Raw genomic sequence first — 71,046 nt, 5'->3', positions numbered from 1 at the left:
GAGGCCTCCTCAGATCCATGACACTCTATCCAACCTGGCGATTGGGTGTGTCTGAAAAATTTTCAGAGGAAGAAGAATTTGGAAACTCGTTGGGGACCGCCGAGACAAGTTCTACTGACAACCCGTACAGCAGTGAAAGTCGTCGGAAAACGAAACTGGATCCACGGCGTGCACTGTAAGAGGGTACCATTGCCTTTACCTTATGACCAGTGGGTCCGAGAAGGCATTGGTGATAGCGAATGTGAGAAGGTACCCAGATTTGTACCGTTCAGCAGTACACGCCTGGATTGGACTAGTTCTGAGAAAGAGGATGACAACGTTTTGCAGGAAGCTGTACCCCCACACCAACGACTAAACACATTGGATCCAGAGACTTTATTCAAGGACCAAACGATACCTGACAAGACACAATACAACCTGAGAAAAAGGTTGCCTAAAGACAATTGAATTCTGTGTTTTCTAATTTTGCCTTTGTTAAAACGAGAAACATTCCTTTTCATTATCCATGAAGTTGCAGGGTCACGGTAGGAGTCTTAGGCTTTGACCTGAATAGTAACTAGGTCAACAGGACTTGCAGTGTCATAGGACGGCTAATAATCACAGCCAAGTGATTAAGGAAGATTATTGTGAGCAACGCCTTTAGAGTAATGGATAGCGCGGGAAAAGAGAATGATGTTTAGATAATGAAAATAAATCATTATAAGAAATAATTATTCAGTCGTTGTGGCGTGGCATTATGTATTTCAGTATGTTTATGCAGTTTATTAGCATGTGTAGGATGGATCGTACACAGTATACAGCTGACACCTGTCCCTACTTCTACTTCTTTGATTTCCTCTACTACTATTTCTCCGCACAAATTTTACTCACTCCCAGACCATGAGCAGATGAGAAGATGGAGTATTTTAACAATTCATTTATCCAATTGCTACATCAGCATCAATTGGTAGTAAATACTACTGATTGCTGGGTTTGTGGGCTCATGCCCCATAATACAGAGAGAGGGATGCCTTACTTAGTCCTTCCATTTTCATATGAAGGTTCTGCTTGGGCTTATCTGGCTATGTTTTCTAATGCATACCAGAACCTACTCCTATATCCTCCTGGTGGGTCCTATAATGGTGGAGTGGATTTCAGTCACAGCTCTTTGATAAAGGGAATAGTGACCATGGCAAAAATTGCTGATATTATTAAAATTCCCAAGGAGGAGAAGAGAGCATATGATGGATGGAACGTGACTCGGTATGTCACTAGTCTTACTGATTAAGGTTAAACAGAAGAGATTTGCACCAATTTGGGATCTACCCCAGAGAGGTAATGTGTGTTTACAAATAAATGGCCAGAATACCAAAATTAAGCAAGAAAGGAGTAATTGTTCCCACATATATGTCTATACACCCTTGACTCCTTCACCGTTGGTGCCATCTCAAGGTACATATTTTATCTGTCACGAGAAAGCTTGATGTAACGGGGTGGTATGCCCTTCTACTGAACAGGACAAAGATCACAATTGGTGGTCGGCTGTTCCACTTTTACCAGCTTCTCTCCCCTCTCAGCAGCAGCCCGCCCCTACGGCATTCGAGGACTGGTCAGCTGAATCGGGCGAGTGGAATACGCGATCGGAAGAGACCATGGCGCCTTTAACTGGGAACTCGAAGGTGACGAGACTCCGCCCATCGGAGACGTCATCGCGGGAGCATCACTGTTAGACCCGGGACCCTGGCCGGCCAAGACTCGCGTCGAGGTCAGTCAGGGATCGCCATTTCTAAGTGTCAGGGCAAGGGAGTTACACGCCAAGATAACCCCTACTCGCCCTCTAGGTAACGTGGCGCGAGCAGTCAAGGCTAAACTTGGAGGCGATGTAAGTTAAGTATTGGCGCATGCACCCCAGCAACAACACCCAAGGCCCACCACAAAGGAAACACTCCACACAAGGTTATGTAAAAATAGCCTTTGTATTATAAAAATATACATCAGATAAAACACATATCTTATTACACGGTGCCAACATACACAGGCGGAATTTACAAGGGATATTTGTACAGGACAGGGCCACCTAGACCACTGTCAAGGGTATCAGCACTTTTAGAAATAATTACTGTAGCACAAAAATATAACAGTAGAGCATACAACCAGTAATCACTGGTAACAGGACCTCTCTAGCACCACCTGTACTAGGGAGAAAACAACCACCTACACGTCACACTACCTGTAGGGGTGCACAAGCAACACACATGATGTCGTAACATTCAGAGGTGTAAAAGGACAAAGAGAACACATGATGAATAATCTACCCATTCAGAGGTGCAAGCAAAACACATGATGCCGTAACATTCAAAGGTGCAGAATCAATAACAATTTCCCCAAACTCACCAGTCACCACCTGTGACTGTCCCGGTGTCCCAATGTCAGGGCCTAAACGTGGCAGTTGTCCACTAAGTGCTGGACAACTGGAGCAGGGAAAGTTAGCGCAAGGTTGGAGCCTCTCTGGGCTCAAGGAACCACCACTGTGGCGCTGGTGAGCCTCTCTTAGGCTCTCTCACTAGCAAGGGAGGGTTGCTGAGCCTCTCAGGGCTCCTGCAACGAACAGGTGCAGCCTCGCTGGGCTGGGGGGTCCCTCGCTCTGGGGACCCAAAGCAATAATGCTGGCCAAGAGCCACGCTGGGCTCTAAATCAACTGGTGCCCCCGGGGCACGGACAAAATGCTCCTCAAGAGCCTCTCTCAGGTCTTCGTAGATGCGCCCACGAGCCTCTCTGGCTCGCTAGACAAGGAATGTGCGGGACGCTGGAGCCTCTCTGGGCTCTTCAATACACAATGCCCCTGAGCCCTCAGGCTCCAAAAACACAAAGGCGCGAGGTCGCGCTACAGAGAGGGGGCGGGGCGGACACCGGCAATGTGTCCCGACGCTCCCCCCCTCCTCTGCAGGCACCTACCGGGTTGCGCTGGTCTCTCCAGCGGAGGCGGGTCTCTCCCGCTGGTCCCGGGGCTCTCCTTCCCTCTCGGGGAGCCTCGGCAGGCTCTCTCGCGGCTCGGCGAGGGAGGCGGGACTTCCGGTCGGCCTTTCCGGGGCCGCGCTCTGATTGGCCGGCCGGCCGGAGCACTTCCGGGTCGTCGCGGGCAGCGCGGCGGCCCGTTTTAGGCAGGCAGGCGGCTTCCCAGGATCCGAGGAGTGGGCTCCCTCGTGAATCCAATACATCACGGACCTGGGCAAAAAAATACGGCAATGAGCGGGGTGGCACCCGCGCCGTCAAACCACCACACGGGGCGATCGGAGGCCGGGTGGGCACCGGCCTCTGCAGACCACAGCGCTCCCAAGCGCTGCAGGCACAAGTAAGCGCACGTAAGCGCTAAACAGCAGCAAAAAGCGCTCCCAGGCGCTAGGGGTAAAATCCAGCGTTTCCAAGCGCTAGGCAGGCGATCTCAGCGCTCCTAGCGCTGAAGGGCAGAGAGCAGCGCTCTCAGGCTGCAGGCAACGAAGTCCTCAGTGCTCCCCAGCACTGGAGGACAGGACAGGGCTCCAGCAGGGCTGGAGGCAGGCAGGGGGGGCAAGGCTGGGCCAGAGCCAGCACACTGGGTCTCCAGGCAGGGAGACTCCCCAAGTGGCGGTCCTTCTGGCCCCAGCAGCGGCAAAAGCCCCCTCTGGCAGGATTCCAAAGTAGAACATTTTCCAAGGGGACACAGCCCCTTCTTATACTGTAAATTCCTTTGTTACAATGCGCAGGGTGGGGGGAAAACCAGTCGCAGCTGGTTCTGGAGCACTCTTGATGGCCCAACCACCCATTTCATTTACTGGGGAGGCTAGGGTCGTTAGACACACCACAGGGGGGCGGAGCCAGCATTGTGTGGGGAAAACCCAGCCCATCCAGGACCCAGGTACACTCCTCCCACACATCACTCATGCTAATCTCCCACTCACCACCGGGCAGACTCATCCAGACTTCCTGGAGCCTGGCATGCCAGCCAGCTCCAGCCAATCACGCTCCAGCACCCTCACTGTACACATATCTCAATGTCCAGAAGTAGCACTTCCCAACTAGACACATACATGCCGCAGACACCATCTTGCAGCATTCACTCTCACGAGTTTAGGCATACCAAACTCGAGCCTGCACTCCCCACGCATCAGGAACTACCAGGGATACACACATTCCCCATGCATTCCTATGGGAGGGCAGGCCAGCCATACTACACGCACGCACTTTCACTCTGGGACTCAGGGGAAAGTGCGCAGAGACCCAAAAATCACTAACACAGGGTCACAAATAAGGCAAAAAGTCTAGGGGTGAACCTGCCCTGCGGGCCAAGTCCAACACAACCCCCTTCCAGCCAAAACGCAGGGGAGAACAATCACCACCGTGATGGACTTCCCTGCTTGGGGCGATAGAACACGGACGCAGGCCCGCCACTGCCGGGACACTCTCCTGTTCTATGCCACGGTGAACCCCTAGGGTTCCTTCTAAAGCTCCTGTAAGGACCAACTGGGCTACCCCACTGGTACTCCTCAGCTGTCCGCGGCCAGGACCCGGCCCTGGGCCACCCAGGTGCCACCGGTCCTTGCCAATTCGCAGAGCGGGGGGTAGTAACCCCTGGCACATAGTGTCCATTCTCCACTCTCCCTGTCTGCAAGACAGGACTAGACTGCCACTGGTTCACCAGCCTTGGGTCTACAACCTCAGGCGGACCAGGAGTCTCAGGGAAGGCTCTCCTTCCCTTACCTCGTCTTCCAGGGTTCCTCCTCCTCCTGCGAGGGGTACCCTTACAACGCCACTCCAACCCAGGGTTTAACCCCTCAGGTTGCGCCGGGGTCAGAGGTGGGCTTTCCCACCCTCTGCACCCCCTTCCAGAGGTCTGCCCTCTCCCAACTGGAGAAGTTCCCCTGGAAGAACCGGTCAGGACACTGCTTACAGTCGTCCTACCCTTCAGGTCAGGCCGAACCTGCACCTGGCCTCCCAACCTCCGGTCTAAAACCTTTGGTGGAATAATTGCCTGGCACTCCAGGACTTCTGGGGACCCACACGCAATCCCCCTGAGGCTGACACATGACCCATGTGTCGTGTGACGGTCTGTCTGGCGCAGATCTCCCGCCTCCTGTCCACCTGACAGGGCGCAAAGATCCCCCAGACCAGAAGTGGCGCCACCCGGGTCCACCCAAGACCTAGCCCAACTGGCTAGTCTCTGGTCCACTGGTGCATCCACTGGGAAACTCGTCCCCCAATCACTCCTCGCTTCGGACTTCTGTGCCCTCCCAACTGGAGCGACACTGCCGGACACTGGAACCCCTGGAGTTCTGATTACAGACACTCCAGGTTCCCTAGACACTAGGAGATCCTCCTCAAGTGTACTAACAGGACAGCCTAGGTCCCCAACCTGGTGTTCCCTCAAGAGACCACCCAAGTTCTGAGACAGGGCTTCGGGCCTCGGGGTGCTCTCAGCCACCCCCTGACTCCTGCTCCACTGAGCCAGGCAGTCAGCCCCTTCACCCTTCCCACTATACTGGGACCTAGCTGGGCTACACTGAGCCTCTTCCACCACGCTGGGCTGGAAGCTCCCTGTACCACTGCTGTTGGACTCACTCTCTAGTGACTGTACAGAACCTCTCGCACTCTCCCAGCGGTCCGCTTCATCTGCAAGCTCACATGCCTCAGACAATCCACACCCCAACAGGTGTGTGCGCAACTCTGGAGAACAACAACTGAGCAGGTGCTCCTTGACAATCAGATCAAACAAGACATCAAAATCATCTCTCGTGTTAACCTTCACCCAATCAAACAGTGTCCCACAACATTCATCCTCAAACTCCTCCCACGACTGGTGAGGCAGCTTCCTACTGCCCCTGAATTTCAACCTTAACTCCTCCTCTGGGGAAACAGGTACCAGACTGGGGGAACTGGGAGTGGGACTGCTCGCACTGGGCTCTACATAGCTGCCACCACTGGACTCCACCCTCCCTGGGGGATCCAGAAAATTAAGACTGCGGGCAGGGGATAACCTACACTCTAGGGCTATCTTCTCCCTGGCCAAGGCCCTCTCAGCCTCTGCAATCCGCTCATTCACACCCAGCTGCGCCATCTTTCAGGCATACTCTAACCTGAGCTTTTCCATGGCCAGCTGGTGCTCCCTCTCTTCTCTCCTATCCATCCACTCCTCTGGGGACAGGGAAAGGGATGGGGTGCTACATCTGACACGGGACCCAGCAAGGGACTCCCTATCTAGGGGGTACTCGCTCTCTGCTGGCGTCCATTCACTGTCAAACTCACTCTCCACTTCAGACTCTTCAGGGTTCCCCTCAGACCCACCACCCTCATGGTGTGTGGTCCGGGCCCTCTCCCTCTCACTGTGCTCACGCTCCCAGTCACTCTTCTGCCACAGGATCATGTTATCCCTAAGCTTGGACTGGGTGCCTGACTCACTCACTGGGATGTCTCCCTCCTTACATAACCGTACCAACTCATGCACACTGTACTTAGACAGGCCACACAGGTTAAAAGGAGATTCCATCTTGACAGGATGCTCACAGACACGTGCAACACAAGGGAACTAGCAATCTGAAGTAAAAGTACACAATTCCAAAACTTCCACTCTCCTTAAAAAAAGAACTCACTCATGCGTCCAGGAAACCACACCATTCATCCACGCACACCCTCCCCTCGGATCGGTAAGGCAGTTTCTACCACCCCTGACTTCTCAACCTGACCACATGTGACACAGGTACCAAACTCTGGAAGCAGGGCGGGGGACAAATGTACTGAACACAATTATCAAATGACACTCTTCAGGAGAAGAAACAATGGAACTTCACCAAAACACAATAATCCCCAAAAATGTGGTCATCTAAAATGCAGAGCTTTGTAGTGGCCAGTTGCTACTGTGGTACATCGCAAACACAAATTCTTATCCTCACCGCTTGCCGCCAATGTTAGACCCGGGACCCTGGCCGGCCAAGACTCGCGTCGAGGTCAGTCAGGGATCGCCATTTCTAAGTGTCAGGGCAAGGGAGTTACACGCCAAGATAACCCCTACTCGCCCTCTAGGTAACGTGGCGCGAGCAGTCAAGGCTAAACTTGGAGGCGATGTAAGTTAAGTATTGGCGCATGCACCCCAGCAACAACACCCAAGGCCCACCACAAAGGAAACACTCCACACAAGGTTATGTAAAAATAGCCTTTGTATTATAAAAATATACATCAGATAAAACACATATCTTATTACACGGTGCCAACAGGCACGGGCGGAATTTACAAGGGATATTTGTACAGGACAGGGCCACCTAGACCACTGTCAAGGGTATCAGCACTTTTAGAAATAATTACTGTAGCACAAAAATATAACAGTAGAGCATACAACCAGTAATCACTGGTAACAGGACCTCTCTAGCACCACCTGTACTAGGGAGAAAACAACCACCTACACGTCACACTACCTGTAGGGGTGCACAAGCAACACACATGATGTCGTAACATTCAGAGGTGTAAAAGGACAAAGAGAACACATGATGAATAATCTACCCATTCAGAGGTGCAAGCAAAACACATGATGCCGTAACATTCAGAGGTGTAAAAGGACAAAGAGAACACATGATGAATAATCTACCCATTCAGAGGTGCAAGCAAAACACATGATGCCGTAACATTCAGAGGTGCAGAATCAATAACAATTTCCCCAAACTCACCAGTCACCACCTGTGACTGTCCCGGTGTCCCAATGTCAGGGCCTAAACGTGGCAGTTGTCCACTAAGTGCTGGACAACTGGAGCAGGGAAAGTTAGCGCAAGGTTGGAGCCTCTCTGGGCTCAAGGAACCACCACTGTGGCGCTGGTGAGCCTCTCTTAGGCTCTCTCACTAGCAAGGGGGGGTTGCTGAGCCTCTCAGGGCTCCTGCAACGAACAGGTGCAGCCTCGCTGGGCTGGGGGGTCCCTCGCTCTGGGGACCCAAAGCAATAATGCTGGCCAAGAGCCACGCTGGGCTCTAAATCAACTGGTGCCCCCGGGGCACGGACAAAATGCTCCTCAAGAGCCTCTCTCAGCTCTTCGTAGATGCGCCCACGAGCCTCTCTGGCTCGCTAGACAAGGAATGTGCGGGACGCTGGAGCCTCTCTGGGCTCTTCAATACACAATGCCCCCGAGCCCTCAGGCTCCAAAAACACAAAGGCGCGAGGTCGCGCTACAGAGAGGGGGCGGGGCGGACACCGGCAATGTGTCCCGACGCTTCCCCCCTCCTCTGCAGGCACCTACCGGGTTGCGCTGGTCTCTCCAGCGGAGGCGGGTCTCTCCCGCTGGTCCCGGGGCTCTCCTTCCTTCTCGGGGAGCCTCGGCAGGCTCTCTCGCGGCTCGGCGAGGGAGGCGGGACTTCCGGTCGGCCTTTCCGGGGCCGCGCTCTGATTGGCCGGCCGGCCGGAGCACTTCCGGGTCGTCGCGGGCAGCGCGGCGGCCCGTTTTAGGCAGGCAGGCGGCTTCCCAGGATCCGAGGAGTGGGCTCCCTCGTGAATCCAATAAATCACGGACCTGGGCAAAATAATACGGCAATGAGCGGGGTGGCACCCGCGCCGTCAAACCACCACACGGGGCGATCGGAGGCCGGGTGGGCACCGGCCTCTGCAGACCACAGCGCTCCCAAGCGCTGCAGGCACAAGTAAGCGCTCGTAAGCGCTAAACAGCAGCAAAAAGCGCTCCCAGGCGCTAGGGGTAAAATCCAGCGTTTCCAAGCGCTAGGCAGGCGATCTCAGCGCTCCTAGCACTGAAGGGCAGAGAGCAGCGCTCTCAGGCTGCAGGCAACGAAGTCCTCAGTGCTCCCCAGCACTGGAGGACAGGACAGGGCTCCAGCAGGGCTGGAGGCAGGCAGGGGGGGGCAAGGCTGGGCCAGAGCCAGCACACTGGGTCTCCAGGCAGGGAGACTCCCCAAGTGGCGGTCCTTCTGGCCCCAGCAGCGGCAAAAGCCCCCTCTGGCAGGATTCCAAAGTAGAACATTTTCCAAGGGGACACAGCCCCTTCTTATACTGTAAATTCCTTTGTTACAATGCGCAGGGTGGGGGGAAAACCAGTCGCAGCTGGTTCTGGAGCACTCTTGATGGCCCAACCACCCATTTCATTTACTGGGGAGGCTAGGGTCGTTAGACACACCACAGGGGGGCGGAGCCAGCATTGTGTGGGGAAAACCCAGCCCATCCAGGACCCAGGTACACTCCTCCCACACATCACTCATGCTAATCTCCCACTCACCACCGGGCAGACCCATCCAGACTTCCTGGAGCCTGGCATGCCAGCCAGCTCCAGCCAATCACGCTCCAGCACCCTCACTGTACACATATCTCAATGTCCAGAAGTAGCACTTCCCAACTAGACACATACATGCCGCAGACACCATCTTGCAGCATTCACTCTCACGAGTTTAGGCATACCAAACTCGAGCCTGCACTCCCCACGCATCAGGAACTACCAGGGATACACACATTCCCCATGCATTCCTATGGGAGGGCAGGCCAGCCATACTACACGCACGCACTTTCACTCTGGGACTCAGGGGAAAGTGCGCAGAGACCCAAAAATCACTAACACAGGGTCACAAATAAGGCAAAAAGTCTAGGGGTGAACCTGCCCTTCGGGCCAAGTCCAACAATCACATAAGGTGGGACGAACCAGGAAGACGGCGGACAGCGATTCCCCGGATGTAGAGGAAGGAGACGGTGAACTGGAAAGGGAAGAGGAACCGAAGACTACAACCAAAGAGGACCGTGCAGGAGAGACGGGAGACGACCGCGACAAGCCAGGAGGCCAACGGTTCTGCGCTTCGCCCCGCCACACTCCCACGGGGGGAGCGTGGCTTCACAAGGTACGGGGCAAAGTATCGGGTTGGGTGGGGCGGCGCTATCATCCCCCCGAATAGATTGAGCCCAAGTGTAAATTTGTACAGTCTGCTACCGGTCCCTTTCACAAGCACCAAACCCTCACAAACCTGTATAAAACACTGTCACTTGTGCACTTGGTTCCCCTGTTCGTATCAGACCGGACGTCCCCCTAAATCCCTTTTTCTTTTCTTCCCTTGCGGTACCGGTTTCCAAGACGTGCCTAACACCCTGCACCACCGGAAAACCTGGATTACCAACAGAACATTAAGACGGACCCAGCTGCATTTGCAAGGGAAAGACTAACAAGCAGGAGCCGCAAAGACTATCTAAAAATAAAACCTTCTTTGAGATCAAACTGACAAAGGAAGGGTTGGAGCAAAGTACCTGCACTTGTCGTAGTCCGTGACTTAAAGTAATATGATGGTGCTTGAGAGACCTAGGAACACAACCCTATAAGTTCCTCTCAAGGACAAAAGTCCTAAACAAAACAGCATACACTTTGGAATCAGCACCCATCAACAAAGTTGTTCTTGTGAAATACAAGTAATGTCCTTTGCGATAATAGGAAACATCCGTGTCAAATGAACAGGACCGAGCTGGATAGACGTATATTTTAAATCCTTTATTTTTTTGTAGACAAATGTTCCAAATCACAATGAATTTTTCTTTTTCTCTTTTCTAGCCAACGCGTTTCGTCTCTTTTGATGAGACTTCTTCAGGGCTCAAAACACCTGTTTTTGCACTAAGCGGTATGGGCTGGAGAATTCTTGGTATTCACAAAGAACTTGTAGAATCTGTCATATCCTATGGGTATTCAGGAATGACTCGAGACCGGCATGGTGACCTGCTACTCAAACAGCGTGGATTCGAAGTAGTGAACTACTTCGAATCCACGCTGTTTGAGTAGCAGGTCACCATGCCGGTCTCGAGTCATTCCTGAATACCCATAGGATATGACAGATTCTACAAGTTCTTTGTGAATACCAAGAATTCTCCAGCCCATACCGCTTAGTGCAAAAACAGGTGTTTTGAGCCCTGAAGAAGTCTCATCAAAAGAGACGAAACGCGTTGGCTAGAAAAGAGAAAAAGAAAAATTCATTGTGATTTGGAACATTTGTCTACAAAAAAATAAAGGATTTAAAATATACTCGAGACCGGCATGGTGACCTGCTACTCAAACAGCGTGGATTCGAAGTAGTGAACTACTTCGAATCCACGCTGTTTGAGTAGCAGGTCACCATGCCGGTCTCGAGTCATTCCTGAATACCCATAGGATATGACAGATTCTACAAGTTCTTTGTGAATACCAAGAATTCTCCAGCCCATACCGCTTAGTGCAAAAACAGGTGTTTTGAGCCCTGAAGAAGTCTCATCAAAAGAGACGAAACGCGTTGGCTAGAAAAGAGAAAAAGAAAAATTCATTGTGATTTGGAACATTTGTCTACAAAAAAATAAAGGATTTAAAATATACGTCTATCCAGCTCGGTCCTGTTCATTTGACACGGATGTTTCCTATTATCGCAAAGGACATTACTTGTATTTCACAAGAACAACTTTGTTGATGGGTGCTGATTCCAAAGTGTATGCTGTTCCTTCTTTGAGATCATTCATTAAAGTCTCTGGCTCAGTGACTCCCCCCCCCTGTTGCCCCAACGCAAACCCCCACACTTATACATGGCTTCCCACACATTTCTCGGGAACATGTTATATAGCTTTCCTTCTTCCTCCGACATATACTGCTCCTGCAGATCACCATAGAAAGAGATTTGGTAGAGGGGTTATTGATGCAGAAGACACAGCTGGACAAGAGGGAGGAGATTTTCTGAAAGGGTTTCTTCCTTTTTGGGGTCCAATGGTTAATAGTAGAAACATCAGACGCCTAGTTTGTGTGGTCGATGCTACCATAAATGTAACTTCTGGAGCATTGAATAATTTGACAGCTGAACTTCAGGCGGATTCCCTCATGACTTTGCAGAACCGAATGGTTCTAGACATTGTCCTTGCAGATAAAGGAGGAGTCTGTAAACTGATTGGGTCTAGTTGCTGCGTTTACGTTCCGGATAATGCCCCTACGGTATACCAAGCCATTTCTAAGCTACATGTCATCTCCGAGTCCATTCATCAGGACACTGGAGATTGGTCTGTGATGGGATGGTTTTAGGGACTACTGTCCACATTGGGATGGAAAGTGTTAACTTTCCTTGGAGCGATTCTAACGATCATCTTTTCTTGTTGTCTTTGTTTACAGTGCGGTCCAGCCATTTGTGGACTTTGTGCCACTGTGTGTGTTTCTAAGCAAGTTACACAGGAAACAGAGAACATTAGAATGATGTTGCAGCAACACCTCAGTGACCTCATGACCATCGATGTTGACTCAGACTAACATAAGTCTTTTGTGCTTTGCCTGAGTATGGCAAAAGGAGGGTCTGAGGTTACGTGGTATTCGACATTGCTTCGTATCTAGCCGCCATTTTGTGTTTACCCGCCATTTTGTGTTGCCTCACTCAGGCAGCACGGCGAACGTGGTGAACGTGATGTTTTAGCCCTTTCAGCTGCTATGTGTCTCTCCTGTTAAAGAGTAACTCTTGCCCATGTTTACTAAACCAATGTCAGGGTCTCCCGAGTTTTGTAAATGTATGTCTAGACTGATTAATCCATGTCTTACTCCACTGTTTGGGTCCCACCATTCTTCTTGTCTCTATCTTGTTTAACTGGCCTTCGCTATTCTCTTCGTGTGTTCTCTTGTTACATAGACTGTCCTTTGAAGCATTCAACATGTTCTACCACCTGCAAATTGAATTACGGGCATTAAGTGTTGATTAACTTGAGGGGAGGAGAGCACACCAGGTCTGAAAGAAGGGTGTGTTTTAGACATTCCATAGCTTGTTTACAAACTATTCCTATTTGTCAGTTTCTTATGTTTTGGGAGTTGGCATTGTAAACATATTCACTATAAGAGATTGTGAGCCACGGAATGAAGTGGCAGTCTCCTGAGAACCTACCATTAGTGTACTTACAGGATAACTGTGCTTAGCTGCAGATAATAAAGCTGCTTTTCTACGACCATCAGAGTGTCTCGTGTCTCTGTCTGCCAAAGCAGGTGAACCCGGAGATCTCAGGCGTGCCCTGCGCCGCCTGGCCCATAATGTCAGGTTCTCCAGTCTGACCTCCTGCTGCTGGACGAAACTCCGACAGGGGAGGCCTGGACAATAGGTTTCCTGTCCAAGGAGGTACCAGCACCTCCCCAGACAGGGTTTTGTGCATTGGGGCAGGGAGGGCTGCATCAGCAGATGCTTTTCCAGACACTGCCTGGGGCACACAATGTCCTCCATGCATAGCCCGGTTCAAAACAGTTTCTGGGGCACTCCAGCCCTGCTCTGGCACAAAACTGGACAAAGGGAAAGGGGTGTAACCACCCCCTTCTCAGGTCCACCCGTAGGAGGGACGTAGTCAGGAAATCCAGCCCCCATCCTTAGTATAAGTATAGGAGCTGTGTCCCCAGGACTTTAAATTATCCTGGGCGAATCTTTGAAAGACATATCTTGGATCTTCGACATTCCATTCTGACTGGAAGATGGAAGACATCTCCCTTGTGGTCAAGGAGTGACCACCCTATGCGAACAGGCACCAAGAACAACTTTGCCGGTCGGCAGTTTCGAGGCTCCCGTTGGAACCCGAAGACTCTGCGAACAAAAACTGGACTTCCAGACTTCTCTGATGCCGACCCACACCCACAGCAAAGCTGAGACCCGTGGTGGACACGAGAGACGTGGGACCGGACATCTTGCATTTTGCTACCTGCACTCCTTTTCTGAAGTCTCAGTAAGTTGTGCATTGGGGTAGGAGAAGCCCCATCCCCGAGCACCATTTGCACTGGAGCCCAGGCCCCCACACTCCATGAGTGTTCCGTGGGCCCCGCCTCTGCATTTGAGCTTGATGCCTCTTCCCGTTTCTTTGCCCATTGGCTAGTGAGCCCCCCTGAAGACGCCATCTTGAATCTAACTTGCTTTCCTGGTTGCTCAAGGCTTGCTCCAGCTTCCATGAAATGGAGAAGCACCACAGACCTTGCTGGTCTGCAACAGAGCCAATTTTGCTATGGGTTGCGGTTGCCAAGGCTTGTTAGGTCCAATCCAGATACCGACACCGCAGTTATCTAGATCCATTGTGGGATAGCTCGAATCCAGCGCCTATTCATCGTCGATGCCTCCTGGACCTCGTGGCTGAAGAGACAAACCCACATTCTTCACCTTCAATTATGCGACATCGCCTGGTTCCTTCATGGTTCCTTCCTGGTCACTGGCTAGTGGCCCAGACTCTGTCCCTTCTGCTTTCAGGTTCTTCAGATCTTTGATCCATTCTTGGATCCACCCCGTCACTTTTCTTCTGGTCGCCTGCAGCACTTCTTTGCAGCTCTCAATAGAAAACGATGACGAAACACGACAAGAAAAGACACCTATGCACCCGGCTTCCCTGGGTGAGGTAACAAGAGTACTCCGGTGCTCCCATGGGTCTTGACTCTTCAAGTGTCCTAGTCTAAAAGGGTTCCATCCTAGTCCATCCAGAAGTGTCCTTAAATTGCATATTTGTAACTTTTACGAACTCCATAGAAAGTCAATGGTAACCCGCACCTGTGTTTAGACACTGCACGCGACTCCCGTGGGCCTCCTCCTTCCTAACCTTTGGTCGATTAGTGTAGCCTCAGCGATTCCACCGGCCCTAGGCCTGCTTTCTATTTTTCTTGTGGTACTTATACCACTTTCTTAGTATATGGTTAGTGAACCCCCTAGGGAATAACGTATACTGTGCAACTTATTGTATATTAACTGTGTGACTTCTATTGTATTTTTACCTCTGACCTCATAAAGAGTGCAGCGGGGTTGTGTTTAGATTAAATACATATATATTTGGTATATACCTTGTGTGGTGTCCTTTCATTTGGTACTCAAGGGATTATAATTGGTAAAACAGGTTGCTTAACTCGCCTACTGAAGTCTTAGCCTGAAGACTGCTGGTTCATGCTACCACTAGGATAGCTTTCTATAAGGTTGACTTTACAATCACCATCAATAAGGGTCGATTCGACTGGTGCAAGGTGCCCACTAGAACTAGTGGACATTATATGCCAGGCTAACTTCTCACACGCACCGTAGCCTTGGCCCACCGACGCCGGCTGACGACAGCGCTTCAGCTACAACGCCGCTGCTTGCACCGTGGACCTGCCAGCATCGTGACGAGCACCGCCTTCATCTCGCTCCGTGAACCTGGTCTCCCTGACGACGCCATCTGACGCCGCCACCGAGCCGCTGCTCGCACCGCGGCCTGAGGGCACCGCACGCAGCACCGCTGCACTTTGCACGGCAGCCTCCACCGCCTGCCGACACCGTCGCTCCTGATTCCATCAGAGAGGAGCTCGACCTGCAATGAGAGGGACTTCAAGGGCCACATCTCCCTGCATTTCTCTCAGGCACTGTTTACGGGTCTTCTCGTCACCATAGTTGCTTCGCGACCAGTCAGAACGGTTGGATTTGTTGTTCACGACGCCAGCCCTGGACGAAGCTACCGACATCGAGGAACTTTGCTTTAAACTTATTTAGGTAACTACAGACATTTTTCATACAGGACTGTGGATTTTTGTCGTTTTTGGTCTTCTTTTAATTATATAAAAATATATAAAAAATATTGGATATTTTTCTAATCTGGTGTGGTGTCCGTTTGAAGGGCATACACTGTATTACTGTGGGTTCTGTGCACATGCTTTACAAACTGCCGCGGAGATAAGCCTGGCTGCTCGTGCCAAGCTACCAAGGGGGTGAGCAGAGGTTATTTTAGGAGTGTAACTCCCTTGTCCTGACCAGAGGGAGATTTTTGCCTAGCTTCGGCCCGTGCCCTAGCCGAACAGAAACCCCATTTCTAACAGGCACAGTCTGGGCACGGCCACAGTGCACAGTCTGCGTGCACTGTCAGAACACAGTCTCAGAGCCTGGGCTCAGTGCACAGTCTGCATGCATGGTCACAGAGTCTGCGTGCACCGGTGCTAGCACAGTGTCCGTGCACTGTCAGATCACAGTCCCCGGGCATGGGCTCAGTGCACAGTGTCCGTGCATGAGTTCAGTGCACAGACCAGGTGAACGCTCAGTCACGTAGCAGAGTCTGCGTGCACCGGCGCTAGCACAGTGCTCGTGCATGGGCTCAGTGCACAGTCTCCGTGCATGGGCTCAGTGCACAGTGCTCGTGCATGGGCTCAGTGCACAGACCAAGTGAACGCTCAGTCACAGAGCAGAGTCTGCGTGCACCGGCGCTAGCACAGTGCTCGTGCATGGGCTCAGTGCACAGTCTCCGTGCATGGGCTCAGTGCACAGTGCTCGTGCATGGGCTCAGTGCACAGACCAAGTGAACGCTCAGTCACAGAGCAGAGTCTGCGTGCACTGTCAGAGCACAGCCTGTAACTCAGTGCTCAGTCTAGTCCGTCGTCTGATGCACAGGGCTCGGGCACTGCCCATAGGTGTACAGGGGGGTAGGGGGGGTGCACACGAGACGTCACGTATACTATTGGATCAGTGTACAGCCCGGGTGGCACGCTTGGCGCTCTGCGTGCACAGTATCAGTGCACGGCCTGGGTGCACACGATCAGAGCGGCCCCTGTCCCTCTAGGGAGGGGGAGGGGTCGTTCCTTGAATGACTCAGCACTGGTCATGTGACTCCCTGGGGCTTATAAAAGGAAACCCCGTAGCATCCCACCGGCTCCTGGTCCAGTCCACAGGTGCAGTAGAAGTGTCGCCGCCCCAACCCCGCCGGCCTCAGCAGCAACTGCCCAGCCCAGCCGGCGTCAGGCACGACAGCCTCAGCACCAGACCCGGGACGCCCACGAGCAACAGTGAGTCTGCGGCAGCGCCGGGATCGGGTCGCATCTGACCGTCTACCTACCCCCCCAGATGTTGGCACTTAGATTTTCAATGTCTGCATAAAGTGCCTCGCTTCGAGCTGACGCGGTCCCGCACTGCCTGTAAGGATCGAGACTTTAAAGACGCCTGTGTTGAGTCCCCCCCGCCTCGGTGCCCAGGACACACCTGTCCAGCGCCTTGCCTTTATTACAGCGCCCACCATTGCCAGTTCACCCTCTCCAGGGTTGGCGCTTCAATCCACTTCCCGCCTTCGGCCTTCCTCCGGACCTGGTCAGACCGCTCTCCCTGCCCCCCCACCCCCCTGAACACGGGCACAGCACTCGCTTTACTGACTTGTAAAGCGCTCTAATGCTCAGGGGGCAGGGAAGGCCAGCCATCCATTCTAGGCTCCCCCTCCGAGGGGGTGCAGCAATCGTGGCCCCGAGCCCCCTCGCCCTGCAGCGCTGCGAGGTCTGTGCGCTGCTGTCCTCCTGGTATTCGTACTTTAAGTGCCAGGCCTGTTGTCTTTGCCAATGCTCCTTTGTGACCTCCCCGAGACTCCCTAACGCTTCCTTTTCTCTTCCAGTGCACAGCTACACCTTCATCTACTTCAACGTGCGAGGTGAGTGCAGCGCCTCGAGGCCCTTCCCAGGGAGGGGGCGCCCCTGGTGGAGGAGGGGAGGGCAGCAAAGGGGGGGGCACCCGCCTGCCAGCCAGCCAGGGGGAGAGGGGGCAGCAGCCAGCAGGAGGGGCACTATCCAGCCAGCAAAGGAGGAGGGGGGGGGGGGGGGGAGGCTCCTTTGCGGCTCCTTTGCGGCTCCTGGTGTCCCGTCTCTTCCGAGTCCGGTCCTTGAGCCGCAGGGGGGCCTCTGGGGGCGCCACCTATGGGTGAGCATAGCCTCTACATCTAGGGTTAGGAGGTGGCTCGGGGCCCCTTGGAAGAGGGGCCCCGGCACCCCGCCGAGGTCTCTTCCAAGGAATCCAGTCCCAGGCCCGTGGATGAGACGGACCTCGGGGGCACCGGACCCTCGAGACCCCGCCCCTCCCCCTCAGGCCTCTTCTGTTGCCACCTGCCCCTGGTTCTTGCCCCACTCGCCCTCTCAGGCCGTTTACTTATTTGAAGAGTCTTCTAAAGCGCGCACATGGCCCCTGCGGGCATCGGAGCGCTGTACAAAGTGGCAAAAGCAAGAATAAACACAAGGGAATAAATGAGGTCCTTAAATAACCCCAGGGGCAAACAAAGGGTGTTCTTGCCCATCTCGTGCCATTTCTTGCCCTAGTTTGCTGCCCCTGGGTTTGCTGCCCCCAGAGTTATTGCCCATAATGCCAGTTCTTGCCCTTGCATGCTGCCCCCTGAGTTATCCCCCTGGGTTCTTGCCCCTCTAATGCCACCTCTTGCTAGCTGCCCCCTAGGTTTTTTTGCCCCTTGGGTTATTTCCCCATGTTTTATTGTCCCTCATGCCACCTCTTGCTAGTTGCCCCTGGGGTTCTTGCCCTTGCTTGCTGCCCCTTGGTGGTTTATTGCACCTCTAATGCCACATTTTGCCATCCTCAGGTCGCGCGGAGGCGGCCCGCATGCTGCTGGCAGACCAAGGGCAGGACTGGAAGGAGGACGTCGTGACCTTTGACCTCTGGACCCAAGGAGACCTCAAAAAGAAATGCGTAAGTCTGACTAACCCGGGGTGCTGGGGGTGTAAGCTGGGCTGGCGAGGGTAACTGGAAGGCGCCTGGAGGTGGCCCCGAGGCGCTGGGACGCGCTTCGTGGCGCTGAGCCGGTGCTCCCCCGGTTCAGGCCGGCCAGTGGATCGGGGTGTGAGGAGGGGCGGGGGTACCCGAGGCCCAGGCGCCTGGACGTGGGTCAGAAGACGCTAGTGTGCCCCAGCCTAGCTTGCAGGGTTCAGGTTGGCCACACTGCTGCTTTATCGGTAATTCCAAAAGTAATTCACGACCTCTTGCTATTTGGAGGAAGGCTTCCCACTACTGATAAATTCTACTCTCCATGACCATGGAAGTGCCTTCGCAGTGTATTCCTGGCGTTGGAGTGTCTGCCTTTTTGCAGTATTTTCCATGTACTTGTGTTCGGTGCCCTTTTGCAACATGCACGCACCACTTTGCCCTTGTAACACACGGTTGCTACCTCTCACATGTTTTTACCTTTGATACTTGCACAAGGGCCACCTTGCCTACGTGACGCCTGTTCTTGTGCCAGCATTTATTGCAGTATTATACCTCAAATATACTCTGTTTTCTCTTGTAAGTGCACACTTGTCACTTTTCCTCTTGTGCACTTTTTACTACCTCATGTATTTTTGGTTGCTCACAATTTTTACTACCTCATATATAATGTTTGCTCACAATTGTCACTATTACCTTATTTAACATAACATATGCTTTTGTAATCTGTTCTTTTGTAATGTTTCTCATTATGTTTCATTTCTGTTCCTTTTGTGAAGCGCTCTGACACCTTCGGGTAAAGTCCGCGCTATATAAAAATGCATAAATAAAAATAAATAAATAAATAAAAATCGGGTGCTGCACTTCAAACCTTCTCTGGTTGCACCCCCTCCCCCTCAGGTGGGGTGTGTTGAACAGTCCCTGATACCCCCGGTCCCCGCCCTGACTGTACAGCAGGCTGGGCTGGTAACACGATGCCCCGAGCCTGGCGGGGGGGGGGGATGGGGGTGGGGACATTGTGCACTGGAGCAACCCGAGCCCCCCATCCTCCGGGGGCCAGTCTGAATTCACCGCCCTGAGCATAGGCGGGGCCCCACACGGGCCTTGTGCCAGGTGAGCCCCACAGCGGCGCATTCACACCCGGTTCTAGCCCCCCCCCACCCCCACGAGCAGGGCAGCTCCGAGGCCTCCCGCCCCGCTGTGGGTCTGGTCTTAGTCCCGGCTCGCACTGGCTCGGTGTGATCTTCGGCACACTGCTCTCCTCTGCTTCTTTCCCAGTCCTCTCTGAAGCTTGAGCCGCCATTATATAATGCTCACCCATGATCCCCTCTATAGCGCCTCTCCTCAAGGAGCTGTCCCTTAGTGCCAATATCGGCAACACTCCCCATCCCTCCAACATCAACACTTCAGAGTAATAATCGGACACAACACCTTTTTAGTGGAGAAAATTGCTGCAGGTTTATTTACATAACAAATATGCCAACATGGTGGGTTATCTTGCGGGCGATCCCAGGGAAGGCCGCCCCTCGCCGCCTCAGGAGCCATCCTACCCGGTGGCCCTCACCAACTGCTGTTTGTCGATTTGGGGGAGGATCTAGCCCCTCCCACTGGCGGACCGGCAGTCCGACCCTTACTCTTGCCCACCCCCCAGCTAAGGGGGGGAAGGGGGGGGGGGGGGAGTCGGAGAGTTCCAGGCAACCCCAGTTGCTCACGTTCACAACCACCTGAAGGACTAACGGGATGCTGTCGCTCCTCCAGGGTCCAACGTGAGCACCTCCCTGGGGATTTTGGCTTTCGCACCCTTGCAGTGCTCCTGTGCTCCTGCAGAGGGTACCCTTCTGTACCTTGCAGCCTCTGGATTGCCCTGTAACTCCATCACAGCACTGGGTGTGGCCACCGTCACCCCAGGGCCCCCACCACGATAGACCTCGTTACCTACATCCTGTTCATTCAAAGGCCTCCCTCAGCTCAAGCAAGGACAGGTCCTTTCCTTCTCAGGACAGCTGTGCTGACCAGCAAACCAAGAGACCCCATCGGTTCTGCCGCTCTACAGGCCTGTGAACGTGTATCCCCTGTCTGGCTTCTGGTCTCCTAACCCATACTTGGACATACCTGAGCTATAACCCTACGTATGAAAAGGCCTGCCAGCCGGCTGACCACCCCAATGCCGATCCTAATGCTAGCTGACAATCTCCCAAGGACACTTCGCTTGACTAAAGCGACTGGTAACATGCAATCCTTTTTCATCAGGGGACATGGAGTGAACATGAGTAATGTCCCTGATCAGCTCAACGGACTGCAAGCTGTGCTCTCAATCAATCAATCAGTGACACTTATAAAGCGCGCTACATAAGGCGCTACATAAGGCGCTGGGGGGGGGGGGGGGCTACTGCTCGAACAGCCAGGTCTTCAGCTTCTTCCTGAAGGAGAGGTGGTCTTGGGTCAGGCGCAGGTCGGGAGGGAGGGAGGGAGTTCCAGGTCTTGGCGGCCAGGTGGGAGCAGGACCTTCCTCCTGTAGTCGCTCTTCGGATGCGGGGGACGGCGGCGAGAGCGTGGTTGGCTGATCGGAGGTGGCGTTTGGGAGCGTAGAAGTTGACTCGGCTGTTGAGGTAGCTCGGGCCTTGGTCGTGTAGGGCCTTGTGTGCGTGGGTGAGGAGGCGGAAGGTGATTCTTTTGTTGACGGGGAGCCAGTGAAGGTCTCTCAGATGTCCGGAGATGTGGCTGGTTCGTGGGATGTCGAGGATGAGTCTGGCTGAGGCGTTCTGGATCCGCTGGAGTCTCTTCTGGAGCTTGGCGGTGGTACCGGCGTAGAGGGCGTTGCCGTAGTCCAGTCGGCTGGTGACGACGGCCTGGGTGACGGTCTTCCTGGTCTCGGTGGGGATCCACCAGAAGATCTTCCGTAGCATGCGTAGGATGTTGAAGCACGCCGAGGAGACGTTGTTGACTTGCCTGGTCATGGAGAGGGAGGAGTCCAGGATGAAGCCCAGGTTTCGTGCATGGTCTGTCGGTTTGGGTGCGGTGCCCAGGGCAGGAGGCCACCAGGAGTCGTCCCAGGCGGAGGGTGAGGAGCCCAGGATGAGGACCTCCGTCTTGTCCGAGTTCAGTTTCAGGCGGCTGGTTGTCATCCACTCGGCTACCTCTTTCATCCCTTCGTGCAGGTTGGCTCTGGCGGCGGCGGGGTCGTTGGTCAGGGAGAGGATCAGCTGGGTGTCGTCGGCGTAGGAGATTATGCTGAGGTTGTGTTTGCGTACGATGGCCGCGAGGGGGCTCTGGAGTTGTTTGCATTAGTGCCCCCTCCTCTCCATTTCAGCTCTATCGAGGCCAATCGCACCTTCCTGGGAATGGCTCACTTGCGCCCCCTGCTCACAGAAAAGGCCTTTTAAGTGTAACCCATAACCTTGCATTTATTCCCGACAGTATACCAGGGTTCTGCTGAAACTTGGCTTGCTTGACTGCCGAGTGCGCATTGCACCTTCACAGATATGATTTTTCCTACTCCGTTTCTGGCCGCCAAGCTGATGACCTTGCCAGCCCCAACCCTGGGCAAACTAAAAGCAGCTTTACTGCTACCCATGTGCGCAGCCGCTGTTGCTAAGGATGGTCCCATACAGAACCCGTAAACTAGGTGCTGTACTATATCATTCACTCATGTGCAGCACCAATTGGCCCACCACAGTAGTAAGCCTGAGCTGGCTATCCCAGGTCCGTGCTGCACACACCTTACCCTAAGGAGCTCTGCCCATCGGAGAATGCGTCCCAACAGAAATAACCCATCTTTATCCAACTTGAAGCTCATACCGTCTGCGCAATCCCCCCTAGGAAATCCATATGACAGTGGGGGTGGGGGGAGGGTTGTCGGCCGTGACACAAGCCAGCACCCAGACGCATGTTGCCAACCCCCAAAAACATTCCCTGCTACAGCGAGCGGGATGGCCATAACGACACAGTACCGCCCAGCGTAACTCGTGTGCGACCAAACTGTGGATAAGGGAGGTGGCACCTACACGGACGTGCCCTAGCCCCCCTCCTTCTCAGACTGTGGCAGCGGGGAGCCAAACCCGACCCCCACACTATTCCTGCCCCATCTGACAAACAAAGAAATCCGAGAATGTGCAGTGTTTACTCCACGAGAGCCACAGGGCATCTACCAAACTTCTAATGGGGACCATGGCCACCCAATAAACACCAAAGCAGCACCTTAAGAAAAAAATCGCCATTTTAACAGACCCCACAGAGCCGCGAGAAGGCCTAGCCCCCAGCGAAGGTCTCGATCCAACGCCCGCGAGTGCCGACCCCCACGTCCCTCACGCGGTGGGACAGACCATCCACCCGTGATGAGTCAGAGGACCCAGCCGGGCATGGCCTGCGCGGTTGGACCCGGGCATGGGGGAAGGGTGTCTCCTCGCAGGATCACCTTCCATGTACGGCGGTGACTTCTGAAAGGCAGACCGAGCCCTGGTGCAAGATGAAACCCGTGATAGTCACGATGCGACCAAGGCCTGCACGACGCAACACTGGGCACTGTCGTCGCAGGCAGAAAATTGCAGCCTCCAAAGAGTCTAGGCCTGCGAACATGCTCGTGTGCTTGTAAACACCCGCGTAGCTGGGGGAGGAGGGGGTGGCGGTCCGCCCCAGGCGGCACCATTTCTGAGGCGGCCGCGCAGCACTGGAGGCCTGTTGCGGCGGCCTTTATAATGTATTTGGGATTCTTGGGGGAGCAGTGTCCCACATAAATTATTAAGGCGGCTGCGGCCGCAACGGGCCTCCAGTGCCGTGGCCGCCACCCGCATTTGCACTGTGCCTGCTGCAGTGTTAAAAAAAACTTACAAGCAGGTCAGGGGTGTGCAGGCTGCAGCGCGGGCGCGGCCTAAGTCCCGCCCCGCGTTAGTGACGTCCTCGTCAGTCCTCCGGCTCCGACCGTTGTGGTTGTTGCCCCCTTCCCCTTCCGCCCAGCCTCGCTCAGAGTCCTCCAGAGGGGCGTCAATCATTAAGTTCTCGGCTAGGGGCCGCTTGACGGCGCCCAACCAAGTATGTGGCAACCTTCGTCGGACTCCATGACTATGGAAGTGCCTTCCCAGTGTATTCTTATGGTTGGAGTGTTAGCCATTTATTTATTGCAGAATTATCCTTGTACCTGTGTTTGGTGCTCTTTTGTGACTTGCACACGTCACTTTTCTCTTGTAACACACTGTTACCTTTCACACTTTGTTGACTTTTGGTACTTGCACAAGTGCCACCATTGCCTATGTATAATACACCTATAAAATGAGAAATCAAGTTTAAAAAGAACCATGGGAGAAAAGGGGGGTAGTATGTCTAGACAAGTTGAACAAGTGTATGGTAGCAACGTTAACCACATTGTCCTGTGGGTAGAAGAGATGCCGGGGTGGCTCAAAATCAGGCTGTTTCATTAGCGCATTTTATGAAGTACCACTGAATTATTGCTTTAGTGCAATAAAATTAGGAGACATGAGTACATTTTTCTAATGTTCATTACGTGGTAGCATACTGCTGTTGTGCTCAAAGTAATAAATCATTCCACATGCATCAAAGGGTTTGAAAAATACACCAGGCTTTCTGTTTGAAGAGATGGGGAGTGGATAGAACTGTGAGGTGCAGGTTGCAGAAGAGGAGAGGATTGTCTAATGTTCAAGAGGCAATTTAAAGTAGAGAATAAGCGAGGTAGAGGGAGATCATGCGCCAGTGGATGGAGAGAATGTTCAAATAGGTCTTCAGTGTTGGGTATTCAAGGTTTATCTGGAGAATTAATAATATTGGTAATTTTTTGAAAGCATTATGTAATACTAAGTAGTGGTATTGTAGGTAGGTTATCTGCAAACGAGAAGGTTGTTAGCTTAGAACAGGCAGCACACTCAAAAATAAATAGCATGGTACATACTGTGGTTTGTCGAGACTTTGAATAGGAGCCCTCATATAGCATGGTTGAAGTATCTGGTAAAGCCCTCGCAACGTCCGAGGCACTATACCATTTTGGAATGAAACATAATGTAGAATGACTAGCTCCCTTGTCCAGTCTCAACTGGAGTGAACAGGGAATGTGCCATTTTTCCTTCGGCCTTCATTGGGCACCCTAGCAAAGAAGTCTTGAGGATGGCAGATATGAATAAGTGATGGGCGAGCAAGGACTGTACATCCTGATACTGGTGGGCAAGAGATGTGGAGCGGGGCCTAGCCTTGAGAGGGCCTCCTGCTTTGGACACTGTCTGCCTAGCATTAAACAATTTTGAGTGGCAGGACAGTGGAATACAACGTGGGCAGTGAGGGGACTGGAGCTTGGTAGATTTTCCCAGTTCCTATTAGTGTCATTATACCTGCTTGAAAAGACTCTTTTGTAACATGCACACGCCACTTTCCTCTTGTAACACACTGTTTGCTACCTCTCACATTTTGTGTGCTTTTGATACTTGCCCACGTGCCGCCATTGCCTACGTAACGTTTGTTCTTGTGCTGGAGTGCCTGCCAAATATTGCAGTATTATACCTCTAATTGTACTTTGTACGCCTTTGTAACCTGCACACTTGTCACTTTTTCCTCCTGTAATGCACCATTTTCTACCATTTGTATTTTGTTTGCTCACAATTGTCACTTTTGCCTCACGTAACTTTACGTCTGCTTTTGTAATTTGTTCACTTGCAATTTTCTGTGTCATTACTGTTCCTATTGTGAAGCGCTCTGACGCCTTCAGGTAAAGTCCGCGCTGCATAAAACTGCATACATAAATAGGAGCGGCGATATGACTCAGCTGACCACCCCATGCAGACTGTCAGAGGGGCCCATATTCTCCAGTAGCTCAGATATTCGTTCATTGGCCTGGGGTTGAATAGGGACCCCACTCAAGGGTTGTGAGGCCCCTGTATGTTCGCCCCAAGGTGATGTTGTTATGCTGTTAATGCAGGTTGCTGGAACCAGTGTGCGGGGGTTCTCAACGCTGTCCATGTACATCCCACAGCTGAGTGGTGTCGCCTTAAAGTGCTTCAAGGTCTTCTCTGCGCTGTTTAGGGAGCTCTCGGTTGCAGTCTTAATTACAAAAGTTGCTTCCTCTAACAATGCATATTGTCAGTGCACACCTTGGTGCTGGCCTGCCCAGCACTGTAACAATCAGAACACCCCATTCACTGTTCCCTCTGCGAAAACTGCCATTGGAGAGCATTGCACACAGAGAATGACACCAATCTCATTATTTCCTGTATTGCAGGGTCTCCGCTTTAATCCACCTGTTTCAGGTGATGCATTCAGAGCTTGAAATGCTGCGTTTTCTTCAATCCATTTATTGCCCGCGCATTTTAGGCTTGACGCTCATTTAAAAAGCTATTTCTTTTACAAAGAATGTCTCTGGCTGTACAATCTTGTTCCCTGACTTTTTTCATAACTGTGTTCTATTGACTGTCGACAACTGTGGCATACTAGTGCTTGAGGCCTGACCTGCTCCATAATCCTAGACACCACCACAGAGCCTGAAGAAGGGCTATTAAGCAGCTGAGACAGGTGGGGGGTGATTATGAGATGTATTTGCAAACTTGTTGCAGCAGTAAACAAGCTAAAGGCTGATGCAAATCATTTGATTCTACAAAAAGATGTGAATAAAAGGTTTTGCTTTTGACAGTTAACAGGCTATTGGGCTGTGGTGGGCAGTGGCGTAACGAAACATGAGGGCCCCCCCCTGCAAACTACACGGAGGGGGCCCCCCTCCCATCCTCCATGCCTGTCTAGAGCTCTCAGGCCAGCGACCCGCCGTACTGCAGGGGATGCGGGCGATTGTTACGCCACTGTACCCAATGCAGCCGTTAATAGTAACACTGGAGGGTGGAGTTAAAGGTTGGGCTTAGTCTGCCCGTAGGCTATCATAGGTGGCGGTCCATTCATTACAGGGTCCCTGCCATCAGTAGGCCGGGGAAGTTTGCCCAATTTTAGGTGGGTTTCCTGATGCAGACTCCTGTCATGATATACAACATCGGGCCCACTCCTCGTTTAGCTTTGACAAAAGTGCATTCACTGCTCCTTCCCGTTTCCGTTTTAAAACATTGGACAAAGCGACAATGCAGTATTTCAAAAGCAGATATAACTACAAAGAGCACATTTTGATAATACATTTTTATTTTTATTAGACAATAGCAATCTTAAGAGGCATTGCATAGCTTCATACACACTTTGACCCCAATTCCATCACAGTCTCTCTCCCTCTGTCAGTCAGTATCTCTCTTTCAGTCAGTCAGTCTATCTCTCTCTGTCATTCAGTCTCTCTTAGTCAGTCAGTCTCTCTCTCTCTCTCTCTCTCTCTCTCTCTCTGTCAGTCAGTCCCTCTCTGTCAGTCACTCTATCACTCTCTGTCATTCAGTCTCTCTCTGTCAGTCTCTCTCTGTCAGTCTCTCTCTGTCAGTCTCTCTCTGTCAGTCTCTCTCTGTCAGTCTCTCTCTGTCAGTCTCTCTCTGTCAGTCTCTCTCTGTCAGTCTCTCTCTGTCAGTCTCTCTCTGTCAGTCTCTCTCTGTCAGGCTCTCTCTGTCAGTCTCTCTCTGTCAGTCTCTCTCTGTCAGTCTCTCTCTGTCAGTCTCTCTCTGTCAGTCTCTCTCTGTCAGTCTCTCTCTGTCAGGCTCTCTCTGTCAGTCTCTCTGTCTCTCTCTCTCTGTCAGTCTCAGTCTCTCTCTCTCAATCAGTCTCTCTCAGTCTGTCAGTCAGTCTCTCTCTGTTAGTCTCTCTCTTTCTCTCTGTTAGTCAGTCTCTCTTTCTCTGTCAGTCTCTCAGTCTCTTTCTCTCTCTGTCAGTCTTTGTCAGTCAGTCTCCCTCTCTGTCAGTCAGTCCCTCTCTGTCAGTCAGTCTCTCTCTCCCAGTCAGTCTCTCTCTCCCAGTCAGTCTCTCTCTCCCAGTCAGTCTCTCTCTCCCAGTCAGTCTCTCTCTCCCAGTCAGTCTCTCTCTCCCAGTCAGTCTCTCTCTCCCAGTCAGTCTCTCTCTCCCAGTCAGTCTCTCTCTCCCAGTCAGTCTCTCTCTCCCAGTCAGTCTCTCTCTCCCAGTCAGTCTCTCTCTCCCAGTCAGTCTCTCTCTCCCAGTCAGTCTCTCTCTCCCAGTCAGTCTCTCTCTCCCAGTCAGTCTCTCTCTCCCAGTCAGTCTCTCTCTCCCAGTCAGTCTCTCTCTCCCAGTCAGTCTCTCTCTCCCAGTCAGTCTCTCTCTCCCAGTCAGTCTCTCTCTCCCAGTCAGTCTCTCTCTCCCAGTCAGTCTCTCTCTCTCCCAGTCAGTCATTCTCTCTCTGTCAGTCTCTCTCTCTGTCAGTCTCTCTCTCTGTCAGTCTCTCTCTCTGTCAGTCTCTCTCTCTGTCAGTCTCTCTCTCTGTCAGTCTCTCTCTCTGTCAGTCTCTCTCTCTGTCAGTCTCTCTCTCTGTCAGTCTCTCTCACAGTCAATCAGTCTCTCTCTGTCAGTCTCTCTCACAGTCAATCAGTCTCTCTGTCAGTCTCTCTCACAGTCAATCAGTCTCTCTCTGTCAGTCTCTCTGTCAGTCAGTCTCTCTCACAGTCAATCAGTCTATCTCTGTCAGTCAGTCTCTGCGTCTCCCTCCACTGTCTCCCTCCACTGTCTCCCTCCACTGTCTCCCTCCACTGTCTCCCTCCACTGTCTCCCTCCACTGTCTCCCTCCACTGTCTCCCTCCACTGTCTCCCTCCACTGTCTCCCTCCACTGTCTCCCTCCACTGTCTCCCTCCACTGTCTCCCTCCACTGTCTCCCTCCACTGTCTCCCTCCACTGTCTCCCTCCACTGTCTCCCTCCACTGTCTCCCTCCACTGTCTCCCTCCACTGTCTCCCTCCACTGTCTCCCTCCACTGTCTCCCTCCACTGTCTCCCTCCACTGTCTCCCTCCACTGTCTCCCTCCACTGTCTCCCTCCACTGTCTCCCTCCCCTCCACTGTCTCCCCTCTCTCCACTGTCTCTCTCCACTCTCTCCCCACTGTCTCCCCTCTCTCCACTGTCTCTCTCCACTCTCTCCCCACTGTCTCCCCTCTCTCCACTGTCTCTCTCCACTCTCTCCCCACTGTCTCCCCTCTCTCCACTGTCTCTCTCCACTCTCTCCCCACTGTCTCTCTCACTCTCTCCCCACTGTCTCCCCTCTCTCCACTGTCTCTCTCACTCTCTCCCCACTGTTTCTCCCACTCTCTCCACTGTTTCTCTCCACTTTCTCCCACTCTCTCCACTGTTTCTCTCCACTTTCTCCCACTCTCTCCACTGTTTCTCTCCACTTTCTCCCACTCTCTCCACTGTTTCTCTCCACTTTCTCCCACTCTCTCCACTGTTTCTCTCCACTTTCTCCCACTCTCTCCACTGTTTCTCTCCACTTTCTCCCACTCTCTCCACTGTTTCTCTCCACTTTCTCCCACTCTCTCCACTGTTTCTCTCCACTTTCTCCCACTCTCCCTCACAAAGTAGTGTGCGTTCCATGGGTGTCAGCAGAAATGTTTCCAGGGGGGGCACATTTTTAACTTAATCACCATCCCCCTTGCACCCTTCTCTCCTCTGCCTTGCACCCTTCTTGCCCTCCCTCTTGCACCTTTCCCCCCTCCCCCTTGTATCCTTCTCCCCCTCCCCTTGTACCCTAGTCCACCTCCACCTTGAACCCTTTTCTACCTTGCACCATTCTCCCTCTGCCTTGCACCCTTCTCCCCTCTGCCGTGCACCCTTCTCCCCCTCCACCTTGCACCCTTCTCCCCCTCCGCCTTGCACCCTTCTTTACCTTGCATCCTTTTCCTCTCTGCCTTGCACCCTTCTCCCCCTCTGCCTTGCACCCTTCTCCCCTCTGCCTTGCACCCTTCTCCCCTCTGCCTTGCACCCTTCTCCCCTCTGCCTTGCACCCTTCTCCCCTCTGCCTTGCACCCTTCCCCCCTCTGCCTTGCACCCTTCTCCCCTCTGCCTTGCACCCTTCTCCCCTCTGCCTTGCACCCTTCTCCCCTCTGCCTTGCACCCTTCTCCCCTCTGCCATGCACCCTTCTCCCCCTCTACCTTGCACCCTTCTCCCCTCTGCCTTGCACCCTTCTCCCCTCTGCCTTGCACCCTTCTCCCCTCTGCCTTGCACCCTTCTCCCCTCTGCCTTGCACCCTTCTCCCCTCTGCCTTGCACCCTTCTCCCCTCTGCCTTGCACCCTTCTCCCCTCTGCCTTGCACCCTTCTCCCCTCTGCCTTGCACCCTTCTCCCCTCTGCCTTGCACCCTTCTCCCCTCTGCCTTGCACCCTTCTCCCCTCTGCCTTGCACCCTTCTCCCCTCTGCCTTGCACCCTTCTCCCCTCTGCCTTGCGCCCTTCTCCCCTCTGCCTTGCGCCCTTCTCCCCTCTGCCTTGCGCCCTTCTCCCCTCTGCCTTGCGCCCTTCTCGGCCCCCCTCCTCCCCTCTTGCGGATGCCCATGGTGTGTTCAAGAGGGCTTACCTGAGGGCACCATTTTGCTGCCTCGTCCCTTCTCATGTGAGCTTTGCCCTGGAGAATACTCTGTCTGGGGGCCCCCACTCCCAGCCTTGTGTTGGACAGGCCACATGAAGAGCCACTCTCCCCCGGCCCTACCAGGCCCGAGGCCAGTCACACAAGCACCACACACCACCATTGCACGTCCTCCGTCCCTTCAGGGACCCCTGCCCTCGAGCATGTCGACTTCGTGGGCCCGATCCACTGCCGGCCCACGCGCCCAGCCCGGGCCGCCATCTTGGACACTTCACCACGTGGCCGCCTGGCCTCCGATCGACCTCAACCCTGGGCCTGGCCAGGCCTCAGACATCCCGGCACCACCATCCACCCAGGAGGTGAGCGGGCTACTTGGCCATTCAATGGGAGAGGGAGGTGTCGATGGCTCTCCCCCACCAAGTGCCGCTCGCCCATCACCTCCCCGGGCGCTGGCTCCACCCCCCTGCTGGGTGTCTGGACTCCCTCATCCCGGACCTCCCGACCTCCAAGTGCGAGGGTCCGGACATCAAAGCACACCAGCCCTATAACTGGGGCAGCTCCAGAGCAGGAAGGCAGTTGTATCTTGGAGTCGAGAGACGCAAAGAGGAACTCATCCTGGACGGACTACTGGCGCTGCCGTAGCTCTGTCCTGTGCACCATCGTCCTGCCTGTTGGCGCTGCCACAGCCGTCGTAACCTTCATCCTTCATCGTCGTCCGGATCTGCTGGCGTGACCGCGGACCGTTGTAACCGTCATCTTTCACCGGGACCTGCAGGCTCCGCCGCGGACCGTCATCCTTCCTTCATCCATCTCGGGACCTGCTTGGCTCCTCCACGGCCCGATCATCAAGAACGCCGAAGCTCGAGGATTGAGAGCTATTTTGAACTCACTGGTAACTAAGACTGTCCCGCTACCCCTTTCCTAAACCAAAGACTCGAATCGAGGGGACCCCGGAGTCCAGACCTCCTTGTATCATACCAACGTAACCTAAGAATTGCCTATAAAATCTCGTTAACCTTCAGTCTGGTGTGGTGTCTGTCTGTGGGGGGGAAGTTACTATCTGTACAGTCGTTGGAGACGGCTCTCCCTGGAGACCTCTCCCCGTAATCTCGGCCGACCCTCCCGGTCCGTCTAACATTGGTGGCCAGCGGCGCGATCCGAATCACCGCATACGTACAGAGAGTAGCTCACCCCACAACGAACCACTATGACAACTAAAGAGAGCGGATCAACGGAGAAGTTCCAAATGGAAAAACTAGAGGAGTACAGCCATCGTGAACTAAAGCAGTTCTGCATCGAACTAGGTATCGCTACCACCGGACTAAGCACCAAGGACGATTTTAAGCACGCCCTAGAATCTTGGGCAGAGACCGGGGATACCGAAGCCCCTGAGCAAAGCACCGCGAAAGGAAGCAACACGGCCCCGGAAGGGCAAAGAACCGGTCTCTCGCCAGACGAGATCCAAGAAAGAGAAAAAACCCGGCTACACGAGCTAGAAATGGCCCGACTCAAGATGGACGTAGAACTCAAGTTGGCCGAACAAAAAATAAACTTAGAGCACCTACGCATCCGAGAGGAAAGAGAGGAGAAACAAAGGCAAAGGGAGCTCGAGGAAAAGAAACTAGAGTACGAGCACGAACGGAACCTAGCTGAGATCAACCTGCGCAAACAGAATAAAGAGGCAGGGGTGCCCGAGACCACGGAGAAAAAAGTACACATCCCCAAGGATGTGGTCCGAGAGTATTTTCGAGAGGACGACATCCAGCAATGGTTCAAGGCATATGAAATCGCTATGACCGCGCACCGGATCGATAGAAACGATTGGGGAGCCGGCCTATGGGGCAGATTCCTCAATGAGGGCCGCGATACCCTGTTACAGCTCCCAGACCACCAGATGACCTCCTACGACCATATGAAAGCGGCCCTCCTCACCCGCTATGGCCTCACGCCCGAGATGTACCGTCAGAGGTTCCGAGACTGCACACGCATCCCGGGTACAACTTGGGTGGACTATGTAACGTACTTTAGCCGAGCTTTCGAGGGCTGGATCAAAGGGAACAACGTCACGACCTACGAGCAACTGTTCAATCTGATGGTATGGGAGCATCTGTCGAACAATTGCTTCATTGAACTCCGCCAGCACCTCCTCGACAGCAAGTTAACCGATCCCCGGCAGCTCGCAGCCGAAGCTGACCGGTGGGAGATCACCAGAGTGGGCCGGAATGGGTCCTACGAGCAGAACAGGAGCAACCATGGTCACCACCGAGCCAGAGGAGGAGGAGGGGGCCAAGGACGAGGAAGAGACAATACTCCGGCCACCCCCGTTACCAGCACCACCCCCCCGGCCAACCGGGGCAGCACCCCGGCGCGACCGGGGTACAGAGCAAACGTCACGTGTCACCGATGCCAACGAGTCGGCCACTATGCAAACGACCCAAGCTGCCCGCAGTATCAGAGTCCAAAACCCCGCCATGTGGCCGCCGCAGCACTAGGGGAAGAACAGATCTCCGAGGAGCAAGAAACAGACGAGCAAGAATATCCAGAGTGGGAGCCAGCCGCCATGACTCTCGCGTGCTTAGGGGGAAGAGACATGGTCCCGCGGGTCCCCCTACCCGCTAACACCCAGAAGTACAGCCAATGGGTGAGCATCAATGGACAACGGGCCGAAGCCCTTCGGGACACCGGGGCCAGTGTGACAGCCGTCCGCTGTCACCTGGTGACCCCAGAACAATATCTACCGAACATTCTCTGCCCTGTGCGATCAGCCGACAACTCGGAAAGTCTGTGTCGGATGGCCTGCGTCCCTTTTGAGTGGGGAGGGGTCTCCGGCATGTTGAAGGTGACGGTCCGAGACGACGCCCCCGTGGACTGCCTCCTCGGTAATGACCTGGAAAGCTCCCCGTGGGCAGCCGTGGAGCGAAAAGAACACTTGGGGATGCTGGGCGTCCCGGACTGGGCGTGCGTCACCACCCGGTCCATGGCCGCCCGTGCCAACCCTCACCCGGAAGAACCAGAATGGCCGGCGCCACCGCCTCCGGTCGCCCCAGCCGAAACCCCCGACCATGACACCCCCCTCGAACCGACGCAACCTTCCGACCTCGCTAACCTTGACCAGTGGGCCCAAGAGGGGGGACCCACACAAGAACAATTTCGCCAGGAACAGAAGACCTGTCCCTCCCTTGAGGGACTCCGCCAACAAGCGCTCGCCCAAAGCGCAGGGGATACCTCCGGAACTCATTGGGTCTACTGGGACAATGATCTGTTATACAGTGAGCAACGAATCGCCGAGCTGGGGGCCAACCGAGTACTAGTAGTACCCCTCTGCTTTAGAGACTTCCTGTTAAACATGGCCCACGATGTCCCCCTGGCAGGGCACCTAGGACAAGATAAAACCTACAGTCGCCTAGTGACCCACTTCTTCTGGCCCAAAATGAGGAACGATGTGCACCAGCATTGCCGATCTTGCCCCACGTGCCAAGCCAGTGGGAAGAGCGGCCGCAAACTAAAGGCCCCCTTGCAACCTTTTCCAGTCGTCACGACCCCATTTGAGAGGGTCGGAATAGACATTGTGGGACCCCTGGACCCGCGTACGAAACAAGGACATCGCTTCATTCTGGTGCTAGTGGACCACGCCACCCGCTACCCTGAGGCTGTTCCTCTCCGGACCGTGACAGCCCCAGTGGTCGGCCGGGCCCTGATGGGGATCTTCTCCCGTGTGGGGTTCCCCCGAGAAGTCGTCAGCGACAGAGGCACGAACTTTATCTCTAAGTACATGAAATCTCTCTGGCAACAGTGTGGGGTCACCTACCGCTTCACGACCCCCTATCACCCCCAAGGGAACGGACTTGTTGAGCGGTTCAACCGCACGCTGAAAGGAATGATCGGGGGATTGGAAGAGCCCCTCCGTCGCCAGTGGGATGTGCTGCTGCCGTGCCTCCTCTTCGCCTACCGAGAGGTCCCCCAGAAATCCCTAGGCTTCAGCCCATTCGAACTGCTCTATGGGCACCCAGTGCGGGGGCCGCTCAGCCTGATCAAAGAAGGCTGGGAGATGCCTCCGGCCAAGAACCCTCCAGATGTCTTCCGGTACCTCCTCACCCTCCGCAACCAGTCCCGGCGGTTCAGAGACCTAGCAAAAGCCAACCTAGAGGCCAGTCAAGAGGACATGAAAAAGTGGTATGACCAGAACGCCTCATCCGTTGAATTCGAACCGGGACAACAGGTATGGGTCATGTCCCCCACGGAGCCCTGCGCTCTCCAAGACAAATGGACGGGACCCTTCAAGGTGATCGAGCGCAAGGGTCCTGCCACCTATCTGATCGATATGGAGTCCTCCCGGAACCCCCTCCGAGTCCTCCACACCAACAGACTGAAACCCCACTTTGCACGAACAGAACTCAGCCTACTGATGGCCACAGACAATGGGGTTGAAGACGACTCCGAGCCTCTCCCTGACCTCCTGCGGACCCAGGAGCAAGACGGCTCCGTAGAGGGGGTCCGACTCTCGGAGACCCTCACCAAAGAACAACGCCAAGAGTGCCAAGCCCTCCTGTCACGGTTCGCCAGTCTGTTCTCCCTCACCCCAGGTGTCACTTCCTGGTGTGTGCACGATGTGGACACCGGAGACAGCCCTCCTATCCGCCACCGGGCCTACCGCGTACCTGATCGGGTACGGGCCTGCATCCAGGCGGAAGTGGCTAAGATGCTCACGCTCGGGGTCATCGAGCCCTCAGACAGCCCATGGGCCAGCCCGGTCGTACTGGTCCCCAAAGCAGCCGCCCCCGGAACCACACCAGAACTCCGGTTCTGCGTCGACTACCGGGGCCTGAATGAAGTCACCAGAACGGACGCACATCCCATCCCCCGGGCAGATGAACTGGTCGACCGAATGGGAGCTGCCCGCTACCTTAGCATCTTCGACCTGACAGCAGGCTATTGGCAGATCGGCCTCACACCCCGAGCACAAGAACGTTCTGCCTTCTCCACCCCCGATGGCCATTACCATTTCACGGTCATGCCCTTCGGCATGAAAAATGCACCAGCGACTTTCCAACGGCTCGTCAATCAGGTCCTGGCGGGGCTCGAAGGGTTCAGCGCCGCATACCTAGACGACATCGCTGTGTACAGCCACCATTGGACCGAGCACCTCCACCACCTCCGAGCAGTGCTGCAAGCCCTTCAGCGAGCTGGCCTCACGATCAAGGCCAGCAAGTGTCAAATTGGACAAGGGTCTGTGACCTACCTCGGACACCAGGTGGGAAGCGGCCTAGTGGCCCCTCTACAGCTGAAAATTGCCGCCATCCAGGACTGGCAGCCCCCTGTTACCCAAACCGAGGTACGAGCCTTCCTGGGCCTCACGGGCTATTACCGAAGGTTCGTGAAAGACTATGGTACCATAGTGGGGCCTCTCACCGAACTCACGTCAAAAAATCAGCCCAAGAAGGTGAACTGGACCCCAGAGTGTCAAGCGGCATTCGAACAGTTGAAGGCCGCCATGTGTTCCGCGCCTGTGCTCCAGGCCCCAGACTACAGCCGGGAGTTCGTCGTCCAGACGGACGCCTCCGATCAGGGCATTGGGGCGGTCCTGTCCCAAGTAAACACCGAGGGCCTTGATCAACCGGTGGCCTTCATCAGTCGGAGACTCCTACCACGGGAACAACGCTGGAGCACCATAGAGAGGGAAGCCTTCGCTGTGGTATGGGCCCTCAAGAAGCTCCGGCCCTACCTTTTCGGCACCCACTTTCGGGTGCAGACCGACCACCGACCCCTGCAGTGGCTGATGCACATGCGGGGGGAAAACCCCAAGCTGCTACGCTGGTCCATATCCTTGCAGGGTATGGACTTCACAGTCGAACACCGGCCTGGGTCCGACCACGCCAACGCGGATGGCCTGTCACGATTCTTCCGCCTCGACGAAGAGAGTCCCCAAGAGGATGGGTGACTCTCCCCGCCTTCAGCTGGGGGGGACGCATGTTGGACAGGCCACATGAAGAGCCACTCTCCCCCGGCCCTACCAGGCCCGAGGCCAGTCACACAAGCACCACACACCACCATTGCACGTCCTCCGTCCCTTCAGGGACCCCTGCCCTCGAGCATGTCGACTTCGTGGGCCCGATCCACTGCCGGCCCACGCGCCCAGCCCGGGCCGCCATCTTGGACACTTCACCACGTGGCCGCCTGGCCTCCGATCGACCTCAACCCTGGGCCTGGCCAGGCCTCAGACATCCCGGCACCACCATCCACCCAGGAGGTGAGCGGGCTACTTGGCCATTCAATGGGAGAGGGAGGTGTCGATGGCTCTCCCCCACCAAGTGCCGCTCGCCCATCACCTCCCCGGGCGCTGGCTCCACCCCCCTGCTGGGTGTCTGGACTCCCTCATCCTGGACCTCCCGACCTCCAAGTGCGAGGGTCCGGACATCAAAGCACACCAGCCCTATAACTGGGGCAGCTCCAGAGCAGGAAGGCAGTTGTATCTTGGAGTCGAGAGACGCAAAGAGGAACTCATCCTGGACGGACTACTGGCGCTGCCGTAGCTCTGTCCTGTGCACCATCGTCCTGCCTGTTGGCGCTGCCACAGCCGTCGTAACCTTCATCCTTCATCGTCGTCCGGATCTGCTGGCGTGACCGCGGACCGTTGTAACCGTCATCTTTCACCGGGACCTGCAGGCTCCGCCGCGGACCGTCATCCTTCCTTCATCCATCTCGGGACCTGCTTGGCTCCTCCACGGCCCGATCATCAAGAACGCCGAAGCTCGAGGATTGAGAGCTATTTTGAACTCACTGGTAACTAAGACTGTCCCGCTACCCCTTTCCTAAACCAAAGACTCGAATCGAGGGGACCCCGGAGTCCAGACCTCCTTGTATCATACCAACGTAACCTAAGAATTGCCTATAAAATCTCGTTAACCTTCAGTCTGGTGTGGTGTCTGTCTGTGGGGGGGAAGTTACTATCTGTACAGTCGTTGGAGACGGCTCTCCCTGGAGACCTCTCCCCGTAATCTCGGCCGACCCTCCCGGTCCGTCTAACACCTTGTCAGGGTCCCGAGCACTGCTATGTGCTGTCTCTTGCTCTCTGAGGCCCCCACCCCACCCCATCCTTGTCCCTGTCTCTTCTCTTGTGGGGTGGGGCCCCCACCCCATCCTTGTCCCTGTCTCTTCTCTTCTCTTGTGGGGTGGGGCCCCCACCCCATCCTTGTCCCTGTCTCTTCTCTTATCTTGTGGGGTGGGGCCCCCACCCCATCCTTGTCCCTGTCTCTTCTCTTCTCTTGTGGGGTGGGGCCCCCAGCCCATCCTTGTCCCTGTCTCTTCTCAGGTGGGGCCTGTCCCTGTCTCTTCTCTTGTGGGATGGGGCCCCCACCCATCCTTGTCCCTGTCTTTTCTCTTCTCTTGTGGGGTGGGGCCCCCACCCCACCCCATCCTTGTCCCTGTCTCTTCTCTTCTCTTCTCTTGTGGGGTGGGTCCCCCAGCCCATCCTTGTCCCTGTCTCTTCTCGGGTGGGGCCTGTCCCTGTCTCTTCTCTTGTGGGATGGGCCCCCACCCCATCCTTGTCCCTGTCTCTTCTCTTCTCTTGTGGGATGGGGCCCCCACCCAATCCTTGTCCTTGTCTCTTCTCCTGTGGGGTGGGGGGGGGTGGGGGCCCACCCCATCCTTGTCCCTGTCTCTTCTCGGTGGGGGCCTGTCCCTGTCTCTTCTCTTGTGGGATGGGGCCCCCACCCCATCCTTGTCCCTGTCTCTTCTCTTCTCTTGTGGGGTGGGCCGGGCCCCCACCCAATCCTTGTCCTTGTCTCTTCTCTTCTCTTGTGGGGTGGGGCCCCCACCCGTGTCCCTGTCTCTTCTCTTGTGGGGTGGGCTTTGCTTATCAGAGGAGAGAGGGGGGGGGCCGGGCTCTGTACTGCCTCAGAGGAGCAGTGGACTGCTGTCTCTGGGGCCCGTCCTTGTCCCAGGGATGCCTCCGGCTCTGACTGAAGAGAAACAATGTTGATACTTTGTTTCTCTTTAGTCAGAGGGAGGGGGTGAGGGGAAGGAGCAGGCTGCACCTGCTTCAGACACAGAGGGAGAGAGGCTTGCTTCAGCGCAGGCCTCTCTCACAGCCCTCAGAAGAGCTGAGGGGGCCGGCCCCCCTGGGGGCCCCCTTCATTAACTGTAGAGAGTGAGGCCCCCCGCACTGCGGGGGCTGCGGGGGTGTTTGTTAAGCCCCTGGTGGTGGGATTTATTTAAAGTGCCCACCGTCCCAACCCAGTGGCGGTGCGTCCATTGGGGGCGTTGGGGCGTTGCCCCACTATCCCATGCCATGGACGACCGCACCTGCACTGCCAATCAATCTTAACTTATTTTAAAATAAATGCGCAACTGTCAGGCACCCGAGCACTGCGCGCGACCGTTCCGGTACCAGCCCGACTGATGACTGAATCGGGCATCCATAAGGTAGTGGGCCGTGGGGGGCGGGGCTGCAGCAGAAAGAGTGGCAGGCAGGCAGCGCACAGACAAGCAGCAGGCAGTGACTGCGCAAGCTAAAACCCGGAGTCTTCAATATTTTGACTTTCCCGCGCATGCGCACAGTGTAGCCCGTCCCTCCCCCTCCCCTCTCTCTAGCACACACACACATAGCAGGACCCGGGGCCCCGGGCTCATTTAGGGCAGATAGTCTCTTGCTCGTAGGCCAATCCTGGCGCAGTGGTGCTGATAGCGCTACGCCAGGATTGGCTGCTGCAGCAGGATGGGACCGCGCGTGGGTGTTGGCTGAGGGCAGCACAGTATGGCCAATCACATATGGCTATAATCAGCCATGTCGTTTGTGATTGGCCATTTCCCTAAACTCAGTAAACTGCAGTGATGTCACCGCGCGTGGCGCACAAGTGCTCCCACACAACAACTAGTGATAGTGAAAGTATAATTAGCACGAAGGTAAGGAGAGTGGACCATGTGACTCGTGCGTCGTCGTGACTGTCTTGTGCCTACTACGGATGGACCGCCTGGTGCTTGCTGTAATCTGCGTCGGTGGGAAGACGTCATCTATCGAGTACACTCCGAGAGAGGTTTCATACTAGTAAGTGAAGTTCACGTTTTTACAGTGACTGAAAGGAAAGGTAGCATTAAGCAAGCCTACACAAATTCCACCAAGCACCTGGCCTGCAGTCTGTAACTTTAGTATCCCCACTGCTGGTACTACCAGAAATGTATACGAACATACTCTCTCTCCTCAGATATTCAAACTTGAAAAATAAATAATCCGTCCTCGAATATCTGAGCGTATTTCTTTGCCCCGTAATGCAGGCCGAGACGGCAAGTTTTATTTTCTTTAATTAAACCCCTCCCGCCTCCCCCCCATGGTCCCACGATGACCCCATTTCCACCCTACCCGTCATGCTGGCCGTGACTGTTAATTTGTCACTTGTACATAGATTAAAAAATAAATCCAGCCTGCGTGCTTAGTCTGAAAACCAGGAAGACGTGTGATATTACAATGTGCCAGTTAAATGTTGTTTTCTCTTTTGGATGGAGTCGGTTTTGTTTATCTCGAGGTCGGATCTCGGTAGCACTAGAGTGGGCACACCTCTGTTGCTCTCTGTGTACGTTTGCAGCTTCCACTTGTATCAGACGCACACTTATCTCCCCAAATGATTCATGACTGCTGCTCGCCGGTAATTATAGAATTTTAGAACCGGCATTTCATTGCCCACAATGAGAAACCATCATGATGATTTATTTAGGTAAATAAGTGTGCGCGTTAGTAAATGAGATGTGCTTCTTTTTATTGTCTTTTATGAACCTAGTTTGAACAATGTATAAGTAATGGTAATCTTTTTTATCTTAATGGAGTGGCTTGACTGCATACCATATTAATAACTACGGAACCTTTGTGCAATACATTCATTTCTCTTTCTTTGGTTGATTTACTGGATTTTCCCCAAAATATTATCACTTGAATTCGCCTGACAGTTAGATCATTTTTTCTTAAAATAAGATTATCGGAGGAGCTGGCTACAGTGCTGAAAGTGTATAATGCAGTTTAAAAAAAAACATATGCAGACACTGGTTTTCGCATTGAAGGCGAGGTTACGTGCCTGCAGGTTTAAAGGTGATAAAGTCGACTCTGTAGACTTTTATGCCATTTTGTTCTTTGCAATTCTTTTCTTATTTTAATATTTCAAGACTTCATGTTCACAATAGATTTTCTTGCTTGCTCAAATTTGCTTTAAAATACTCCATTTACCACTCCTTTTTTCAACATTTTCTCACAGGGAAGTTCTTCAACCCCACTGCAAACCCGCCTTAAGTCAGTCTGGCTCCCTCACAATGCAACACTCATCCCCCAATTTTTACGCCCCACCACTTTCAAATGGTAACTAAGACTGTCCCGCTACCCCTTTCCTAAACCAAAGACTCGAATCGAGGGGACCCCGGAGTCCAGACCTCCTTGTATCATACCAACGTAACCTAAGAATTGCCTATAAAATCTCGTTAACCTTCAGTCTGGTGTGGTGTCTGTCTGTGGGGGGGAAGTTACTATCTGTACAGTCGTTGGAGACGGCTCTCCCTGGAGACCTCTCCCCGTAATCTCGGCCGACCCTCCCGGTCCGTCTAACACCTTGTCAGGGTCCCGAGCACTGCTATGTGCTGTCTCTTGCTCTCTGAGGCCCCCACCCCACCCCATCCTTGTCCCTGTCTCTTCTCTTGTGGGGTGGGGCCCCCACCCCATCCTTGTCCCTGTCTCTTCTCTTCTCTTGTGGGGTGGGGCCCCCACCCCATCCTTGTCCCTGTCTCTTCTCTTATCTTGTGGGGTGGGGCCCCCACCCCATCCTTGTCCCTGTCTCTTCTCTTCTCTTGTGGGGTGGGGCCCCCAGCCCATCCTTGTCCCTGTCTCTTCTCAGGTGGGGCCTGTCCCTGTCTCTTCTCTTGTGGGATGGGGCCCCCACCCATCCTTGTCCCTGTCTTTTCTCTTCTCTTGTGGGGTGGGGCCCCCACCCCACCCCATCCTTGTCCCTGTCTCTTCTCTTCTCTTCTCTTGTGGGGTGGGTCCCCCAGCCCATCCTTGTCCCTGTCTCTTCTCGGGTGGGGCCTGTCCCTGTCTCTTCTCTTGTGGGATGGGCCCCCACCCCATCCTTGTCCCTGTCTCTTCTCTTCTCTTGTGGGATGGGGCCCCCACCCAATCCTTGTCCTTGTCTCTTCTCCTGTGGGGTGGGGGGGGGTGGGGGCCCACCCCATCCTTGTCCCTGTCTCTTCTCGGTGGGGGCCTGTCCCTGTCTCTTCTCTTGTGGGATGGGGCCCCCACCCCATCCTTGTCCCTGTCTCTTCTCTTCTCTTGTGGGGTGGGCCGGGCCCCCACCCAATCCTTGTCCTTGTCTCTTCTCTTCTCTTGTGGGGTGGGGCCCCCACCCGTGTCCCTGTCTCTTCTCTTGTGGGGTGGGCTTTGCTTATCAGAGGAGAGAGGGGGGGGGCCGGGCTCTGTACTGCCTCAGAGGAGCAGTGGACTGCTGTCTCTGGGGCCCGTCCTTGTCCCAGGGATGCCTCCGGCTCTGACTGAAGAGAAACAATGTTGATACTTTGTTTCTCTTTAGTCAGAGGGAGGGGGTGAGGGGAAGGAGCAGGCTGCACCTGCTTCAGACACAGAGGGAGAGAGGCTTGCTTCAGCGCAGGCCTCTCTCACAGCCCTCAGAAGAGCTGAGGGGGCCGGCCCCCCTGGGGGCCCCCTTCATTAACTGTAGAGAGTGAGGCCCCCCGCACTGCGGGGGCTGCGGGGGTGTTTGTTAAGCCCCTGGTGGTGGGATTTATTTAAAGTGCCCACCGTCCCAACCCCCTCCCCCTCCCCCGGGCGGCAATCTGAGGGCTAGCCCCGGGCGCCACAAGCTCTAGCTACACCCCTGCTTGTAAACCATACCATAGCACTTCAGAATGCGACCGGAAACCCTCCCTGTCTATAGGAGACAGACAGGTGAGCCGGTTCAGGCACCCACACTCAAAAGCAGAATTTCCAGACTTCTACAAGCGCCGCCACTAGTCGATCTGGTACCCACAAAGAAAAGAACGGACTTGTCCATGAGCAACTCGATGACAACCCCACTAGGGATGGAGAAAAATACTACATAACGCCCTTATGTTGCAAACACAGAAAGCCGACCCCTTACCCTTACCGCCCCCTACACCTCCCCTCCCGGACCCCCAGGGCACCACGCAGGAAAGACTGCCCCTTACCCTCACCGCCTCCTCCCTACACCTCCCCTCCCGGACCCCCAGGCCATCACGCAGGAGACTGCCCCTTACTCTTACCGCCCCCTCCCTACACCTCTCCCGGACCCGCAGGGCACCACGCAGGAAAGACTGCCCCTTACCCTTGCCGCCCCCTCCCTACACCTCCTCTCCCGGACCCACAGGGCACCACGCAGGAAAGACTGCCCCTTACCGCCCCCTCCCTACACCTCCCCTCCCGGACCCCCAGGGCACCACTCATGGTATCCGTGCAGAAAAGCAACAAAGGCAGAAATTAGTTTTGAGGAGGGTTCCCAGGAATACACGTCAGCCTCCCCAAAAGCCGACCTCCGCTCTACCAACACAGCTATCCCCGGGACAAAGGTAGCACTCTCCACAAAACCAGACGCCACTCCGCAAGGGGGCCCCGCAACAACACCCACACGAGACCAAAGGGCAGACATTGCGCGCACAATGCCACAAAACAACTGCATGTGCAGCGTGCGCACACCATCACATGCCCAATCCGCCCCGAACACCACAGGGGCAACAGGCCCTAAAGCCCAACTTCGCCCAAACTCACCCTGCCAAACGACGCACGCGGAAACTTCCAAGACGCGAAGACCACCTGCGCGCTCAAACTGCATCAGGGCAGTAGAAAAAAAGGGAGCTCAGAGGGTGGGAGAGGTAGAAGTACCTCTCCCCTGCCATCTCCTGGCCGGAAATGACGTCGGCCTAGGGGACCCTCGAGGATCCCAAACACCTGACTTGTCATGTACCATCCTGTGGCACTGAGTGGGGCCGCCCTCTTAGGAGGGCCCCCTGTGTGGGCCCGGGGCAACCCTGCAGAAGGTCTCCGGGCCCTAATCCCGGCTCTCACTGGCTCGGTTTGATCTTCGGCAGACTGCTCTCCTCTGGTTCTGTCCCAGTCCTGGCTCTGATGCTCGAACCGCCATTATATAATGCTCACCGGTCTCCCCCTCTATAGCGCCTCTTCAAGGAGCTGTCCCTGAAGGTCTTGTGGGCCCTAGTCCCAGCTCTCACTGGCTCGGTGTGATCTTCAGCACATTGCTCTCCTCTGGTTCTGTCCCAGTCCTGGCTCTGATGCTCGAGCCGCCATTATATAATGCTCACCCGTCATTCTTCTATAGCTCCTCTCCTCAAGGAGCTGTCCCTGAAGGTCTCCGGGCCCCTCCCCGTGAGTCTAGTCTTATCTGGTCCAGGTACATGTTAGCAGCTGGTCCAGATGTGGAGTGCAGTGGGTGCCACGGGCCCCGTGGTAAATACTGCCCCGTGGGGTAGGATGAAAACCACCGCTTGGGTGCTGAGGTGGGGTCCTTGGTATCCACAACTAGGGCCCCCACCTCCCCGGTGGGGTAGGAAGAGAACCACTGCATGGGTGTGACTTCCAAAGCTCCCAGGGTGCTGTGGGGCACTGCAAGGCGCTAGAGGTTTAATGGACTCGCAGTGGCCCAAGATGTGCACATCTGGTGGGCAACTAGAGCCAAATTTCAGGGGGGCTGAAATTTTTTGGGGGGGAAGGGGACTGGCTAATTCTTCCAGCCAAAGGCAGAGTATCTTTCAGAAGGGGTGAAAACACAACAAAAGCCTCATTAACAAGTAAATGGTATTTTTAAGACCTGTGAAGTAGTCGGATGCGGCTGCAATTAGAGTGTCACCAGCCCCGGAAGCTGTCTCGGCCCGACCTGCTTGCAGGTCAGTCCGCTCCCCACGCCTCACAGCAACACCTGTGTGCTCGTGCCTTTACCCCCTGTTGCCTGAGTTCACCGCCACTGTAAGTCAGCTGCCTTCTTCCAGCGCTTTTGTGCTCTGTGCCCCTTGTATCTGTATTTTGCCCTTTTGTGATTTTACTCTTTCCAGCTGCATCTTGTCCTGTACTGCTCGTTTTACTGTCCCCTCACCAGTGTTCCCGCTAAAGCGCCTGCTCAGCTCCGGCCGCTGCCTCCTCTGCGCCCCCCCCCCCCCTGCACAACACTGTTCAACATCTAAATTTCACTGCTTGCCCACGTCGCCCCACTGCACGACCTCCACATCCTCTCCTACGCCAGTGACACCCAACTTATCCTCTCCCTCACCAAGGACCCCGACAGTGCCAAAATCAACCTCTATGAAGGCCATCGCCGAATGGATGAGAAACAGCTGACTGAAGCTGAACTCAGACAAGACGGAGGTCCTCATATTCTCGGTCCCACCCCCCCGGCCTGGGTCGACTGCTCTAGGAACGGCTCCAACACCCATCGACCATGCACGCAACCTAGGGGTCATCTCTGACTCAACCCTCCATGACGAAGCAGGTCCATGCTGTCTTTCTCCTCCTTCAACACCCTCCACATGCCCCACAGGATCTACAAGTGGATCCCCACCGAAACAAGGACGGTCACCCAGGCCCTCGTCAGCAGGAGACTGGACTACAGAAACTCACTCTACACAGGAGCCTCGGCCAAACTCCTGAAACTGCTCCAACACATCAGAACGCCTCTGCACACCTGATCCTCGACATACCCTGTCCATCGCCATGAGTGGAACACAGTATTCACTGCGGGACAGACATAGAGACTACTGAACAGAACACGGCTCCGATTCGGGAAGCAGTTCTTGCACAGACTTAAATTTGTACATTTCCAACATGGTGTCAAAAGGCACGGCAATAGTCTATCACCCAACAGATTTATTCCTTTCAAAACCTCATAAACCGCTTCTTTTGACTCTTCTGGCCTTCACCCACCGAACAATCTACCAACACCCTGACTGGGTCGGAATTATCACCAGTTGTGGGGGATTTTCTGCACTATCCATTAGGATTTAGCCCTGAAGATTTGGAGTGTATTGCACTCCATTGAAACACGTTTCGGCTGGCGCCATAAAAGCAACATGTCCAACGACCAACTGCCCTTCATTTTTCTTCTAAAAATACTAACAACATATTACTTGTTGGTTTTTTTTTTTTTTTTTTTTTTGTGTGCACAGGTCTTGTTGCTTAAATTGTAGATGTATGCGTAGCATAACATTGTCAAGGGTTGCTAGGGTCACCCCTTTCCTAGTAGCATCACACCAGAAAACATAGACCACTTACCTAGCCAATTATCCAGTGGAGCGCAACTTTTCCCTCAGACTAAGCACCCTTGTTGGTAGAAATAAGGGTCAGCAGTAGACTGGACTACAGAAACTCCCTCTACACAGGAGCCTCGGCCAAACTCCTCCAAAGCATCCAGAACACCTCTGATCCTCGACATACCCTGCCGTGGCCACATCACACCCCACCTGAGACCTCCACTGGCTCCCATCAACAAGAGGGTTACCTTCAAGCTCCTCACCCACGCACACAAGGCTCTCCACAACACGGACCAGCATACCTCCACAGCAGACTGTTTCTACACCCCTATCCGCCAGCTCGGTTCCTCCAACCATGCCCTCGCCGCTGTCCCCGGCATCAGAGTGACCACCGGCTGCAGATTGTTCTCCCACCTCACCGCCAAGACATGGAACGTCCTCCCCATCTCCTACGGCAGACCAAGACCTACTGACCTTCAGAAGACTCAAGACCTGGCTTTTCAAACAGTGGCAGCACTCCCCACCCCTTAGCGCCTCGACCCTCATGGGTAAGTAGTGCGCTTTACAAATGCTTTGAAACACACGGGGGCCTGAAGCCAGATGAGTCTAATGGGTGTTGAGTGCCTGACATCTGGCTCAGACTGGGCCCCAAGAGCCCCTGTGGCACATTCGCTCTTCCCCCCCCCCTCCCCGCCCCCCACCCCTGGGAGACTCCGCCAGAAACGGTCCTCTGATGCTTGTTTCTGGTCCAGGGAGTCAGCGCTGGACTGTCCCTTGAGGAATAGGGTCGAGACTGATTTCCATATGGCTGGGTCCAAACTGGGGTGGTGAGCAACAACATGATGAATTAAACCCAAATCTATTGGGGGGGGGGGGGGTTGTGGCAGGAAGCCCCACACTTCAGGAGCCATGGCAGAATCTGAGACTGTGGTGTCCCTGGAAGCCTCGGAGCAGGAGGCAGTGGACCAGTCGAGGGGGTCAGTGTTCCTAGTGGAGGGAGGCTGGTGAGCTGCTATTCTGTTGGGCAGAGGGGGGGGGGGGCACTGAAGGGACAGTCTTTCTAGTGGAGTGGGAGCAGTCCTAGTGGGGGGAGGGTGGTAGAATGAGCAGGCCAGGGAATGTTGTTGGTTTGGGATGGAAATGGAGGGCAGATATTCTGTCCTGGATTTCTAGGTGCTTGTTCATTTCACCCCCTGTCCTTCCCCATCACAGGTGTTTGGGCAGCTGCCGGGCTTTAAAGATGGAGACTTTGAGCTGTACCAGTCCAACGCCATCCTGCGCTACCTGGCCCGGAACCACGGTGAGCGGGGGCTGGGAGAGGGGACACCTAACCTGGTTGGGGGGGGGGACGAGGGGGGCGTTAGCACAGGAAGTGTCTTTGAAAGGCTGCTCCTTGCTAAGGATCACTGCCGTGTTTGATCCTGGTATTGTGTGGGAGGCGGGGGAGGGAGGCAGAGGCGGGAGGGAGGGGGGCGGAAGAGGGAGGCAGGGAGGGGAGGGAGGCGGGGGGGGGAGAGGCAGAGGCGGACCGAGGCCTGTGGCGGAGAAGGGGAAGAGGGACAGAGGAAAATGGGAACAGAAAGGGGGGGTGAGGGGAGAGAGGAATTTGGGAAAGGGGGTGGTAGGTCCAAGGGAGATAGGATAGAAGATGGCTGAGAGGACAGAGGTGACGGAAGGAGGAGGCATGGAGTGGTAGCAGGAAGGAGAGAACGTCAAGTGTGAGGTAGGGGTGGGAGGATGAGAGAGGTATGGGAGGGAGGGAGAGAGACAGGGAGGGAGGTAAAGGTGAAGGGGAGAGATGCAGGAGTGAGGGAAGAGAAGAGGGATGGATAATGGAGGTAATACGGGGTGCACAGTGGATGACAGTACGTGTAGACAGTAGGGGAAGGGAGTGGACACAAAGGAGAAAAGGCGAGTAGGTGGAAGAGAGAAGAGAAGCTGATAGGGAGAGGGTGGAGTCAGTAGAAAGGAGGATTGATGATAGATAGTTTGGGGTTTGAGGGTTGGCATGAGTAAGAGCAGAACCTGGGGTAATGATAGAGTGGGACAGAAGAATGGGTCAGGAGAACGAGAGGCTGAGGAGAGAGAGGGAAGAAAATAATTGGGTAGATGGGGAAGAGGACCGTGGAGAGGCGAGGAGTCAGAAGGAATCCTTGGCAACAAAACTCAGCCTGTCAGTGTAGCAGAGAGGGAATTGGACGAGAGCAGAGCAAACCAACAAGCGCAACAGCTGGGCTAGTGGGCAGCTGCACACATCCAAAGCCTTGCGTTCGGCTAGCCAAGAACCAAAAGTCGGGAAAATCCTTGCGTTCTGCACTGTGCAGTAAAAGGTTCACCTGCGCTGGGTTGATTAGCACGCCCTCTGGGAGTTTTGATGGCTGGAGCTGCACCACAAACCATGCATTTATTTAATACTGTTAAACCCAGCAGCAACGCCCAATGCTGTGTAGCTGATCACCCTTTTCAACCCCAGGATAACCATACGGACACAGGCAGCCATTCTGGCCTTGTACACTTGCCTAAAGGTGTAATCTTATTTAAAGACTCCATTCCCTTTCACACATCGTCGGGACTACTTTGTGCTACTCCCCGGAGCCCACAACAACCCCCTGGGAACATATGCACTCCTGTTAAAAGGCGCTCACTTTAGGCCTGCCCTGGGCTGGCGTGGCCTCCCTCTCCTTGTTGCTGGAGAAGTCACGACTCTTGCCTTTGTTGCACACAGTTAGGTGCTTGTGGTAGAGCGGTACATATACGTCCTAGTGCTGGTCCCCGGCCAGCAGCTCACTGTTAAGCTGATCTTTGGTCAGCACAGATGGTTCCTCCAGGAACTCTGGCCGCCTGGTTCTTGCCTGGCTGGCCCCCTGGTTCTTGCCTGGCTGGCCCCCTGGTTCTTGCCTGGCTGGCCCCCTGGTTCTTGCCTGGCTGGCCCCGATTAGTCCAGGACAGTTCCCTGGGCTTGGAGCTGCAGCAGGTGGAGGAGGCTTTGCTGTCAGGTGACCAGCTAAGCCAGACAAATGGAGCCCACCTTCACTGTCAGAGGGTAAAGCTCACCCTGCAGCAAAGTGCGCTACAATTGGATGAGGCCTGTATGAAGCGAGGTGCTTATTGGCTGCCCCTTCAAGTCACCATAACGAGGCTCGTAGCTTTAACAGAATCCTTCAGTCTCACTAGCAAAATGGCAGGAAAATGCCCTGTTGGAATCAAGTGGGATGGTGTGGGATGGTGTGGGTGGAGCGGCATGACTCCTCCTCGGCACTCGCCACTTCATAGTGTCTGCTTATTATTGTGCTGCGCAATAGCATTAGACCCCATACTATTTCTAAAACAAACCAATCCTCCTAGTTGTAATAGCCCTATCAGAAAGCTAGTGTATGTGGCATCTTATAAATTAGGCTCTTGTATTAAAAGAAGCAGTCGCGAAAGTGTAAGCGACCTCGCTGGGTTAATTAGTAACCCAATCCTGGAATGCAGCTGGCACACTGCGTGCCGCTGCTGGCTCCGCTCGCTCCTGAGACCCATAGGCCATGGGAGTGAACGTTTTCAGAAAAGGCGGGACATATCCCCGCTTTTGGCCATTTGCGTGCTTTCTTTTTTGAAAGCCACATGCAAAAGCCAATGTGATGTGTGGGAGGAGTCCGACCCACACTGTAGAAGTCACTTGGAAGTCTGGAGTGATTTCAAGAGGCCCTCCCCTAGAGCAGCGCATGCGCGCTGCGCTAGGCTCTACCTATAAACAGATTATGTGTATTGGAACTGGTGCTCCTGGGAAGTGCTCTGATGCGATGGGCAAGCTCACGGTAAGAAGGTAAAACTGCAAGAATCTATGGTTTGTTCCCTGAAGGGTCCCTGCTGCACTGGTCTCTGCCCCACAAGGGATTGGCGTGGGTCTCTGCCCCACGATGAAAGGGCGAGGGTCTCTGCCCTGCTTGTAATGGGATTTAATAGACCTCCTCTCGTGTGCCTGCTCTCTGCTGCTCACCAGAGAAATCCAGCTTTGGGACACAAACAAGAGCTTATTAAATGCGTTCATGGGTGCACATGTTTACTTGACTTTCTTCTTCGTTGGGTGCATTTGTGAGCAGAAAGCAGCCAGGGTTGCGCTAACTCAGATAGCCTGTTAATTACACACTACACTTTTTTGATATTTTCAATATTGGCCGGTGAACTCTCACTTTTGAGTGTTTAAACTGCCTGCACATGCAGTTGTGAACGGGAATGTGACACACACACCTGCATTTCACTACTGTGGCTTTTCGAATCTTAAGGCGCAGCTTGCGAGGGAGAGACTCCAAAACATTGAATGTTTGGTAAATGTTACAGAGCACACGTCAGTCTGACCAGTACTGACCGCGGGGCTGCAGTGGGACCGGATGGTAACCAGTCCAGCCCTCGGCCGCTTCTGACAGCGGAGAGCTGGCTTCCACCCACGGGTCCTGGGGTGGCCACGGTCTTGGCTTCGGAGTCCTCCTCTTGCCTGCCCTCCTGGTGAGACTCCAGATCTGCCCCCTGCTGCTCGCTGGACACGAGCCCCTCACAGGACTCTTGGACCTGATGCCCAGTGTCCGTCAGGATGGCCACCGCACTAATTCAGCCATAGGAGGTGCCAGTCTGTGGCTGGGAGGAGGGGGGCGCTGCAGCACCAGAGCCCTCCTGCTCAGTGCAGGGAGCTGTCAATCTATATAATGCCTACAAGGGCTGTGGGGACCCCAGCTAAACCTGGCATGAGTCGAGCCGTTCTTGCGGCCTGTGCTGGGGCTGTGCCAGGGTGCCTTCCGTTCACCCTCCTTGTCGCTGCTGACGGATCAGGGGACAGGCTCACAAGGAGAGAAGGCAGGCAGTCGCAGCAGGATGTAGACTGCACTTTTTACCCAGGGAATTAACTGAACCCTGCTGGTCAAGACTGGGTGAGTTGGAGGGCGCCCTCACTATCCTTGCAGCAGTCACTCACATGGGGGGGGGGGGGTGTAGGGAGTGTGGGAATGAGCCTGTGAACGTGCATGTAAGGTCCATATCTGGTGGGGAGTGGAAAGAGCCTGGGAACGTTTGTTAGAAGTAGCGATCTCTAGTTGGCAGCGGCGGGCACTGAGGTCTAAATAGGAATCCTTAAGTCACAGTAAGGGGGCTACACCCTTTGATAACCCCTGCTCAACCCTGTGGTAAAGTAGCATGAGCAGACAGACATCTCGGAGGCAGTGTGTGAAGCATTTATGACCATACACAAATGCAGGAAGGACTCTACAAACGAACACCTCGTAGTAATAGAAAAATAGTTCTTTATATAGACTGAACACAGTGCTTAAAAGCGCTCCAGAAACCACAATGCACATAATTACAGATTAACTTCAAAAGCAATAAAGGCACTCAAAGCGTGTGGAACGAACTTAGTTTGAGGCCGGGGTCCACGCAACCCGGTGATGCACAATGTACCTGAGATTTAAAGGGGCACGGCACGCAGCCTCACAAGGGAGCCGCGGGGATGACAGGTGGAATCGCAGCAGCCACAGCTCCCAGCTGTAGCGGTCGGCAGCGTGCACTCACGATAATCCTGGGACGGTGCTTAATGATGGGCACCCGGCGGCACACACAGGTGATCACAAGATCCTCAAAGTGGTGACTAGTGCGGGCACTCAGCGGCACAGCTCCTCAGCTGCAGTGGCCCGCGATAGGGATGCAATGACTTTCCTAACAGGCGTATGCGGGCTCTCCGCGGCAACAGCTCCTCAGCTGTGGTGGCCCACAATAGCGGCTCAATGACTCAGCCTGCGCTTCCTGCAGTAGAACTAGAAGCTCTGGAATTAGAATCCTGATGGGTGAAGTCTAATGTCCCTGAGACTTGGCAGTAGGCAAGCTCAAATCAGGCCCTTGGGTAGTTGCTTCAGCAAGAAGGATGAAAGTTTCAACATGGACAGAGGTTCGTCTTGACATCCAGAAGTAACGCACCCTGTAGGGGTTACAGCACAGAACTTTCTACCCCAAAAGTCTTTGTTTTCAAAAAGTCACAAATCACTGAACCCAGCCAGAACCAGTTTGGTGTCGTCCAGGAGGACTTTGGTTACCAGGCTGCATCCTGCCTTTCAGGAAGCGGGGCCTTCTGACGCACGGTGGGAGGTGGAGCCATCATTCACCTTGCCAGGCACAGCCCTGCTCAGATCAGTCACCCCTCCCCATACTCCAACTGCAGATCTCTCGTTTCAATCCAGGTCGGGCTCAGCCTGTCCTGACCCTCCAAAACCAGACAGCCAATACACATAACAGCAGAGCACACTGGAAGTCTTAGGCAAGAAAATACCTACTTCCCAGAAGTGGTAGTTTTAAACCTAGAATATAAAAATAATCGTCACTAAAAGATGCACTTTAATATTTGGAGCTCAGGCATACTAAATTCGACTTTCCTATCCTGTTCCTTGGGTCAATTAGGATTATAAACATTCATACAGTCAATTTACAATAGGGAGCTTTTGCGCTGTGGCACTGAATGGCAGTGGCACAGCGCCCAGAGCATCTAAAACCAGAAAAACACAGGGGAGACAGAAGCAAAAAATGGGAGGGAGATCCATGCCAATAGTGCCAGGTCTAACAACGTGCATTTAAGGTCCATGTCTGGTGGGGAGTGTGGAAAGCGCCCGTGAACGTGCATGTAAGGTCCATATCTGGTGGGGAGTGTGGAAAGCCTGTGAACGTGCATGCAAGGTCCATGTCAGTGTGGAAACACCTCCATCAGGTCATGGCCTCTTTCAAGCAAAGAATCATTCTGTCTCGAGTGTCCGCTCCAGGAAAGGCCACGGTTTATCTTGTAAGCGGACCTAGTCCCAAGCTGTAGTTAAAAGCCTGTGTAGCAGTAAGGGTGGCAGGCATGTGGACAGGACAGACCACGGTAACATTGGTGTGTCTGGTAAACTGAATCACTGTTACCACTGGCTCCTGGCCGTCAAACGTGCCAATGCTTGTTGTTAATGTATTAACGTAAATGTGGAAAGCACCTGTGAACGTGCATGTAAGGTCCATGTCTGGTGGGGAGTGTGGGCAAGAGCCTATGAACATGCATGTAACATCAATGTCTAATGGTGGGTATTAAGTGTAAGGTAAAAGCTCCATGTTCAGGAGCTTGGGACTTCTGACCAGTTGAAGCTGGACCTTCCTGGGGAGTGACTGTTCTGTGGGACAAGCCCCCCCCCCAATCTGCAGGGAATGGGGTGGGAGCAGGCAGAGTGCATGTGTATAAAGAAGGGAAGCTCAGCATGTCTGCATCTAACCCACTCACGCCCTGTTCTCCAGATCTCTACGGAAAGGACAACCATGAAGCGGCCAACATGGACATGGTCGCCGATGGCGTGGAAGACCTGCGCATGAAGTACGTCAAGATGATCTACCAGAACTACGTGAGTGTTGCTACCACCTCTCCCGCCTACTGTCTCCCTCCTTGGATGGAGCACGTCCGTGTACTTTGCTCCTGGGACTTGGAACACGGCTCTGATAAAATGGCGCCAGGTCATTAAGGTCCCTCAAGCAAACCATGGTTCTTGATGGTCTGTCGGCTTCAGCTCCAAGAATGCATCTTGTGCCTTTTTCCATCCTTTTGGTGACCTGGTTATTCCAGGACGCACCCCCGCACCTCCCTCAACACCCCCTGCATGGTGCATGTGAAGCCCCTTCGACCCACTCTGGCTGCAGTTTTGTCCTTTCTGCAACATGGATGCCCCCACCTTTCAGTCAGCTCTAAAAGCTGTGGCAGGCTGGATGGCGAACAATCGACTCCAACTTAATGCCTCTAAGACCGAGGTTGGTATAGAGACAAAATATCGACTCCAAAATATCGACTGGACATAATATCGAGTTTTAAATATAGACTGGACAAAATATCGACTGGACATAATATCGACTACAAAAATATCGTTTTTCAGGTAAGTGAAGTAATATCGACTGTATAAAATATAGATAGCAAAAATATCGATTTTTTAATAATATATAATATTTTATAGTGTATTTTTATGTAATAATATGTGTGAATAGTGTGTATTAATGTTATAAAATATTTTATTACATGAATTTTGTTTTGTTAATAATTGCGTAATGTAATTCTGTAGCGGGTTGTGGGTTTCTAGGGGAATAGGGTGGGAAGTAATTTAATAATAATAATTAATTAATTAATATGTGTGTTCATATTTTTAATTGATAATTAATTGATAATTAATTAATATTAATCAGTTAATTAATTAATATAATTTTGAATATATTTTGTATTAGTAAATAATTGTTAATTAATTAATTGTAATTAGTTAATTACATTAATTAGAGTACATTTTTAATATATATAATTTTGTGTTATTTTTAAGTAATTAATTTTGAAAAAATAATATTAATTATTAAAATAATTACACCTAATGTTCTAATATATTTTTATTGTTATTGTTAATTAATAATTAATTGGTAATTAAATAAAATTGATACATTTTGGGTAAAGGAGCATTTTTAGGGTTCAGGGTCAGTTTTCAGTTCATGGGTAAAGGGGTATTTTTAGGGTTCAGGGTCAGTTTTCAGTTCATGGGTAAAGGGGTATTTTTAGGGTTCAGGGTCAGTTTTCAGTTCATGGTTAAAGGGGTATTTTTAGGGTTCAGGGTCAGTTTTCAGTTTTTGGGTAAAGGGGTATTTTTAGGGTTCAGGGTCAGTTTTGGGTTTTTGGGTAAAGGGGTATTTTTAGGGTTCAGGGTCAACAAATAAGATTTTAAAAAATTATTTTTATTATTTTCATTTATTATTTAATTATTATAATTTAATTTAAGTCGTTTTAAGTATATTTTAGTAATTAAAATTTAATATTAATTTAACACTGTTTTTAATAAAGTCGATATTTTTTACATCTATATTTTTGTTAACGATATTTTGTACTCGATATTTTTGTACTTACCTGTTTGTAGATACAAACTCGATATTTTGACTGTCGATATTTTGGCAAGTCGATATTTTGTCAGTCGATATTATTTCAGTGATCCACCGAGGTTATCATTTTTGGTAGGGAAAGTGGGTTATGGGGAGATCAATGGTGGCCATCTGAACTAGGCCCTGTTCCCACTCCCGTGGCTGAAGTTGGAAACCTAGGGGTGTGGTTCAATGACAAACTTTCTTTCACTTCCCACACTAAACGTGTGGCTGGCACATGCTTTGGTACTCTGCAGTGTCTCCGACCTATTCAAGTTTTTTGATGCGGACACCAGACCGATTATAGTCCAAGCCCTGGTTCTTACCAGATTGGACTATGCCAGCTCTCTGTTTTTGGGCCTGAATCAGGCAGAGCTAACCCGCCTCCAGAGGGTCCAAAATGTGGCGGCCAGGATGCTGGTTGGCCTTCCGAAGTTCGTCTCTGCTCGTCGAACTATCCAAGATCTCCATTGGTTACCTGTAGGGCAAAGAATTAAGTTTAAAGCTCTTTGCTTAACTTTTAAAATTCTTAAATTATTCTTTCGCAGACTATTCTTCATTATGCCCCCTCTAGAGCCCTTCGATCCGCTGGATTAAATCTTGCCATGGTGCCACGTTTCAAAAAAGCTAGAATGGGTGGACGTTCTATCTCAGTGCTGGCGGCAGCTCTCTGGAACTCTTTGCCTGCCCCTCTCCGTTCCATCCCCGAATTGCTCCCTTTTAGGAAGGCATTAAAAACCTTCCTATTCTACAGTTTAGTCCCTTTTTCTAGGTCATCTCTGCTGTGTTACACAATCTCCAAAGCGCCGGGACGCCACTTGGCTGCGGCATCTGTGCGCTATACAAAATAAAATACATAACATAACTTTTGTCCTGCTGCAGGACAACCTTCACTCTAAAGACTCCTTATTGTTTTGCCACCTGACGCTGGCCCCTCCATGGATTTCCTCTTAACCACCCGAGCCTTGCCCCGCATCAAAGCGGTGGGGGTGTGGGGCATGGCAAGAGCCACTCTTCCCTCCAGCCATTTCTTTCTTTTAATGCATTGATCTGTTCGTAATCTGTTTACAAGAGCTGTGTGCACAAGTGCAGTTTACACCTTACCGTGTTAGTTTATGTGAATGCCTGTATCTACATGCATTGGTCCAGTAAAGCCAGGAGTGTTGATTTTGCCAATGCTTGGCTTATGTGGTGGTCCAGAGAAGCTGAATCTCCTCTAGAGATTCTTGACTTCAATTTTCTCAAAGTGAACATTATCGGAGTCAAGAGCCACGTTTACAAAATGTAAAGTATACACTTTAAAGCACAGCTTCTCAGCAATCACACCACTTTTACCATCGCCCATGAAGTCAGCCGTTGACCCTCCCCCCCCCCCCCCCCCCTGCCATTTAGTGGCCTTCACTTATTGCTTTTTCACTTGTATAATGTTTCTGAATTGCTTTCTGCTAATGTTCAGCCAAGAGCTTTTAGGAAAACAAATGTGTCCTAAGGGCTAGAGCGGTCGACCTCGGAGCTGGGGAACCAGCACATCTGTCAGTGAAATACATGATCTTAGCTTAGAACTGTTTTTCCAAGTGCATAAAGATGGTGGTTCTTGAAACCAATCCAAAATGTCTGCCTGTGGTCTCCAGTTTTCACATCAAACAAGCGACCTGCCAATCTTTCTACACTCCCAATTGTAGCAGAATGTGCTTTTCACACTATGTCAAGTGCCCCAATGAAATGTATTAATCAATCATAGTACTTATAGAGCGCACTACTTACCCGTGAAGGTCTCAGGCGCTGTGGGGTGGGGGGCGGATGGGATTTCTGCTACTGCTAGAAGAGCCCGGTTTTGAGGAGTCTTCTGAAGGCGAGTAGGTCTTGGGTCTGCCTTATGTGGGTGGGGAGCGTGTTCCAGGTCTTGGTGGCAAGGTAGGAGAAGGATCGGCTGCCAGAAGTTGAATGTTGGATGCGAGGGACAGCGGTGAGGGCAGAGCTGGCGGTGTGGAGCTGTTGGGTGGGGGTGTAGAAGCTGAGTTGGCTGTTGAGGTAGGCTGGTCCGGTGTTGTGGAGGGTTTTGTGCACGTGGGTGAGTAGCTTGTAGGTGATCCTCTTTTCGACGGGGAGCCATTGTATGTCTTTCAGGTGGGGGGTGATGTGGTTGTGGTGGGGGACGTTGAGGATCAGTCGGGCGGATGCATTTTGAATGCATTGCAGTTGTTGTAGGTGTTGGCCGGGATACCTGCGTAGAGTGCGTTTTTTTTTTTTTTTGTTTCGGTGGGGATCCACTTGTAGATTCTGCGGAGCGTGTTTTATCAGAAGGAGAGGGCGTTGACCTGCTTTGAAGTGCAGGAGTTGAGGATGATTCCCAGGTTGCTTGCGTGGTCGATGGGTGTCGGTGCTGTTCCCAGGTTGGTTGGCAACCAGGAGTCATCCCGGGCTGAGGGGGTGGATCCGAGGATGAGGACCTCCGTTTTGTCTGAGTTCAGCTTCAGTCAGCTGTTCATCCATTCGGCGTCTGCCTTCATTCCCTTGTGGAGGTTGGATTTGGCGTTGTGTGGGTCTCTGAGGGAGAGGATCAGCTGGGTGTTGTCGGTGTGTGATATGATGTTGAGATCGTGCTGGCGGGCGACGTGGGCGAGGGGGGCCATGCAGACTAACTGTGTCGGGCTGAGGGATGAGCCCTGGGGAACACTGCAGATATCCGTGGCTATGGAGCGGAAGGGGAGAGGCAGACGCTCTGGGTTCTGCCGGAGAGGAAGGCGGCGGTCCAAGCCAGTGTATTGATATGACAAAGCCTGTCCGTAAGACTCTGCTGTTTGTTTCTTACTGCAAACACCATAAAGGATGTGCCATTTCTAAAACTGAAATTTCACAATGGCTGGTCAGGTGCATACAGACCTGGTCTACCAAAGGAAATCGAACCTTGCCCGTCCAGACCACATTACACTCAAAAGAAAGGAACTTGTATGGCCTTGGGTAATATACAGCTGACATTTGAAATGCAGCTTCTTGGTCTATCCCTCATACCTTTACTGCTGTGTGGATGTCCTGCCTAGACCACACGCTAGAGCTGGCCAGGCGTTCTTGGGCACACTAAGTCTTCTGCAGCATCCTCCTGCTAAACCACAACCTTTGGAAGGATGCTTCAGACTATGCACTGCATGTGCATCTCTAGCCACATGCCACAAATGGAAAGTGTTCCGTACCCTGCAAGCATCTGTTCGTGGCATGTAGCGCTGTAGATTAAGGTACACCTACCTTCCTCCCCAATTGCCTGAGGTTGCTGCAGAAATGTTTTCCGTTGCTTAAGTTAGCTTTATTTTTGGCATGGTAGTTTTCTATTTTTTTAATTTTTTTCATGTCCAATTTTAAATCTTGCCCTACTACGCCAAAAAATCTATCTAATAATGGAGGCAATGCCATGTGCGATGCCAAGGATAGGTGGTCAGTAGGACTTATAACTCAGACTTAATTCAAAGAAAAACAAGTTGTATACGTCAAGTCCAACACCAGATAGAGGAAGAAGGCACACTCTGCAGGACTACATGCCACTAAGGGATGTTCACACGGTGAGTAACATTTTATTTTTTCACTGAGCACTTGTTTAAATTAAAGTGGCAGATCTAAACTATTTAGGATCCTAATACAACCAAGTCAACGTAATGCTCCTAGCAGATTCTGAGTACCTTATATTTTTCCTAATGGAGCTACCCCCTGTGGAGATCTATAAACAGACACGGATTGGTGGGTCCAACTCCGGCCCCTTGCCCACCTGCTCTTGTAAGTCTGATCAGATTGGGTGGTTGTGTTCTGGGATCTCGTTTCTTTGACATCACTCCGCCTCAATCGGAAGGAATGTTGGTTTGAAGATGTCGACTGCCATTCAACCCCAGTCTTGAAATGACCAGGGATCTTGATGACTAAGTCAGTTTGTTTTTTTTTCCCCTCCCCCAGGAGGATGGAAAGGCTCCATACATTGAAAACCTGCCTAAAGATCTTCAACCCTTTGAGTGTCTCCTGTCCAAGAATCATGGCGGGAAAGAGTTCATTGTTGGAAACAAGGTAAGTGGCTCATCTCTTGTGGTGGTTGACCTCCATCTCTTCCAGGGTCTCGCCTCTTAACTCTGCCTTCTCTCGCCCTTAGATCTCGTACGCGGACTATGCTCTCCTGGACATCCTGTTCGCACACCTGGTGCTCGCTCCAGACTGCCTGAAAGACTTCCCTCTCCTCCACGCATACGTTGAGCGCCTCTCTGCACGACCCAACCTCAAGGCCTTCCTGGAGTCGGATGCCCGCAAGTCTCGCCCGATCAACGGGAATGGGAAACAGTGATCCCCAGTCAGATGATCACTGGTGGGTGCTGGCCACCTCAAAAGATGCACTTCTACCGCCCACCAGCCCCTTGCACCCAACTAGAAGTAGCCTTTACTCCCAAGTGTTGGGTGGCAAAGCACCCTGTAGCCGCCTGCACCTAGGCTGAGGGCTCCTTCACTAGCACTTGTCTAACCCCGCTCAGGTTTCAGTTCTCTAGGGACTTGCATGGAGCTCTCCAGGGGTGAGCGTTTGTGTAGGTCTTTGGGAAGCGAAGTAGTTCTGCTCTTAGTAACTTTTGTAAACTAGGACAACTAATGGGTAGTCTGAACACATTACCTCTTAAATGTCCATCTCTGAAGGACCAAATAATGTGAATATTTGTAAAAATAACATATTTTTGTACCACTGAAGGTAAATAAATGCTCTGAAATGTGATTTTCTTGTTGATCTTGGAGGGGCGGGGGATTTTCTTGTTGCTCTTGGAGGGGCGGGGGAGGGAAGAACAGTGAAAGGGCTCTGCCACTCGCCCTCCTGTAGGATTTTATAGGATTCTCTTCCCCCAGCATGGAAGTGTCCTGGCCTTTTTTTTTTTTTTTCCCCCAACCACCCAATCCCTCTCCAAACCGACACTGATAAGGCGGGCTGAAAGAATTCAGGGGGGCTAATTCTTCCAGCCAGAGGCAGAGTGGCTCTAAGAAGGGGTGGCAACACAACAAAAGCCTCATTAACAAGTAAATGATATTTTAAAGACTTGTGAATTACTAGGGTGCAGCTGTAAGAGGGTAGCCAGGCCGTGAGGCTGTCATGGCCCGGGCTGTCTCGGCCCGGGCTGACACATACGACCGGGGGGGGGGGGCGCTTTAGCCTGGTGAGCCCAATGGGTGTTGCACTCCTGGTGTTGCTTAGAAGCTGTGTTTTTGTGGCATGTATGGCTTCATATACTCATGCTATGCATACACCTGCAAATCTAGTGTTGGGCTCAGACGTGGGCAAGTTGTTCATCTGTAAAGTCATTAGTCACAAGATGTAGTGACTCCACTGATTGCTGATAATGTGCAGGGGCATCAGCTCCACTCATTCTTTCTCCGCTGCTTGGTTCAGATGTGTCCGCCAAGGTCTAGGTTGATGCCACATGGTGTCTGCAGGCCCGTTCGGATCTTTCACTCTTTGGTTCTACCTATCGTCATGTATACTCTCCAGTTCCAGGCATTGCACATGATCTCACTCGGCTCCACGACTAAAACCTTTGATGCCCCACCTGGGGCCTCTCCGCAGCGCTCCAGTTATTCCCCAACACCGTTTCTGTGATGGAAAGAACTCTATCCTATTATTGCCAGAGTGTTGAGCCAAGTACTAGGACAGACCTCCGTCCCTGGAACATCAGGAGGCCTCCTGTTTATAATGACAGCCGAGGCATACCAAGGACCCCCTGCTACCACTGTCAATGCCTTCGCTTTGATGGATGTGTCTCTGCCCCTGTTCTGACCAGGACACCACACGTGACCTGTAGCAGTCTGACTTCTAGCGCAGAGGCTCGGGTCTTCTTGCAAGAGGAAAGCTCATTGTGACACCGAAGGGGGTGAGTCAGTCTACCCAGCATCCTGCATCTAGGTTGGCTGCAGTAGGTACACACAGGCCGCCTCCAACTACTCCCAAGCTGAGCCCTGCCTTCCAGAGGGTCTAACATCCAGCTCACAGACCAGTCATGGGCCTTCAGTCTGCCACAAGGCCATGGTTGGCATCCAGCTTCCGACCAGACGTCCTCCCAGCCATCCGTGCCAGAGTCCTTGACAAAGCCATGCCATCTGACCACTTTTCGGCTTACATGGTGCAACCAGCCTCTAAGCAAGACTTCCAGAGCCTAAAATTGACTCAGTGCCACCAGAATGGCCTTCAATACCCAAACTACTGGTGTCCAGGGCAGCTTTTTACAAGGAACAAGACCAGCCCATCCTCTGCATCCAAGAGGAACCCTGCACTCGGCAGCAGCAAATCCTCCTACACCCTGACACTGGGCAAATACTGTTCAGCTCCTCCTGAGGCAAAGGCCCCTGTTCCTCATAATAGAAGATTTTGAGGAAGCCATTAACCCACTGAGTTTATGCTTTAGAAGCCTTGGCACATGATATGGGTACCCTTCCACGCCCCCCTCCTTTACCTTGGCTCCTTCCTCCCACTCCCTCCTTTACCTCAGCTCCTTCCTCCCACTTCCTCCTTTACCTCGGTGTTGGACAGGCCACATGAAGGGCCGCTCTTCCCCGGCCCGACCAGGCCCGAGCCCGGTCACGCAGGTACCACACACCACCATTACACGTCCTCCGTCCCCTCGGGGACCCCTGCCCTCGAACATGTCGACCTCGTGGGCCCGATCCACTGCCGGCCTGCGCGCCCATCCTGGGCGCCATCTTGGACACTCCACCACGAGGCCGCCTGGCCCCCGATCGACCTCAACCCTGGGCCTGGCCAGGCCTCAGACATCCCGGCACCACCATCCACCCAGGAGGTGAGCGGGCTACTTGGCAAGTCAATGGGAGAAAGAGGTGTCGATGGCTCTCCCCCCGCCAAGTGCCGCTCGCCCATCGCCTCCCCGGGCGCTGGCTCCACCCCCCTGCTGGGTGTCTGGACTCCCTCATCCCGGACCTCCCGACCTCCAAGTGCGAGGGTCCGGACATCAAAGAACACCAGCCCTATAACTGGGGCAGCTCCAGAGCAGGAAGGCGGTTGTATCTTGGAGTCGAGAGACTCAGAGAAGAACTCATCCTTGACGGACTACTGGCGCTGCCGTAGCTCTGTCTCGTGCACCATCGTCTTGCCTGCTGGCGCTGCCGCAACCTTCGTAACCTTCATATCCTTCATCGTCGTCGGGACCTGCTGGCGTGGCCGCGGACCGTTTGTAACCATCATCTTCATCGGGACCTGCTGGCTCCGCCGCGGACCGTCGTTTCCTTCGTCCATCTCGGGACCTGCTGGCTCCGCCGCGGCCCGATCATCTCGAACGCCGAGCTCGAGGATTGAGAGCTATTTCCATCTTTTTGGTAACAAGACTGTCCCGCTACCCTTTTCCCAAACCAGAGACCAGAATCGAGGGGACCCCTGAGTCCAGACCTCCTTGTACCATTCCATCGTAACTTAAAGAATTGCCTATAAAGTCTCGTTGAACTTTAACCTTGTGTGGTGTCCGTCTGTGGGGGGGAAGTTACTTGTCTGTACGATCGCTGGAGACGGCTCTCCCCGGAGACCTCTCCCCTTATCCTCGGCCGACCCTCCCGGTCCGTCTAACACTCGGCTCCTTCCTCCTTTACCTCGGCTCCTTCCTCCTTTACCTCGGCTCCTTCCTCCTTTACCTCGGCTCCTTCCTCCTTTACCTCGGCTCCTTCCTCCTTTACCTCGGCTCCTTCCTCCTTTACCTCGGCTCCTTCCTCCTTTACCTCGGCTCCTTCCTCCTTTACCTCGGCTCCTTCCTCCTTTACCTCGGCTCCTTCCTCCTTTACCTCGGCTCCTTCCCCCCACTCCCTCCTTTACCTCGGCTCCTTCCCCCCACTCCCTCCTTTACCTCGGCTCCTTCCCCCCACTCCCTCCTTTACCTCGGCTCCTTCCCCCCACTCCCTCCTTTACCTCGGCTCCTTCCCCCCACTCCCTCCTTTACCTCGGCTCCTTCCCCCCACTCCCTCCTTTACCTCGGCTCCTTCCCCCCACTCCCTCCTTTACCTCGGCTCCTTCCCCCCACTCCCTCCTTTACCTCGGCTCCTTCCCCCCACTCCCTCCTTTACCTCGGCTCCTTCCCCCCACTCCCTCCTTTACCTCGGCTCCTTCCCCCCCAATCCCTCCTTTACCTCGGCTCCTTCCCCCCCAATCCCTCCTTTACCTCGGCTCCTTCCCCCCCACTCCCTCCTTTACCTCGGCTCCTTCCCCCCCACTCCCTCCTTTACCTCGGCTCCTTCCAACCCCCCTCCTTTACCTCGGCTCCTTCCAACCCCCCCCTCCTTTACCTCGGTTCCTTCCAACCCCCCCTCCTTTACCTCGGCTCCTTCCACCCCCCCTCCTTTACCTCGGCTCCTTCCACCCCCCCTCCTTTACCTCGGCTCCTTCCGCCCCCCCCCTCCTTTACCTCGGCTCCTTCCGCCCCCCCCCCTCCTTTACCTCGGCTCCTTTCGCCCCCCCCTCCTTTACCTCGGCTCCTTTCGCCCCCCCCCTCCTTTACCTCGGCTCCTTTCGCCCCCCCCCCTCCTTTACCTCGGCTCCTTTCGCCCCCCCCTCCTTTACCTCGGCTCCTTTCGCCCCCCCTCCTTTACCTCGGCTCCTTTCGCCCCCCCTCCTTTACCTCGGCTCCTTTCGCCCCCCCCCTCCTTTACCTCGGCTCCTTTCGCCCCCCCCCTCCTTTACCTCGGCTCCTTTCGCCCCCCCCCTCCTTTACCTCGGCTCCTTTCGCCCCCCCCCTCCTTTACCTCGGCTCCTTTCGCCCCCCCCCTCCTTTACCTCGGCTCCTTTCGCCCCCCCCCTCCTTTACCTCGGCTCCTTTCGCCCCCCCCCTCCTTTACCTCGGCTCCTTTCGCCCCCCCCCTCCTTTACCTCGGCTCCTTTCGCCCCCCCCCTCCTTTACCTCGGCTCCTTTCGCCCCCCCCTCCTTTACCTCGGCTCCTTTCGCCCCCCCCCCCTCCTTTACCTCGGCTCCTTTCGCCCCCCCCCTCCTTTACCTCGGCTCCTTTCGCCCCCCCCCTCCTTTACCTCGGCTCCTTTCGCCCCCCCCTCCTTTACCTCGGCTCCTTTCGCCCCCCCCCCTCCTTTACCTCGGCTCCTTTCGCCCCCCCCCTCCTTTACCTCGGCTCCTTTCGCCCCCCCCTCCTTTACCTCGGCTCCTTTCGGCTCCTTCCTCCTTTACCTCGGCTCCTTCCTCCTTTACCTCGGCTCCTTCCTCCTTTACCTCGGCTCCTTCCCCCCACTCCCTCCTTTACCTCGGCTCCTTTCGCCCCCCCCTCCTTTACCTCTGCTCCTTTCGCCCCCCCCTCCTTTACCTCTGCTCCTTTCGCCCCCCCCCCCTCCTTTACCTCTGCTCCTTTCGCCCCCCCCCCTCCTTTACCTCTGCTCCTTTCGCCCCCCCCCCTCCTTTACCTCGGCTCCTTCCTCCTTTACCTCGGCTCCTTCCTCCTTTACCTCGGCTCCTTCCCCCCACTCCCTCCTTTACCTCGGCTCCTTTCGCCCCCCCCCCCTCCTTTACCTCGGCTCCTTTCGCCCCCCCCTCCTTTACCTCTGCTCCTTTCGCCCCCCCCCCTCCTTTACCTCTGCTCCTTTCGCCCCCCCCCACCGTGGCTCCTTTCGCCCCCCCCACCGTGGCTCCTTTCGCCCCCCCCTCCACCGTGGCTCCTTCCGCCCCCCCCCTCCACCGTGGCTCCTTCCGCCCCCCCCCTCCACCGTGGCTCCTTCCGCCCCCCCCCTCCACCGTGGCTCCTTCCGCCCCCCCCCCCCTCCACCGTGGCTCCTTCCGCCTCCCCTCCTTTACCTCGGTTCCTTCCGCCTCCCCTCCTTTACCTCGGTTCCTTCCGCCTCCCCTCCTTTACCTCGGTTCCTTCCGCCTCCCCTCCTTTACCTCGGTTCCTTCCGCCTCCCCTCCTTTACCTCGGTTCCTTCCGCCTCCCCTCCTTTACCTCGGTTCCTTCCGCCTCCCCTCCTTTACCTCGGTTCCTTCCGCCCCACGCCTCTCCTCCTTTACCTCGGTTCCTTCCGCCCCACGCCTCTCCTCCTTTACCTCGGTTCCTTCCGCCCCACGCCTCTCCTCCTTTACCTCGGTTCCTTCCGCCCCACGCCTCTCCTCCTTTACCTCGGTTCCTTCCGCCCCACGCCTCCCCTCCTTTACCTCGGTTCCTTCCACCCCTCCCCTCCTTTACCTCCTTTGCCTCGGCTCCTTCCACCTAATCCCTCCCCAACCTCCTTTGCCTCGGCTCCTTCCACCTAATCCCTCCCCACCAATACTAGTCAACCGCTTGCCCTCAGTCACCCCTGGGTTCCCTTCCTTCTGGCTTGGCATGGGGTGGGGATGATAGTCATAGGTCTCCAACCCCCATATATATGCCACTGGGCTCACGTCCCTATGAAGATAGTGGGTTGACTAGGTCAATCCCCATGGGATCATGACCCTGACCTGTCTGGCCAAGATCCCTGCCGGACAACATTACTCGTACCATGAGGTCTTGCAAAGGATAACTGTCTTTCATAAGGTGGAAATCCAGCTGCAAGAGCAACTTCCTCATGGAAACCCTCTGCTCAGATCCATGAGAGCCTTACCCATGCTAAAGGGGGGAGCTTGAGCGCGCTCCTGACATCTTTAAAGACCCAATAAAGGCCAGATTGATCGCGCCTACGGTCAATAAGACATCTAAACCATCTCTTTATGCTCTTCCTGGCATCTGGGAGCAACTTCCAGACTCCCTGATGGTACACACCACCCAATGACGTGCCAACACTCAGGGCGTGGAGATTCACCCCCCAACCAGAAGAGCAGAGATCCGAACCGACTTACTTGAAATTTCGTAAACTCCTGAAGACACACCTGTTCCCACAAGACCCATAATATCACCTGTCACCCCCCCCCCCCGAGTTTCCCTCAGATCTCCTCTGCACCTCAGCGCTGGGACGCTCCCGGGCAGCCATGCCCTTTATTAATCTTTTTTCATTTCATTCATTTCATTTCTAGCCAGCATCCTGCATCTAAGTTGCTTCAGTAGGTACACACAGGCCTCCTCCAACTACTCCCAAGCTGAGCACAGCCTTCCAGAGGGTCTAACTTCCAGCTCACAGGCCAGTCATGGGCCTCCAGTCTGCCACAAGGCCATGGTCGGCACCAAGCTCCTGACCAGATGTCCTCCCAGCCATCGTCGCCAAAGCCATGCCCTTCGACCACATCTTTGGTTTAGACCACAAAACCAGCCTGTAAGCCATCAAAGAAAGCAAGACTTTCAGAGCCTAAAATTGGCTTGGTGCTGCCAGAATGGCCTTTGATACCCAAACTACTGGCGTCCAGGGCAGCTGCTTCCAAAGAACAAGAACAGCCAATCCTGTGTCCATGAGGAACTCTGGACCCGGCGGCAGCAACCCCTCCTACACACTGACTGGGCAGCTCTTGCTTGGCTCCTCCAGTGGCAAAATATCTTAATAGATGATTTTGAAGAAGCCACCAACCCACTGAGTTTGTGCTCTAGAAGCCTTGGCACATGACATGTCTCCCCTTTCTGGCCCTGCCTTCTCCTAGTCTCCCCTTTCTGGCCCTGCCTTCTCCTAGTCTCCCCCCCGCTCTGTCTTCTCCTAGTCTCCCCCCCCCCCGCCCTGTCTTCTCCTAGTCTCCCCCCGCCCTGTCTTCTCCTAGTCCCCCCCCCGCCCTGTCTTCTCCTAGTCCCCCCCCCCCTGCCTTCTCCTAGTCTCCCCTTTCTGGCCCTGCCTTCTCCTAGTCTCCCCTTTCTGGCCCTGCCTTCTCCCCCTTTCTGGCCCTGCCTTCTCCTAGTCTCCCCCCTTTCTGGCCCTGCCTTCTCCTAGTCTCCCCCCTTTCTGGCCCTGCCTTCTCCTAGTCTCCCCCCTTTCTGGCCCTGCCTTCTCCTAGTCTCCCCCTTCTGGCCCTGCCTTCTCCTAGTCTCCCCTTTCTGGCCCTGCCTTCTCCCCCTTTCTGGCCCTGCCGCCTCCTAGTCTCCCCCTTCTGGCCCTGCCGCCTCCTAGTCTCCCCCTTCTGGCCCTGCCGCCTCCTAGTCTCCCCCTTCTGGCCCTGCCGCCTCCTAGTCTCCCCCTTCTGGCCCTGTCGCCTCCTAGTCTCCCCCTTCTGGCCCTGCCGCCTCCTAGTCTCCCCCTTCTGGCCCTGCCGCCTCCTAGTCTCCCCCTTCTGGCCCTGCCGCCTCCTAGTCTTGGCCCTGCCGCCTCCTAGTCCCCCCCCCGCCCTTATGAAGACCGGTGAGTTGAATAGATCAATATCCATGGGATAACGACCCTGACTGCTATCTGGCCAAGATCCCTGCCGCACGGCACTCATACCATGAGATTTCTCGAAAGATGACTCTATCATAAGATGGAAATCAATAAACAGCAAGAGTGCTACTCCCTCATGAAAGCCTTACCCCTGCTAAAGGGGGTGGGGGGGGCGCAGTTTAACCTCACTCATGACCACTTTAAAGTACCAATAAAGCCCAGAGATATCATGCCTAGGGTCAATAAGAAATATAAACCATCTCTTTATGCTTCTCCTTCCATTGTGGAGCAACATCCACCTGACTCCCTGGTGGTACACACTGCCCAACAATGTGCCAACTTTCAGGTCGTGGAGATGCACACCACACTTGACTAGAAGAGCAAAGGAATAGACATGGCAGGTAAACTCATCACTGGTCCGTGTGCTACACAATGGCATATCGCTATTGCCATAGGTTTACGCATGCTATGATGGGGCTCACTGGAATGAATTGGAGTGTCTTAACACCTCTGACCAGTACAGAAAAAAGGGCAGGAAGTGGTATTTGAGTGGAAGAACATCCAATACAAGCCGTGGGTGTGCCCTCTGTGCCATAGATGTGCTGCCCATTGTGTTCACTGAAGTGTCCTTACTGCCACCACATCTGGATGTGTCCATCTCTAAGTCGGGTGCAGCAGCATGTGGTCATTTTGCACTTTGATGGGAGCACCTTTTGAGCAGATGCTGAAGAAAACAAAAGGAAGACCGCAAAGGTTATGGATGCCCTACAAACCCATCTGCTCATGGTTCCTTTTGTTTCTCACAGCACCGTGAGGGACCACTCCCTCCCAGAAGCATCCATTTCCTTTCACACAGACACCCTCTGGGGGGAGGGTACAAGTATGGTAGAGACAGTGGCAAAGGCACATCCCCAAAGGAGCTGCACTTGCGAAAGTGACTACCTTACAGCCCCCCCCCAAAAAAAAATTCTCCCAATGGCCATTTACCACCTGTTTGGGGAGACTGCAAGGGTTTGTGTCCCACTGGATGGAGATAACCTGACCAGTTAGTTCTTGATTAAGCATGGGCGAATTTTGTGAATCTGGCGTTTGCGAATTTGCGAACTCTCAATCCGTGTTTTTGCGGATTTTTTTTTGTGTTCACAAGGATTTCTGCCAGTTCGCAAGGATTTCTGCCAGTTCGCGAGGGTTTTGTACCAGTTTGCAATTGCGAACTTACATGCGGCACGCAACGGTCACAATTATGTTGTTTCTACGTCTGGTTCATCATCACAGGTTCCCAGAAACCTCTGTTTCAGCCATGCCATCCTCTGGTGCATCAATGCCACCCTCTGGTTCATCATCACTGTAGATTATGGGGGGGGGGGGGGGGAAAGCAAGCACACCTGCCTGCTTCAACTGACATGAATTAATTTGGGGTTGATTTATTAATGTGTCACTGTTTTAAAATTCCAGTCTGGCACCTGCTTCCTTATCTGTAATTTGCTTTCTGTTGCAGTACAATTTTTTTTTTCCCCAGGACCTTTGTGGCCTACTCATAGCTATTCTATGAGCCTGCTGTGAGGGTCAGAGCAGGGTCATATAATTGTTGCAACTAGCAACTGAACTCGGGAGGGGCCCTTGTCAGGAAGCACTACAAGGAGTCATTACTAATGATGAGTTTGAACTTTTGAACCTGCTGAATTCTTTTTTGTGTTCGCAAGCATTTCTGCCAGTTCGCAAGGATTTCTGCCAGTTCGCGAGGGTTTTGTACTAGTTCGCAATTGCGAACTTACACCGCACGCAGCAAAATTGTGTCACCAAGAAAAAAATCCGCTGCGTGTGAATTTGCGGATTTTGCGGGAAATTCGCGGATCTTGCGGATTTCGAATTTACCGAAAATCCACGAGCGTAACGGTTTTCCACCCATGCTTATTCTTGAAAGCACAGCAGAGGGACACTGCTTAGACTTCTCACAACCAAACCTTCCTCCCACTGATTCTTTCCCCGGAACACCAGTGTGTTCTTCAATAGATGACACTACTAAGCAAGTAGGGTGGGAGGAAAGCATAGAACCTGTGCTCCAACAACTCCCCTGCAAAGGGGTACACTGCCTCATCCCAAGGGCTGGTCACGAATAGGCATGAGCGAATTTTGCGGATCTCGCGTTCGCGAATTTTGCGGATTCGCGGATTCGCAATCCGCAAAATCCGCGAATTCCCGCGAATTTGCGGATATTTTTTTTTTTTGTGTTCGCCCGTGTTTCTGCCAGTTCGCGAGGGTTTTGTACACTTTCGCAAATTGCGAACTTACCTGTCGGGTCGCAAGTTTCGCGAACTTGTTGTTTCTACGTGTCCAGCCTGTTTGGGACACTCTTCTTCATCACTGCCACTCTCTGTCACCACTGCCACTCTTTGACTACTCATGCCACTCTCTGGCCCACCCATGCCACCCTCTGTTTCATCACCACACCCTCTGGTTGTCCAGTGTACATTATTTTCGGCAAAGCAAAGCACACCTTCCCTGCCTCAAGTGACCTGAATTAATTTGGGGCTGATTAATGTGTCACAGAATATTTTTTTAGCTGGCACCTGCTTCCTTAGTGCGCCCTGATTAGTGATCTTTTGCACTTGCTAAGTGCTTTCATTGTTGCAAAATTAGTTACAACACCTGCCCTGCCCCAACTGACAATAATGAATTAGGGGCTGATTAATGGATTTTAACTTCCAGCCTGGCTCCTGCTTGTCTCCCTTAGCTGTAATTCAGGACCTTTGTGGCATATGTGTAACTATTCTGAGGTTCAGAGCAGGGTCACATAATAGTTTCAACTGGCAACTGAACTCTGGAGGGGCCCCTCAGGAAGCACTACAGGAAATGGCTACTAATGATGAGCCTGAACTTTTGAACCTGGTAAGTAGTTACTTTCAGTTTTGCTAAGATCGTATTTCTGCAATTTTGCACTTATTCGCGGGGCGCGAACTCACGCGAACAGTGCGAGCAGTGCGAGCAAAATCCGCCGCTCGCGGATTTGCGGATTTTGCGGGAGATTCGCAAATCTCGCGGATTGCGGATTTCCCGAAAATCCGCAAAATCCGCGAGCGGAACGGATTTTCCGCCCACCCCTAGTCACGAAGACCCTTTCTCTACCTCTGGCCCCTCAAAATACATCCAGTTAGAATCAATCAGGGGTTTGTAAAGCGTGCTACTCACCTGTGAGGGTCTCAGGCATTAGGGGGGAGAGAGGGAGAAGCTCTGGATCAGTCTAAGAGCCAGGTCCTTCCTGAATGTGTGGAGGGTCTGGGACTGTCTGATGTTCACAGGGAGGTTGTTTCAGGTCTTGGCTGTGATGTAGGAGAAGGATCTCCCTCCTGTTCTGTTTCTGCGAATGCAGGGGACCTCTGCCAGGGCGAGGTCGGCTGAGCTGAGGTTCCGTTTGGGTACGTGGAAGTATACTCTTGTTGAGTTATTTGGGTCCGATGTTGTGGAGGGATTTGTAGGCGTGGGTGACGAGTTTGAAGGTGACTCTTTTCGACGGGGAGCCGGTGGTGTCTCGTAGGTGTTGGGTCATGTGTTTGTGGCGCGGTGCCCGGAGGACGAGTCTAGCCGCAGCGTTCTGGATGGTCTGCAGTCTGTGCAGAAGAGTTCTGTTGATTCTGGCATATAGGGTGATACCGTAGTCCATTCTGCTGGTTATGAGCGCGCGGGTGACGGTCCTTCTGCAATCCGGGAGAATCCACTTGAAGGTCTTGCGTATTATGCGCAGGCAGTTGAAACTGGTGGTAGGGATGGCGTTTACCTGGCTGCTCAAGGAGAGGGAGAAGTCTAGGAGTATGCCGAGGTTTTGTGCATTGTCTGTTGGGGTGGGCAGGTTCCCGAGGGCAGAGGGCCACCAGGTGTTGTCCCAGGTGGAGGTCAAGGGTCGGAGGATGAGGACCTCTGTCTTCTGAGTTGAGCTTTAGACAGCTGTCCTTCATCCAGCCTGCCACGCTTTTCATTCCTTCCTGGAAACAGTCTTGTGTATTCTGGATTCTTTGTGAGTGAGAAGATGAGCTGGGTGTCCTCGGTATAGGATACAATGCTGAGCCCATGTTGTCTGACTGTGGCAGCAAGGGGTGGGGGTTTGGAGAGGAAGGGAGGGATTCTGGTCCTCTGGGTTCTGCCAGAGAGAGGATTGGATCCAGTTGAGGGCGGTTCCTTATATCCCTGAGTCGTGAAGTCTGGCTGCTGGGTGTGTGGTGTGAAACGTTGTTGAAGGCTGCGGAGAGGTCTAGGAGGATGAGGGCCGCAGTGTCCCTGGTGGAGTAGCATGCGGATGTAGTCAGTAGTGGCAGGAAGGGCTGTCTCGGTGCTACAGTTGCTGCGGAATCCAGACTGTGCTGCATCTAGGATGGAGCTCTCTTTGATGTCCAGACAAGTCAACGCAGTCTCATCCTCCTGCTTCAACATACTTCGCATTCTCAAAAAGACCTCCGCTGGATCCCCCTCGAGACTAGAAAGACAGTCACCCACGCACTGGTCACAAGTCGACTGGATTATGGTAATACAAGGAATCACAGCAAAATTACAGAAAAAACTCCAACACATCCAAAACGCATCAGCGAGACTCATATTGGACATCCCTCGCCAAGATCACATCACCGGACACCTAAAAGACCTCCACTGGCTTCCCGTCAACAAAAGAATTATGTTCCGTCTTCTCACCCACGCACACAAGGCCCTCCACAATCTGGGACCCGAATGCCTCAGCAATCGACTGTCCTTCTACAAACCCACCCGCCAACTAAGATCGTCCAATCAAGCCCTCGCCATAGTCCTGCGCATCCGAAAA

General features: G+C 53.6%; 1 protein-coding gene across 1 annotated transcript; it reads left to right on the top strand.

Moving 5' to 3' along the window:
* The first annotated feature begins 16,589 nt into the window (after nt 1–16,589).
* LOC147736663 (glutathione S-transferase P 1-like) lies at nt 16,590–58,729 on the top strand. Its single transcript, XM_086953422.1, has 7 exons — nt 16,590–16,715; nt 17,309–17,344; nt 18,278–18,384; nt 46,289–46,376; nt 52,355–52,458; nt 57,935–58,042; nt 58,125–58,729. Coding segments are annotated over exons 1-7 (633 nt in total). The 5' UTR covers nt 16,590–16,714; the 3' UTR covers nt 58,314–58,729.
* Nucleotides 58,730–71,046: the final 12,317 nt, after the last annotated feature.

The sequence above is a fragment of the Lissotriton vulgaris genome, chromosome 1_2, assembly GCF_964263255.1.
Source record: "Lissotriton vulgaris chromosome 1_2, aLisVul1.2, whole genome shotgun sequence".
In the NCBI taxonomy this organism is placed as follows: Eukaryota; Metazoa; Chordata; class Amphibia; order Caudata; family Salamandridae; genus Lissotriton; species Lissotriton vulgaris.
This window is presented reverse-complemented; position numbering and strand designations above follow the sequence as displayed.

Coding starts and splice junctions, on each gene's coding strand:
- LOC147736663 (XM_086953422.1), top strand. Junction 17,345..18,277: donor CATCTACTTCAACGTGCGAG/GTGAGTGCAGCG, acceptor TGCCATCCTCAG/GTCGCGCGGAGGCGGCCCGC. Junction 46,377..52,354: donor CTACCTGGCCCGGAACCACG/GTGAGCGGGGGC, acceptor CCTGTTCTCCAG/ATCTCTACGGAAAGGACAAC.